A 72,089-nucleotide genomic window follows, 5' to 3' on the forward strand; every position below is an offset into this window, starting at 1 on the left:
AACAGATTTTGCTCAAACTTTCTAAATTAAAAATATATAGACCCATACTTTTACGCAGTGATCACACATGAAAATATCAGCTCTAAAGGTGAGTGTTCAGAACCACTTAAGCAACAAAAAAACAGGAGGTGAGAATGGAAACTGTCTTGCAGCTGTAACTATAATGAGCACAACCAGAGACCACTTTAATATACCATTACCAAAATCACTAGCCAACCAGGCGGCTAGGTTGCAATACTATCAGATCCATAAACCAAGCGAGATAGGATCTGGTCACCAATTTAGTGCATCATACTATAGTTGTTATTTTTTTTCATATGGAACTTAATTCTGTAGTTCTTACCATTTTAAAATGTCCTTTTTGGAGGCAAATATTTGTAAAAGTGATCAGTAGTCTTTACTTAAAACTAAAGATATACAAACAAGGTTATTATAATGTATCAAATCTGACAGCAATTACAAAATTTTGTATATTCTAAAAGACATTTTTAATTTGTTGAACCACTTCCTTTAACAGTGATTTTTTCCAGATTTTCTTTTTAGGGTTAGATATTTTCAGATTTGTGCAACAGCCAAAAAAGGGTTGGCATTTCACATGCTGTAAATCATGAAACAAAAGCAAAAGTCTTCTAGACCTTAGACAAAGTTTCCTTGCAAATTCTTGCAAAGTATAAAATGGAAAACAAACACCATGGCAAGGCTTTCATTATACTATAAGGTAGGGGGCAATTCTGAATCCCTGGAGCAACCAAAGCTCAAAAGTCAGTGGGAGTTTTGGCTGCACCCAGGGCACAGTATCACTTTCACTTTTCATATATTTCATTTACAATTATTTAGCTGTAGTTTAGACACAGGTCAGCTCCTCCTCTGGTGTGAATCGTTCCAGCAAAGACAGAGGAGTTATGCTGATTTACACCAGCTGAGGATCTGATCCAGAGGGCCCAATCACTATGGTCCTGAACTTTGTGCATTCATTTATACCAGTGCAAGGCATTACTGTTCTGACCTGCTAACGCTTACCAGCCACTTTGCACTGGTCCAAGTGAACATGCAGCACAGCTGTGAATTAGGCCAAGAAGACCTGATTTTCAAAGAGCTCCCAGCACAGCCTCCCTCTTTGTGCCCCAAAGTAACAGTGAGCATAATGAATCTGGCCTCTAAATGCCTGCCTTGTGGGTGCAGTCAGCGAGTTAGAAAGCTACACACTGCCAATGATTACACCCACAAATTGCATATGCATAAAGGAAGGCTGCATTTTAAATACTGTGTCCTAAGCAATCAGGCCCTGGTGCTTAAATACCACAGTGATGGGCATGATACAAAAACTACACGAAGTACATACAGCATTTGAAACTGTTTAAAAAACTGCTTATGGCACCGACTACACTGGAGCGCATAGGACATGCTAAAGTGAAACAGAGCAATAGTCCCTCACAGACAGCAGCTCGCAAAGGAACCAGAGTTAGTCAAGTCAGCTTTCATTGCCGGAGTTTATACTGAACCCGGCATGCTCCCATGGGCTGCTGTGTCCCCACTAAATGGAGAAGGCTCTGCAAAAAGATAGAAAAGCAGTAGAAAGACATGGTAAATATGCATCTGGGTTAGTTTAGTGAACGCAGCCCTTGTCTTGGTTTGCTTTGACATTATTGTTATAGGCATTGTTTCTTAGAGATTTGCTTTGCCTTGTTACACAGACTTGAGAACCAATATTAAGACCAACTCTTATTCCCACTGAAGCCAATCGGAGTTGTCATTGTCTTCAGCAGGACCAGATTTTGTCTCCCATGTTTCATTTTAGGTCAGTATTGGCTCTAATATAGTATGAAGCATGAACTCTAAGGGGACTCAATTTACTTTCAGTGGCATGATTGCCTGTGGTGGCAGACAGAAGGTGCAATTCACTCCAGTGGGAGTGCAGACACCAGTGCTGCCCCAGTCCTGAAGAGGGAGCTGCTGGCTGAGATATTGTGGCCATGCCCCTTTCCCTGGCTGCCCTACTCATTTTGAGGGCTGTGCTGACCAGCTCCGCTGCAATCCCCCATCCTAAATGGACTTTCCACCACTGGGGAGTAACAGCCCAGATTCTTCCACCAGAACCAAGGAGTGCCATTCCTCTGATATGCCAGCCTAATGGGCAACTCCTATAAATCCTGGGTCATTGCAAGCTTCCATCTCTTCTCCTGATGTTAGATACCTCACTTATGGCGGCTTAGATATAAAGGCAAGTGGCACATTTGGGTCCTAGCAGGCTTATGTGTTGTGTTATGCAGAGCACCATGTTTGCGAAGGGGAATGCTAGCCAGCAAGCCCAGTGGGGAGGAATGCAGACATGGATAAGGAGCTGCTGCAGTCAGTGCTGCTCTTAGCCAGTCACTCAGTAACAAGGGGTATTTCAGGCTTAATAATTAGTGCCATTGGATGCTCAAGGGGGCTGAGCACAGGGATGCACAGGCTGCTCCCAACGTGCTGCATTCTGGGCCCTGTTTGAGAGTGCAGAGACACAGGGCCTGTGTGGAGAGGGAGTAGCCTCTGGTGGAACCAGGACTCTGTGCATTGAGCTTCTTTCCCATTCTGCAGGGGAGGGCAATCCCTTCACCTCTTAATGGAATGAGAAGGAATGTGAATTCTTTGGTATTGATGTATCGACTTGCACCTGGTCCTTATCCCTCTGCCACATGAGTGCAAAGGCAATGGAGAAACAGGCCCTTGGAGTTTCCAGTCGCCTATCTGGGAATAACCTTTGAGCACGTAATGTGGCAAGGGTCCAGCCCATCAGACATGGATAAAATTATGTATGAGATGACAGACAGAAGTCATTTCTATATCCTCTACCTTGTGCTAAGTACCGGTAGAGAGGCAAACAGCACAAAGTCATTTAATAAGAAGCTAGGATGAGGTTTAGCTATCTATGGGCCAAAATGTGCTCTCAGCTGCACTGCTGTAAATCCAGAGGAGCTCCATTGGCTTCAATGGCTGGATTTACATAGCTAGAAGTGAGGGCAGCATTTGCCCCTTACATATTTTTATCAATATTTTCACTATTTCAATTGAGAGTAAAGAAACAGGGTTAAAAGATTTGGATTAAACATACAAATATTTTACCTCCTTTGGTACTGGGTCCAAAAGAATAAATTCATATTTGTAAAGGAACAAAACGACTAGCATGTGAACCTCCATTATAGCAAGCCACCTAAAAAAGGCAAAGGAGAAAACAGTCGTTTATCTGGCATGACCACCTCATATTAGCAGAAAAAACACACGATCCCTTTTGCACACTTTAGAGTCCATCGCCTGTCTCTGCACACAAGTTTACCTCCAGCAGTAAATGATGCCGAGGATCTTGCTCTGCTCCTTTAGCAGGTAAAGGGTATGGCTGTTGTAGCTTCCCCTCCTGTCTGTGAAACTCTAAAACTACTGCACTGTGGTCCTCAACTCCTCTGCTACAAGAGTTTGTTTTAAAATAGGGTCTGTATGCTCCTCTGTTGGGCCCTACCAAATTCACAGTCCATTTTGGTCAATTTCACGTCATAGGGTTTTTAAATGAGCATTTAATGTTTTCAGATGTTTACATCTAAAATTTCATGATGTTGTAACCGTGGGGGGTCCCGATCCAAAAGGGGATCATGGGGGTGGGGGAAATCACAAAGCTGTTGTAGTGGGGTTGTGGGATTGCCACTTTCACTTCTGCACTGCCTTCAGAGCTGGACACCCAGCCAGCAGCCGTGGAGCTTCCTACAGCCAAGGGAAGTACCCGGAGCGGGGTCTGATCCCTCCCTGAGAGCAGCCGGGCAGGAGAAGAGGAAGTTCCATCCCTCTACAGCTCAGCTGGGACTAGCAGCTGGAGCTCAGTGCAGTAGGAGCCCCCAGCCTGCCCCAGCCCCTCCCTCTCGCTTTCCCCTCCAATAGCTAGATTTCATGGGGGGAGGTCTGATTTCATGGTCCGTGATGCGTTTTTCATGGCTGTGAATTTGGTAGGGTCCTACTCATTTGGCAGCGTATGCCTTTATTCTCCTCACATTGTTGTGAGCCAGGAGGAACCTCACTGTAGCGTGAGGGGAATGAGACCTAGAAAAATACTACATGGGTACAACCTTCTATGTCACAGTACAATACAGCTGGGAGAGGGACAACAGAGTAACCATGAGATCGCAGCTTATTAGTTAGCATGTCAACATCAAAACCTGGTGAGAGGCCTGAACAGTTAGATCCTTTCCCATGTGCCCTAACAATTGCTGAGCTCTCCATTGTCAGTCTGTAGAGGACTTCAGACAGCCTCAGTCTTGGCTGTTGGGTTTTCCCCTCCATGGATCTGCACAAGAATTTTCTCTACCCACTCAGGCCCAGTTCACATTTAAGTCAAGTCAATGGGACAATTCACATGCTTTATGTTAGGCACGTGCATAAGTACCTTGCTGAATCAAGGTCTCAAGTAATAATACTTTACTCTTATAGCATGATTATCAGTAGATCTCAAAGCATTTTACAGAGGAGGTCAGTATCATTATCCCCATTTTACAGATGGGGAAACTGAGGCACAGAGCGGTGAAGTGACTTGCCTAACATCACCCAGCAGGCCAGTGTCAGAGACAGGAATAGTATCCAAATCTCTTGAGTCCCAGTCCAGTGCCTTCTCCAGTAAGTCACACTGCTGTGAAGAGAAACCAAAGTAGTTCTGTAACTGAGTGGGCCAAATCCTGCAAAGTGTTGTGCACCCCTTCAGCTCCCACTGACTTCTCCAAGATTGTGCTCAGCACCTCACAGGATAAGGCCCCAGAGTGATTTTCCTCTGAGAATTCTGCAGAGTTCACTCCTTCCTGTTTTTACATAGTGACAATATGTGCTTAGTAAAGACTATCAGATGTTCTGTGTTCTATGTGTTACCCTAGATTTAAGGGCTGCGTGTACCTCAGAATGTGATTAAGCCAACTGCAACCATATTATGTGCATTAAGCCACCATGAACTAATAAAATAGAACACGGCATAGTTAAGGGTTAATTTGAATAAAGTAGGGCTTCTGAAGGCAAGGTCAAAACTAGCTGCAAGCTTGCAGACTCTGCTAATCAAAATGGGAGGAGGGGAGAGACAGAATCAACAATTTGAGATTGACAGGGAATAAGTGGACAAGAACCTTAGAGTTTAGGTGCCTTTGACATAGAATCTTATTATGACTAGACTGTAAGGAATGTTTGTTGATAAGTAGTTTACTGATATTAGGAGAAGTGATGACTTAGCAGGGGTCACTACGATCTGTGTTTTGTAAAAGTTAGTTATAAAAAGGACTAGATAATAGAGTGTATTTTGGAGCAGTCCTCTGAAGCCATCCTGAGTGACATTCTTCCTGACACCTTACTCCCCAGTGGGGAAAATGATTGGCCATCGCAGAACTGCTGTAACTACTCAATACTGTCCCCTATTTTAGGTAAATTTTTGGGATGTTCTAAACCTATTGCTTGTGTCTGTGTGTGCTTAAATATAATAAACTGTAGTTTTAGATAAGAGCATGCTTACTTGTGTTAAATCTATCAGCTGGAGTGCTGTGTTCCCATTGATTTATTCCTGACACTTCCTGGAGTGAAACATGTTACCAATGCTGTGGGTTCTGAAAACCCTGGGTAACACTAGGGCTATTATTAACTATTTGTAACCTGGTAGTGCCTCAGAGCCCCAGTCATGGGCCAGGACCCCATTGTGCTAGGTGCTGTACAAACCCAGAACAAAACAGTGGTCCCTTCCCCAAAGAGCTTGCAATTTAAGTAGAAGACAAGACACAACAGATAGATATGGGGAGTATGAGGAAACAATGAGAAATGCTGACCAGTACTGGTAGGCAGCTGGTGTGCTGAGACACACCAACTCAGTTGTTGTGTTTCTTTTTACAGACAACACAGCAAAGGAGTCAGGAGAACAATGAGGTGGCTTTGTGGATGTTCTGAAGAGCTCCTCTCACACGTGAACAGCCTGGGAGAAAAAGCACAATGATGCTCATTTGATAGTTTAACAAGTGGTCTATTTTCATTTATGTTGATACTGGAATTTCATCTGAGGTTGCATTTTTATAATGTGGGAAGACAGAAAAATTATAACACATCATTAAACTATAAAATGCCAGTGTCAAATTAAATGAAGATTCACTTTAGCTTGAGTTATTTTCCTGCCTCTACCACCTACTGACTGTGACATGGGACAGCCTTTCAGGACCCTTTTGCTCACCTGCAAAATGGGGATAGTGTTACACACTTTGGAAAGTGCTTTCAGATATGTGGATAAAAATGATATGTAAATATTACCTGTTATATCACAGCAAGCACAGCCATTATTACATTGTGACCAAATGCACCCTGTATTCACACCCTACACACTATTGTAATAATCTTCGTACAAAATATGCCTTACCAGGTATCATTTGAAAACTAAAAACTCACTGGTCAATAATATCGTGGTGAAATGTATGTAAAGTAGTACCTCAGAGTTACAAACTGACCAGTCAACGACACACCTCATTTGGAACTGGAAGTATGCAATCAGGCAGCAGAAGACACACACACACACGTAAATACAATACAGTACTAAATGTAAATTACGAAAAAATAACAGGAAATCAGCATTTTTCTTCTGCATAGTAAAGCTTCAAAGCTATATTATGTCAATTTTCAGTTGTAAACTTTTGAAAGAACCATTTAATGTTTTGTTCAGAGTTGTGAACATTTCAGAGTTATGAACAACCTCCATTCCCGAGGTTCTACTGTAGTAACATTATATGTAAGGTTTCAGAGTAGCAGCCGTGTTAGTCTGTATCAGCAAAAAAAATGAGGAGTACTTGTGGCACCTTAGAGACTAACAAATATTTGGACATAAGCTTTTGTGGGCTAAAACCCACTTCATTGGATGCATGCAGTGGAAAATACAGTAGGAAGATATACACACACACAGAGAACATGAAAAAATGGGTGTCATCATGAATAGGCTGGAATATGAACAAGAGGCTGCTAGGCAGCTCTCCAAAACCACTTTCTACAGGCCATTACCCTCTGATCCCACTGAGGGTTACCAAAAGAAACTACACCATTTTCTCAAGAAACTCCCTGAAAAAGCACAGGAACAAATCTGCACAGACACACCCCTAGAACTCCAACCAGGGGTATTTTATCTGCTACCCAAGATCCATAAACCTGGAAACCCTAGACGCCCCATCATCTCAGGCATTGGCACCCTGACAGCAGGACTGTCTGGCTAGGTAGACTCTCTCCTCAGGCCCTATGCTACCAGCACTCCCAGCTATCTTCGAGACACCACTGACTTCCTGAGGAAACTACAATTCATCGGTGATCTTCCAGAAACCACCACTCTGGCCACTATGGATGTAGAAGCCCTCTACACCAACATTCCACACAAAGATGGACGACAAGCCGTCAGGAACAGTATCCCCGATAATGTCACGGCAAACCTGGTGGCTGAACTTTGTGACTTTGTCCTCACCCACAACTATTTCACATTTGGGGACAATGTATACCTTCAAGTCAGCAGCACTGCTATGGGTACCCACATGGCCCCACAGTATGCCAACATTTTTATGGTTGACTTAGAACAACGCTTCCTCAGCTCTTGTCCCCTAACACCCCTACTCTACTTGCGCTACATTGATGACATCTTCATCATCTGGACCAATGGAAAAGAAGCCCTTGAGGACTTCCACCATGATTTCAACAATTTCCATCCCACCATCAACCTCAGCCTGGAGCAGTCCACACGAGAGATCCACTTCCTGGACACTACAGTGCTAATAAGCGATGGCCACATAACCACCACCCTATACCGGAAAACTACTGACCGCTATACTTACCTACATGCCTCCAGCTTTCATCCAGACCACATCACATGATCCATTGTCTACAGCCAAGCTCTAAGATACAACCGCATTTGCTCCAATCCCTCAGACAGAGACAAACACCTACAAGATCTCTATCAAGCGTTCTTAAAACTACAATACCCACCTGCTGAAGTGAAGAAACAGATTGACAGAGCCAGAAGAATACCCAGAAGTCACCTACTCCAGGACAGGCCCAACAGAAAGCCACTAGCAGTCACCTTCAGCCCCCAATTTAAACCTCTCCAGCACATCAAGGATCTACAACCGATCCTGCAGGATGATCCCTCACTCACAGATCTTGGAAGACAGGCCAGTCCTCACTTACAGACAGCCCCCCAACCTGAAGCAAATACTCACCAGCAACCACACAACAAAAACACTAACCCAGGAACCTATCCTTGCAACAAAGCCTGTTGCCAACTGTGTCCACATATCTATTCAAGGGACACCATCATAGGACCTAATCACATAAGTCACACCATAAGAGGCTTATTCAACTGCACATCTACCAATGTGATACATGCCATCATGTGCCAACAATGCCCCTCTGCCATGTACATTGGCCAAACCGGACAATCTCTACACAAAAGAATAAGTGAACACAAATTAGACATCAAGAATTATAACATTCAAAAACCAGTTGGAGAACACTTCAACCTCCCTGATCACTCAATTTCAGACCTAAAAGTCACAATTCTCCAACAAACAAACTTTCAAAAACAGACTCCAACGAGAAACTGCAGAAATCGGAATTAATTTGCAAATGGGACACCATTAAATTAGGCTTGAATAAAGCCTGGGAGTGGATGGGTCATTACATAAAGTAAAAACTATTTCCCCATGCTAATTTTCCCCCACCCCTACTATTATTCACACCTTCTTGTCAACTGTTTGAAATGGGCCATCCTGATTATCACTACAAAAGGTTTTTTTTCCCTCCTGCTGATAATAGCCCACCTTAATTAATTGGTCTTGTTACAGTTGCTATGGCAACACCATTTTTTCATGTTCTTTCTGTATATATATCTTCCTACTGTATTTTCCACTGCATGCATCTGATGAAGTGGGTTTTAGCCCACGAAAGCTTATGCCCAAATATATTTGTTAGTCTCCAAGGTGCCACAAGTACTCCTAGTTTTTTTTTAAATTATATGTAAGGTTATGCATTCCCTGTATTTGAGGATGGTAGCATGTGTTCAAACCCACACAGCCCTGACTAGGCAGAAGTTGTTAAACAGATCCGTCCTAAACAAAGAAATGTTTGCTTAGCTCAATTTACATACAAGTAGTAAAAAAGGTCCTCAAGACTGCAAGGCAGATAAACTGGTTTTTCCAAAGATAAAGGACAAGCTGATGCCTCTGGCCAGATTAATTGGCAATCACCAGTCCATCGGCCTTTTTTTGACAGCAAAAGGGAGCAGGAACAGCTCAGTCTGCATTTTAGCAAGGAACAGCGTGGAACCTCTTTCACCACAAGACTCCATGTCTCCGTCCACACAGTGGGAAGGAACTTTATCTAATGGTAACCCAGAGGAAAATGCATTTCAAAGGGGCACTGGACTATAAAACTCAGGGGTAAAAACACCCCAGGATTTCTCTCTTTTTCATTCACCTAAGACAACAAAGAAACCAGCCCTTTGACTTTGGGGTGGACCTGATCTGAGAATTTGGTCAGCCATGTTGCTGGGCATCTGTGGTAAGGATTTTTAAAAAACTAGATTTGGTTCAAGGTAAGATTAGCTACTAGAAAGAGTCTTATCTTTATTTCTCTTCTAACCATTTCTGGCTTTAATGCTGGATATTGTACTCACTTAAAATCTCTTTGTAGTTAAACTTGTTTTATTTTTTAATCAAAAAACTAATCCAGCATTGAGTTTAAACTGAGCTGTTTGAGTAACTCCAGGTGAAGTAGGAAACTGTTGCATATTGACCCTTTAGAGGGGCAACGGACCTCTAATATCTGAACTGCCCAGGAGAAGGCTGGACAATGCAGAACACATTTTGGGGAAAATTCAGGATTGGGAGTGTGTTGGGGTCACCCTTCAAGTTGTAACCGAGGCTGGTGGAAGCCAGGGTGTGGTTGGAGTGTTGCTGAACGGCTGCTGGAGTTAGAGATGTTGGACTCGGGCTGCAGCTATACACAGCCATTCAGGGTGTGACACACATATTCACCTTTGCCCTGCATTAGCTCATCTTCTTTCTCCATCTCCTCCCTTTTCCTTAAAGATCTATGTCACTGCATTGCAAAAGAGAACATTAGACAGGGGGTAGACCCTGGGTTCCCCTCTTTCCTCTTGGTTCCAGCCCAGCAACACTGTAGCAAGCAGGCAAGTTCTGCTCCCTTGGACTCTACTGCCTTCCTGGGCTTCTTCCTATCTCAGCCTGCCTATAGGCCTTCTCCATAGCCCTCTTCTGGGCCCACTGTGTTTCTGTAATCTTCCCAGGTTCCATGACCTCTAAATACTCACTCTTCTTAGAGGTCGGGGGCTTGCATGGCTCCCCCATGCAGTTCCCCAGTAAGTCTCAAATAAAAATATAAACTTAAACCACTTCTTCCCTCTTCAGGCTTCAATTTTCAGCTCCCTCCCGCTATGCTATGCTCTCTTCCTCAGTCGAATCCTTTCCAGGGGCTCTCTGACTGAAAGTCTAGATCCTGCCCTTCTATCAAGACTAATCACCAGAGTTTGCTGTACCCCAGGAACTTCTCTGTGTCTCTCCCAGCCTTTTGCCACAGCTCTCTACTCAAGAGAGGGTGCCAAGAGTAGCTCTGCCCCTGAGCTTCTGCTTTCTTCTCCCCCTCTTGCCATGAAGTCCTTCACTGGCCTAGCAGGAGTCTTCCTACAGACCTCTCTATTGCCCAGGGAGGGAATTCAGAATTATCTCCTTTCCACTGCCCACTCATCTGGCTTCTTCCCTTTATAGTAAACCCCAGATGGGATTAATCAGTAATTGGGCCTAGCCCATCCTCCAGGTGGACTGATTGTGCTCTGGCTCCAATTAACCTTTTCTATACCAGTATGGGGTACATATCCCAGCATACTAACCTAAATCGCCCTTCTTGCAGTTTAAGCCGATCACTTCTTGACCTACCCTGGGTGGCCGTGAAGAACAATTGATCACCATCCTCTTTATAACAACCTTTTACATATTTGAAGATCATCAGATGTGGGCAGCTGGCTCTCTGGGATGGGGAGGTTGTTCCATGAATGGGTGGGGGGCAGCATGGAACAAAGAAGTGGGCATGAAGGAGGCATCAAGGCTTGCTGAAGGAGTGAAAGGGGATGTGATGGAGATGACATCTGTGCCATGGGACAAGGCATAGTTTTAAAGGACCTGGAAGGCAAGTACAAGACATTTAAACTTAGGGGAGCCAGTCAAGATATTCAAAGAGGGGTGTGATATGATTGGACTGATGGGCAAGGAGCCTAGTTTATCATGAGGAATGAGAGAAGAGGTTTAGACTGGAGAAACATTCCTTAGATCAGTGACAGAATTTATGACCACCACAATCCCACGTACGTAGACTAGCATGCCCTGTAATTGAAATAACCTTCCATTGATGAAAAGATGCTGGGAGAGCAGCAGAACTGGGCTGACTTCTGTCTCCCAAGATGCACAACCCTGAAAATGTTGGTCTCAGACTCTACTTTTATCTCACAGCTAACTCTACCTTTCCTCTGTGTGCAACTTCTTATCAGACCAACTCGGGCAAGGCCCAAAGATTATTGAACTACTGATCGCTGACCAATGTCAATACATCTGAGGACAAAAAAAAAAAAAAAAAAAAGAAAAGAAAAGAGGAGCCCCACAGTGAGGAAGCTGTTCTCTGCAGGGTTTAGGAATAAATAAACCCCAGCTGTTTCACTGACCTTCCTGGACACTGATGCTTCCCTCCTCCAAATGCCACAAAGCCGTCCAAGAAAGCATTCTTCTCTAAATTTGCCTCTTTCCAACGATCCTGTGGGAAGAAAACATTTTTTTTCCAAATCAGCCTTGTATAAATAAGCTTAACATTTTTCCAGGCTAAAAATGACCGGGACAGCTAATCCTGGCATATAAAGCTCCCTTCAACCTGTTAAGATTACTTGACCACTGTGTTGCTAGCATATGGATTTGTAAACAAGGTAATTTAGTCAAGCCCATTTAAGACAGGAATTTAGGGCCAGATTGACAAAGACATTTAGGCCCCTAAAGGAGCAGGAAGGTGCCAAGTAGGATTTAGGCACTTAGGTGCTTTTGACAATCCAACTAGGCACCTTACCTGCATGTTTAGGCACCTAAGTGCCTTTAAATCTAGCCCTTACCTCACTGAAGCAAGCTGATTCAGAGTGAAGGCTCACACTTTGTCCTTAGTTCTCCCTGAATTTCAAGATAATACCAGGCAATGCAAATTTAATTATGCATAGGATCTTTCATACAAGCATCTTTCATACATGCATCTGACGAAGTGGGTATTCACCCACGAAAGCTTATGCTCCAATACATCTGTTAGTCTATAAGGTGTGTGGCAAGATGGCTGATGTTCATATGGTGGGTCCTGTGCTTTTCTTGGGGAGGGGCTAAGATGCCACCCTTTGCCCCTGCTCTTGGGTGCTGAGGACCCCGCTACTAGCCCAGGAAGGTGGTAGAGAAGGGAAGCAGGGGAGGGGTCTGGGTTTGCTCCTTTCTCTGAGTCCCAGCCCCTCTCAACCCCTGCGGGTTTCTTACCCTTGTCCCCCTTAGGTGGGGTTACCCTCGGTCCTTAGATGCTGGGGGGAAGGGAATCTCCCTCTCCTGCTGTGGCAGGGTCTCCTTTACTTCAGTTCTCAGGTCTTCCAAATCTCTCAACACACCTCCAAGCTCCAGTCCTCTCTCCTTCCTCTACCCTTGACTGCCTGAAGCAGGGGTTTTTTCCTTCGGTTCCTGACAAGTGCTCCAATTAACCTGTAGCAACCCTCCCTAGTCTACAGGGAACCACGCCTTAATTAGCTTAGGGCTTATATATTTCCCCTTGACCATTCTACCACTGCTCCCTGGCCCCCCTGTATCACAGGTGCCACAGGACTCTTTGCCACTTTTACAGATCCAGACTAACATGGCTACCCCTCTGATACTTTCATCCTGTCTTCTAAGAGTCATGGACCAGAGCTCTCTGTAAGTTCAAAAGCTTGTCTCTCTCACAGACAGAAGCTGGTCCAATGAAAGATGCTACCTCACCCACCTTGTCTCTCTCATATTGGTGATAGGCAGTGGTCACAGCACACCAGCAGCCTAATTGATGCAAGTTCTTTGTAGGTACCATGGCAAAGGAGAGTTTTGAGGAGGGACTTGAAGACAATGCAGATGGGTAAAATACACAGAGATGCGGTATAAAACAGATGTCCAGTGGAGGAATCACTGGGCTCCAGACCAGGCTCAGTGCAAGTCAATGGGGGTCTTTTAATTGACTGACTTCAATGGGCTTTGGATCAAGTCCTATATGTATTTGCAATTTACCAGCAAGATACAATTTGCTACTTCAGAGTGGCGGTGATTACACAAAAATATTTTAAACATAAATATGTTCTTGAACTGGAGGATCTTGCTCATTCCAGCAGGTCCCTCTTCTTTGTGCATGCTTTCTTCCCCTATAAATACTAGGGCATTAATCCATATAGTGAGTATTCTAGGGATAGGATTAATATCTTCCTGAAAGCAACCTTAAAGGAAGATGCACTCAACAATATGTTTTGGATCTAATTACATGCAAAAAGGAGAAGAGAGAGCAAAATAAATACATCAAAAGAGGCAACTTACAGGTTTGAATGTTTCAGGGTCTGGAAAGTATTTTGGATTCCTGTGCACCCAATATGGAGACAACATCAGCATGTCACCTGCAGGGATGGTGAAAGTCTAAAAGCAAGAGAAACAATTCTGAAGTAAAGAAATAGATAATTGCAAGTTCAGTCTGCTCTCAAAACATATTATGAATGCTGCTGGTTCACCAAAAACAGAATGAAAGGCCTTGCTAGAGAGGAAGTGCAGCTGGTAAAGCACTATTGGGTGTATTAAGGATGTGATGCAAGGGGAAAATGGGTTTGCACCTTTTGTTGTTGTTGCTGCTTCTTTATTACATATAAGAAAGGCCTGAAGTGGTTTTTTAACATTAGATGTAACAGGAATGTTAAATCTGGTCTTCCCTGGTTCTTGCTGAAGGACTGTATTCAGAAGTGGATTGTAAACCTAGGTAGTCCTCTCATTAAGAGCTTGATCTGAAACCTAGTGAGATCCACAGAAACACTCCTGTTGAAGTCAAATGACCTTTGGATTATGTCCTGAATGGGTGGTAATGCCACTTCTTTACCCAAGATAGCTTTTCTCCCAAATGTTTGTTTAGGAGATTCCTGAGTATCCTGATTTAAATAAGGACTGGGGTTCCCTATGCCTAATTTATTATGTCCAGATACATTTGGGATGGTGACTTCTAGAAGGATTACAGTGTACTATGACAGCCTCATAAAAACAAACCTACCTGAATTTTTATTGGAGTCACCACTTTCTTAGTGATTGCACCTGGAGACCTTAGCCGTATGGCTTCCAAAGTGCACCATTTAATTAAGATAAGCTTCTTAAGGTCATCTTCAGATATTTCAATATTCTCTTTACCTGTTGCATTATAAGAAATAATAATGTATGAATAAGACAGTAAGAAGTACAAGATTTCACATGGGTTATGAGATTTCATCATGCACTGAAACATTTTGCTAGAGGACTTCTGGTAGAGTGCCTCTAGAATGTCTAGAATGCATTCCTCAAACAGTTTTATACTCTGGCTGGCTAAGCCACTTTGGTATTGTTTTAGCATGTAAGGGTTTCAAATATATCTGGTCAACAAGTTTCAGACTTGTGATAGCTCAACAAAAACTTGACAAAATGTTGATGAAAAATGGTAATTTTTGAGGTGTATGTAAAATTTTGACCAGTTCTAGTTTTAAACCATGTTAAACGACGTATGTAGATGGATACTGAGACCTAGTGAATGAAACACTGAACTGGGCTTCAGCAGACCTTGGTTCTATTCTTAGCTCTGCAATGGGCCTGCTGGGTGACATTCGGCAAGTCACTTCACCACTCCGTGCCTCAGTTTCCCTATCTGCAAAATAGGGAGAATGATACTGACCTCCTTTGTAAAGCGCTTTGAGATCTGCTGATAAAAAGTGTTACAGAAGCTATTATTGCTGTGCAGAATCTCACTGAACCTATTTTTAAAACCCATTTAAATTCGCAGAACCTTAAATATGTTACATTCCTTACTGTCTAATCACATGACCCTGTTATCTGTGTGTTTCTGCTCCCCTACTCTTTCATTGTATCTGTGTTATGACCCTGACTTGCATTGTGTCACACTGAACTTAAATGGCATGCTCTTTGGGGCAGCAGCTTTGACTTGTTCTGTGGGGCATCCAAGCACAATTTTGGGCACTAAAAATAGTATTAATAATTAAGCACCTCAGTGCCCACCCTATTCTTTATTTTATTTCCTTAGGTTTGTTATATGTTCATAGAGTCCATTGTAAGACAATAACTTGGGTAAATTATTGGATCTTACTTTTACATACTGTGTTAGGCTCACTAACTCTCAAGACAGTTTTAAAAATGGAAGCAGTTTATAAGGTGCCTATTGAAGGCAATGAAGCACGCTGCAGGAATGACAACGTGAGATGATAAAACATGGAAAAAGGAAAGGCAGCCAGACCAAATGCACAGCAAGGCAACATCACAGAAATACTCTGTGGCCCAATGGCACACAATAACCTTCAGGAAAACCAGCCATACACAAAGGTTCCCATTGGGCACACACACAAAATAGGAAGAGAGACTTTGGCAAATGCTAAATAAATCAAACATGATGGGGGCATAAATAGTTCACAGTAAACAGACCAAAACAAGTAGGACTTGCAGCATGCCCTGGTCGCAGCCAACAATGAAGACAGGTAGACCTCCAATACAAGGGAGTTCCACAAGTAAATTTCCTTGACTAAGAAAATCCTGCTTTCCAGTTCTGAGTGAGTCAATGGAAGCAAGATCAGAGCAGTCTCAGCCCAAATACAACAGGGACACAAGGAATTTGCCTTCAGGAATGAGCACAGCCATTACAGGCAGATCTGTCCACCCTTCCATGGACTTGAGGAGAATGAGTGAGTAATGCTTCCTAAAAGACATGATTGTATATTAAACATGGGGCTTCGAGCCAGGATGTCCTGAATTCTCTCCGCTTCTCTGGCACTGGCCTTAGTAATGCTTCAAACATTATTTCCAGAAGTAACTCCACCGAAGTCAATGGAGTATAACCGTTTGAAACAGCTTTCAAGTCAGAATCAAGCCTTGTTCCTTTGACAAGAAAGCCCTTAGAAGATATGAGAGATTTCACCCAAATGCTAGGGCTGAGCCTGAAGAGCCAAATCCTTAGATCCTTGCTGAGTTCTTACTCAATTTTTATTTATTTCTTGCATTGACATCAACAGGTAGGTTTGCTTGAGTAAGGATGAGCAAATCCTGAGTAAAGATCTCAGGGTTTGGCCAGTTATTATTTGTATTGCAGTTATGCCTAGTAACCCCAATGCCTGGCCCTGTACAAATTCAGAACAGATTGTTATTTTTTAAATGTATAGTCTAGAATTCGACAGTCACTTATTTCTGGTTTATTACCTGCTTTGCCGAAAACAGAAACGAGGTCCTCCATGATGTTCTTGTAAATAGAAGGGTGGGATAGTATAAATGCCAGAGTCCAAAATGCCACCTAAAGAAAGAGACTGAAAGAAGTTACCTCAGAATTATAGAGCTGTATTGTAAAAGCGTCAGGTCAGAAGCACAGGCTAGAGACACACCTGTCTGGGGTGATCTAGGTATACTTAGGGGGATGGGACTCAACCTCTCGAGGTCTCGTCCAGCCCTACGCCTATGATTCTAAGTCACAAAGCTCAAGTCCAGATCCAAACCACCCTAATTTTTAAGGGGTATTTGGAGTGGGCCCCTCCCTCACGGAAAGCAGATGAGGATGACACTGTAGAACAATGTGACTTCTATTGATTCACAATGGACATGGAGAGTATGTGAAGGAGTTTCAAAAACTGCTAAGTGGTCTGAGAGATTGCCAGAGGCCCTGGGATAATGAACCTGAGTCTCATCCCACTTACACCTTTGTCAGTCGGAAGTGGCTACTAAAGTCAGTGGAAAGCCAGTGCAAGAGAGTCAGGTGATTAGCGAGAATATAATGTTGAAATGCATTTGCAAACCAATGAACTGCAATTCAAGTTTTAAATGCAGGGAAGGGCAAAACACAGGCGCACGTGTCTCCTGTTGAAAAGCTTTACTTGTACAAAATGAATGTTTGTGCACAATTACCCAATTCCTTTTGTGGGTGTGTGATGACATGGGGTCACAGCGGTGTACCCCCTTTCAGTTAGGAGTGGCACCATACTTCCCTTCACCCAGCTTATAAACAAGCCCACACAAATCTTTTTATCAAAGAGCACACCCTTTTCAAGGGTCGCACTTACTATTAACAAGAGCCATCAGCCTACGTAGGCGCTCACTCAGGCTATGTCTGCACTACCACTGATGTTGGTATGACTTACGTCACTCAGGGGTGGGAATAAGCCACCCCTCTGAGTGATGTAAGTTACTCCGACCTAAGCGACAGTGTGGACAGCGCTATATCAGCAGGAGAGCTTCTCCTGCTGACGTAGCTATTGCCGCTCATTGGGGATGGATTAATTAAGCCAATGGGAGAGCTCTCTCCCAACAGCTTAACGCAGCTACACTAGGGAGCTTACAGAGGTGCAGCTGCATCGGTGTAGATGCTCCACTGTAAGCTCTCTAGTCTAGCCAGAGCCACAAATACACCTGGGGACAGTCATCATTGCAGGCCTAGTCCAACTAGTGATCTCTGTTTCCTTCCTTCATGAGAGACTTCTTTCCTGCATCTGTAGCCAGCCTGTTTGTGGAACCCTTCCCAGTTCCTTCTCTAGGGGTAAGTCTACACTACAAAATTAAGTCGACCTAAGTTATGTCAACGTACACCCACCGCAGTAATTAACCCTTTTGCATATCCACACTGTGCTATTTGGGTTAGCGGTGTGCATCCTCCCCACGAGCGATTGCACCGATTTAACTGTCAGTGTGGGGCATTGTGGGTTGGCTTCTGAAAGGCAGCAACAGTTGATGTAAGTGTCTACGCTGACACTGTGTTGACCTAGCTATATTGACCTACGCACTACGCCTCTCGAGGAAGTGGAGTTAAGTCGATATAGTGGGCGAGTTACATCGGTGGATGCTGCATTGTAGTGCAGATGCTTACAGAGTTAGGTCAACATTAAATGCTTTATGTCAATCTAACACTGTAGAGTAGACTAGGCCTAGATTATTCCTTTTCAGTCTTTCCCTAAGCTCTTCTCCTTGGAGTGTGGCTGCATTAATTTAGCCTCTCACTCTCTCCCCTTAAACGGCTCTCTTCTCTGGAGTTGGGTCATGTTAATCAAATTGTCTTGTACACAGCTCTCTTCCCTGCAGCTGAGTTGTGGGATAGTCTATTGTAAGGCCTTTGTCAGCTGCTCCCTCAGCTGCCCCCTTCTCCTTAATTAGCCTTCAGGGCACTCAGCTGGACAGTGTTTCTCTGCCGATATCCCTGGTGTTTGCCCTGGAGGGAATAGGCAGTATATATGCTAGTGCCCCTCTCCCAGCTCATTCCCCGTTGGTTGGATGAGAGAGGAATCTTGGCTCACCCTCTCTGCAAAACTCCTGGCCCAGGGTCCTTAAATGTACAGTGATAGAATTTGCTTCCAAGCACGAATCGTTCCTAGGAGCTGTTGTATTAATTTAGATAGAATATATTGGCCAAAGGTGTAAACATAACCCAGTCATTGTACAACATTAAACAGTGCTAAATAAGGTCCGGGGTTTGGTATATAGAGACCTCAGCCTGCTTAACACCAGGACAAACATGCCATTAAAAAAATTAATGTTTTATTAGAGATACGGAGAAGAAGCAAAAACAGTTCAAGCACTTGAAATGTAAAATATACTGTAAGACTCATTTTAACAACATTTCTCATTCCCTTTAGCTGGAGAGAGTTTTAGGAGGAAAAGCCCCCTTTTTGACAGTCTCTTAGATGGTAGGTTTCAGAATAGCAGCCGTGTTAGTCTGTATTCGCAAAAAGAAAAGGAGTACTTGTGGCACCTTAGACACTAACCAATTTATTTGAGCATAAGCTAATAATAATAATAAGGTAATAATTGTCCTTTTGAGTAAAAGCAAAGTAGTTAATTGGGATGGGCTGGAGCTGCTGTTGAGTTTGATCCTGCTTCATCTCAGCTGGTGTTTAGGATTCAGGTGGAGCTGGTAAGGCTGGCAATGTCATCTGGATCCATCTCGCTGGCCTGGTCTGGTCAGGACACCTCTCAAGATCACGAAGGCCTGGGGTCCCAGGAAACAGTGAGGGTGGCAGCCATGATGGTGAAGCTCACTCCAACAGTCTGCATCTGTTCTTACATCTTTCTCCCCCCAAAGCCTTTCTTTAAGGACCAAAAGGCAGTGATGGCTGAAATAGCCCATCCCCTCATTATTTTGTCCACCAGTTAGGCCCAATATCCAACACAGAAATTTTGGTTCATTAATTTCCAGTTCCACACCTTCTGTTTTCACCAAGGTGGACTTCAGCATAATCCTTGAATCATATCAGGGTGGCCTTTTTTCATCTGGACTAATTTAGTCTGGTTCTTTTGCACCTGCTTATAACATTCATTATTGAAAGCAATTTGACCTACTTTCCACCAACATTTTTTTAGGTTATTGTAACAGCTTATGAACTTTCATACACATTTACAATTGAGCCTATACTTATGGTATAGCACTTAGAGGAGAGGAAAGTGATAAGGAACAGTCAGCAAGTCATGCCTGACTAATGTAATTGCCTTCTATGACGAGATAACTGGTTCTGTGGATGAAGGGAAAGCAGTGGACGTGTTGTTCCTTACCTTTAGCAAAGCTTTTGACACTGTCTCCCACAGTATTCTTGCCAGCAAGTTAAAGAAGTATGGGCCGGATGAATGGACTATAAGGTGGATAGAAAGCTGGCTAGATTGTCGGGCTCAAAGGGTAGTGATCAATGGCTCCATGTCTAGTTGGCAGCCAGTATCAAGTGGAGTGCCCCAAGGGTTGGTCCTGGGGCCGGTTTTGTTCAATATCTTCATAAATGATCTGGAGGATGGTGTGGATTGCACCCTCAGCAAGCTTGCAGATGACACTAAACTGGGAGGAGAGGTAGATACCCTGGAGGGTAGGGATAGGATACAGAGGGACCTAGACAAATTGGAGGATTGGGCCAAAAGAAATCTGATGAGGTTCAACAAGGACAAGTGCAGAGTCCTGCACCTAGGAAGGAAGAATCCAATGCACTGCTACAGACTAGGGACCGAATGGCTCGGCAGCAGTTCTGCAGAAAAGGACCTAGGGGTTACAGTGGAGGAGAAGCTGGATATGAGTCAGTGTGCCCTTGTTGCCAAGAAGGCCAATGGCATTTTGGGATGTATAAGTAGGGGCATTGCCAGCAGATCGAGGGACGTGATCATTCCCCTGTATTTGACACTGGTGAGGCCTCATCTGGAGTACTGTGTCCAGTTTTGGGCCCCACACCACAAGAAGGATGTGGATAAATTGGAGAGAGTCCAGCGAAGGGCAACAAAAATGATTAGGGGACTGGAACACATGACTTATGAGGAGTGGCTGAGGGAACTGGGGATGTTTAGTCTACGGAAGAGAAGAATGAGGGGGGATTTGATAGCTGCTTTCAACTACCTGAAAGGGGGTTCCAAAGAGGATGGCTCTAGACTGTTCTCAGTGGTAGCAGATGACAGAACAAGGAGTAACGGTTTCAAGTTGCAGTGAGGGAGGTGTAGGTTGGATATTAGGAAAAACTTTTTCACTAGGAGGGTGCTGAAACACTGGAATGCGTTGCCTAGGGAGGTGGTGGAATCTCCTTCCTTAGAAGTTTTTAAGGTCAGGCTTGACAAAGCCCTGGCTGGGATGATTTAATTGGGGATCGGTCCTGCTTTGAGCAGGGGGTTGGACTCGATGACCTCCTGAGGTCCCTTCCAACCCTGATATTCTATGATTCTATGGTAAATTTGTAGGTCCAATTATCACAACAGACTGCTTTCTCTCCATGTCCCCCTTAGGTCCATATTTTATATATATTAGTTGCAGCATTTCCAAGGAACTGCTTCAATACAGACTGGAATGGAGGAGGATGCAAAGAGCCGACCCCATAGAGATGGGACCAAAGGTAGAAGAAGATAGAGAGGTAGACCCTTTCAAACCCTTAAAAGGCAATGCTACCTGTGCCTTTAAGTGGCAGACTACCCCATCACTGGGTGTAAATGCATTTTGTGGGAACAATGTTGTACCCAGCTGCGAAAATCTGCCCCGTATGTCTAATAAAAGGTCAGATAAGAAGCTGACAAAAGATTAAGGGCTGGATTGTGAACTCTTGTTGCCATTGTTGACGAGTTACTAACCTGAGTAATCCCAATGATTTCCATGGGTCTACTTGGTTGGGTGAGTAACCCCAACAGTGGGAGTAAGAGAGCTCACAGTCTGGGTAAAATTCAGTCTCCTCCTCTGCTGAATACTTGCACGTTCCTCTTAAATGAGCCTTTTCCTGTTTCTACTTTAAACTATAAAAAGGAGTGTGAAATATACAGTGCCTACATTCACTCTAATTGCAGATACCCAGGCATTAAAATGAATTAGTATGCCATATGCTTTGCATGCAATTAGGTTTCAGCCACATAAATGGAAAAATGAGGTACCAAATTCCCACTAATGCTTATAAGATAGATAAGCCTAATAACTTAATAAGTAAGACCCCTGTATAGCACAAAAGCTTGCCTTTCTCACCAACAGAAGTTGCTCCCATAAAAGATACTACTTTACCCACCTTGTCTCTCTAATACAGGAGCAGGGCCGTGGCTCGTTGGGGGAGGGAGGAGATGGACACGGATGGGGTAAGGAGCCATAGCTGGGCGTGGGTCTGGGGCCAGGAACGGAGCCACAGTCAGCAGCCAAGGCTGGGGGCTGGTGCAGGGCTGGGAGTGGAGCTACACTGAGGCTGGGGCCGGGGCCAGGTGCAGAGCTGGCAGCTGGGGACGCGACTGGGGCGGGACCAGAGCAGAGCTGGAGGCGGAGAGGGGCTAGGTGGCACTCCCTGTCCGTGCCCTGTGGGGACAGGCCCGGGCCCCATCGTGCCCCACTGGACATTCTTCCACGCCCCCCTGGGGGGAGCGTCCCATACTTTGGGGACCTCTGCTCTAATATCCTAGGACTGACATCTCTAAAATAATACTGCATATAATAATCTGCAGAGCATTACTCTAGTAAGTCATATCAGTATGGCAGTGTCATCAAAGAAACGTTTTAATTACCTGCAAAACAAAGTGAATTTGTGGACATGAAGTTTTAACTGATTATGCATGAAGTAGTTTATACTTTATGAGAAGGTGAAAATTCCCTGAAGTAATATGAAATCAAAAGCAGAGCTACTTCAAAACTAGAAGTATCTCTTCCCTTGCTGATTAAGCAGAAAGTCTGGTCTATATACAGATTTTGTACAGGTATCTATCTCAGTTGGAGGTGAGATTTATTTAAACCAGAATAGCCCTGAGGATGGAGGCAGTTATACTAGTAAAAAAAAGTGCCTTATAATAGTATGGCTTATTCCTCTTCCTTTATAGGAGGAGGAATGTCCGTATAAAGCACTTTTATACAGATATAACTGCATCTATGGCAGGGTGGAGTGTACCAGTATAACTATACCAGTCTAGTTAAAGTGGTACAACTCTAGTGTGGACAAGGCCTAAAAATCCCATCTGAAGAGCTTACTCACAATAAGGCAGTTTTTAATAAGTCTATAGGATGTTGGTCCCAGGATACTAGAGAGGCAAGGTGGGTGAGGTAATATTTTTTATTGGACCAACTTCTGTTGGTGGAAGATACAAACTTTCAAGCTACACAGAGCTCTTCTTCAGGTATGGGGGAAGGAAATCACAGTATCTGAGCTAAATATAAGGTGGGACAGATTGTTAAGCATAAGGGGTAGTGCATGTTGGAGGTGGTCCCTTGAAATGAAGTGCGAAATTGAGGGCTAGATGTTATGCATAAGGGGTTTGAATTGGGCAATTAAGGGTAGCGGGCGGTGTGGTGTGTTACAAAATTGTTTTAATGAGCCATAAAAGCAGCATCCCCGTTGAGTCCATAGTTTTTGGTGTCTTGCAGAGTTATGAATTTAAGTTCCTAGGCTCACATTTTGAAGGTGTGTGGTGGGGTGTACAACCCCCACACTGGTGAGAAAATAGTTAAGGAGCAGCTCTGGGCCCAGAAAGCGTCACAATGAAGGCTGAGCTCAAAAGGGAGCAGCTTAGCTCAGTCAGGGTGGATGGAGCAGGGGAGCAGTTGTGTGTTTCAGGCTCCTACTGAGAACCCGCCAAGGCCCCATGCAGCGGGACCCAGGCCTCATCACCAGACCATCTGAGGCCTTTCAATTGAAGAGGTTGATGATGAAGAGATGCAATTGCAAGAGCAAGACCGATTGAACCACGGACAGAGAGGGCTCTAGGGAGGACTCAGCAGCTCCCAGTGATGCCAACAGAGAAACAGAAGCCAGGGTAGGAAGTGGCCCAAGGAGCACCCTAACCCCTAGGCCAAACATTTTGAATTATTGTTTCACTGGGCCCTGGATTGGAACCTGGTGGAGCAGGGGTGGCCTGGGTTCCCCTACCCCTGGCTATTGATGCTCGCCACTGGGCAGCATAACCCAGAGTACTGCCACCAGGCAGTGCTGCCAGGACTGGTACTGAACTACCCCCTACCCCACAACAAAGTGTTGTGCAGGTTTCCTTTGAGGACGAGTATTGGAAAAAAAAAAATCAGATATGGAGTTATCTGGTCCAATCAAAGAGGAAAGAAAGTGTTCCTGCAGCCATCATACTTACAGGCATAGCATTTGCTTGCGAGGCCCAGAGCAATAAGAGAGCATAATTGGGAGCTAAATGTTTTCCATGCAAGTTATCCAGGAGATGCTGCAGCAGTGTCTGTTATAAGTAAAAGCATAAATATACACACACACATTAGTGTCTTAGGGTACGATTTTCTAAAAATTGGGTACATGCTTCCACCTCTGCAGAGCCACACTTGGCAGAAGGGGGCACTACAGGGCAGGTATTCTCTTTGCCATAAGGCCTAGAGTAAGGTTGCTAGATCCTCTGAAGCCTGGCTTCCCCACATGGATAATCCTACTTCCTAAAGTTTGAGATTTTTTTCAGGGCAATTCCTCTGTGTGTCCCCCAAACCGCTCTGAGGCCCACTTTTGCTTCATCCAAAGTGGATTCCCACACTCCTTTGTCTCAATCCCCTAGTAGTCAGGGCTCATCCCTCCATAACACAGTATCTTTAAGAGTCTGGGCTTTCCCCAGTTTCCAAGGGGTCCTGTGCAGTGTAGCAGACCTAACACTCATGACAAGCATGGAATAGTCATCTTATGTCTCCCTGTTTCCCACAATCCAGGCATACAGTTGGGCAGACTCCATACCACTTTCCCTTTCTGTCTCTGGGGTGGATGAAGGAAAAGCAAGGCTTCTGAGGTAGTAAGTTGTAGTAAGGTGTGGGGAAATGGAACACACAGATTTACCTTGGAATTGCTCTCTGATGGATTGGCTCTCTCAGCGTCTGCTACCACTTTTTCTAACACTTTTAGAAGCCATTTTTTGGATTTAGACCACTTTCTGTGAAGAAAAAAAAATAGGAATGATTTGAAATGCATTTGGGGAAACAATTCAGGCAGCACAGCGCAACATCACTTTCACGGAAGAGGACTCCTCGCTTTCTCTCCAAGGCTTCTCCGAGCACCTCGGCACTCTTCCTTTGAGGGACAGACGTACCAAGCTGATTTTTCAGTACTGTTGAGTCAACATCAGCAGCGGCTGCTCAGCAACTCTGAAACCCACAATAGCTAAACACATGATCTGATGGCTAGAAGAGAGACCTGACACTCAGCACTCTTAGATTTTCCTGCCAGCTCTGCTACTGGTTTCCTGTGTGACCTTGGACAGGTTACTTAGGCCAAATTTTTCCAAAAGTAACCATTAACTTTGGGTGTCTCAGTCATTAGGTGTCCAATCTGAGAAAACAAGGTCTGATTTTTCAGAGCTACTGAGCACTCACAGCTCTCATCTGAAGGCAATGAGGTCTGTGGGTGCTTACAACTAAAAATAAGGCCCAAGATGCCTCAGGTTGGGCACAAAATACTGAAGTGCTGGCCCAAGAGAATAAAATGACAGGATGGGACATCTTTTACAAAACCAGCACATAGGACCTGATTCTCCTCATGCAGTGGTGTAATTCCATTGACTTTAGTGGAGTTATCCAAGTTTTACACCAATATACGTTAGAGGAGAATCAGGAGCCTAATTTTTAATGGACAAAATTTAAAGCCCAACTAACACTGCATTTGACCAAGATGGAGTCAAAGGCAGAACATTGGTTTCTGAGGAAATGCTGCTAGGGTTACCAGGATAAGACACTTCTAATAGGTTTGCAAGACTTGCCCCATTCCCCCACCCACTCCGTTACCTCATAAAATACTCAGGCATCTGGGACCCATATTCAAAATCCTCATCATACTTCTGAAAATGCTCTTCAAACTCCTTGATGTCACTCTTGTTTGTTGGACAGACGTCTTTTCCAAATAAGATATTTACGGTTGCTGGATACATGACAGATCTGTAACAGAAGCACTGCAGCATTAGGCCAATGGGAAGCTGTTCTAGCATCTTGCCAGGCCTGTTTGATTACCAACAGAAAAATAACTCTTTGGGCCTAACAGTCGAGCCTTAACTCATGCTGGGATGAAATTCTCCCCTGTGTAGAGGGGCCATCAGGACTTAAGCCCTCAACACAGAGTTTAAGTGGGACCTATGTGATGAATAGCCCTTGCACAAGCCCTCAGCTTGTGGTCAAATTTTACCAGTTAGTGAGCACTTACTCTACCAAGTAGCTGCAGGATGGCCCTGTCCATTGGAATAACCTCTCCCCACCCCCATTATACATCAGTCTGATTCCAAATGAGCTTCCATGCTAGGACTTCCCCAGTCGGTGGCTGCACCAGAATCCCTTCTCCTGGGTGATACCCACAGCAGGGGCTTAGAAATGTAGCCCCATCCTGAGTCCTGCTGGGCTAGGGGATGCTTCACTCCCCCTCTCTGCCTCCCTCCCAGCCTGCTCATTTGTCTCCTTCCCCCTGCACACATCCCCAGCAGATTTCATTGGGGGTCATTAGATCTATGAATTCCTAACATCTTCTCCTGAGCTCCAGCTACTGTTTAATGACTATTAGAGACAGGGATGGTTTCATTTAGTTTGCCTTTCTAAGTATCATAAGCTACATTTCTCCTGCTGTCTCTCTAGAGCCATCTGCTGGCTCAATGCATTTCAGCTCCAGGTCAGCTATATAAACATTTTTCAACCAGTGTGTATTTCAGTTTTTTCAGCCCCCATTTTATAACCAACCAATACCAAACAAAAGGCACATAATAAAAGTGTACAACACAAGATTTATTAGATTCCCCTTTCTGTAGTTGATTATCTTAGTTATGACGTGTCAAGGTTCCTTCCCCACTCTAAGGTACAGATGTGGGGACCTGCATGCAAGACCCCCCAAGCTTATTCTTACCAGCTTAGGTTAAAACTTTCCCAAGGTACAAACTTTGCCTTGTCCTTGAACTGTATGCTGCCACCACCAAGCGTTTTAAACAAAGAACAGGGAAAGAGCCCACTTGAAGACATCTTCCCCCAAAATATCCCCCCAAGCCCTACACCCCCTTTTCTGAGGAACGCTTGATAATAATCCTCATCAATTTGTACAGGTGAACCACAGACCCAAACCCTTGGATCTTAAGAACAATGAAAAATCAATCAGGTTCTTAAAAGAAGAATTTTAATTAAAGAAAAGGTAAAAGAATCACCTCTGTAAAATCAGGATGGTAAATACCTTACAGGGTAATCAGATTCAAAACATAGAGAATCCCTCTAGGCAAAACCTTAAGTTACAAAAGACACAAAAACAGGAATATACATTCCATCCAGCACAGCTTATTTTACCAGCCATTAAACAAAAGAAAATCTAATGCATTTTCTAGCTAGGTTTCAGAGTAGCAGCTGTGTTAGTCTGTATTCGCAAAAAGAAAAGGAGTACTTGTGGCACCTTAGAGACTAACAAATTTATTTGAGCATAAGCTTTCGTGAGCTACAGCTCCTCAAATAAATTTGTTAGTCTTTAAGGTGCCACAAATACTCCTTTTCTATTTTCTAGCTAGATTACTTATAGATTACTTACTAACTTAACAGGAGTTGTAAGGCTTCATTCCTGATCTGTTCCCAGCAAAAACATCACACAGATAGACCAAACCCTTTCTTCCCCACCCCTCCTCCAGATTTGAAAGAATCTTGTCCCCCCATTGGCCATTTTGGGTCAGGTGCCTGCAGGGTTACCTTAGCTTCTTAATCCTTTACAGGTGAAAGGGTTTTGCCTCTCGCCAGGAGGGATTTTATAGCACTGTATACAGAAAAGTGGTTACCCTTCCCTTTATATTTATGACATGACCTAATTGGCTTGTTAAGTTTTATGATAGGTCTGCACTGCACACCACTGGCAGGGGTGGGTATGTGTAGTTATAAGCCTGAGTGAAAAACAAGCCATTGCCACACTGCAGTGAGTAGCTACACATACCAGTGAAAGGCTCTGGAAGAGGGGAGGCAGTGGGGAAATGCCTTTCCACACAGCTTCCTCTCTGCCAGAGTCTTTCCCTGCTGGCAGAATCTTTCCCTGAAACGGGGAAAGGCCCTGGCAGCTGCCTGTGGTGGGGAAAAGGAGGCAAAGGTGGGCAGATCCCAGAGCTTTCCCCCCACTGCCAGAGTCTTTCCCTGCTGCCTCCCCCATGCCAGAGCCTTTCCCCACTGCTGGAGCCTTTCCCTGGTGCTAAAAATAGGATACATAGCCACAGGGCTCAGGCATGTCTTTACTCATCTAAGCAGTGCTTCACCATCCATACAGCTATTTATACCCATGCTGGGGTGGAGGGAAGGAGAGCTGTACTCTACATGCCTCTCTAAGATTTGTGCAGAGCAGATGTACCTTGTGATAAATGGCATTGGATCTACAACAACTGAATGCCTCACCTTAAAAATATGGTTCAGCTTCATTTCCACATAATCACAGGCCTACCAAAGTGTATATGAGCCGCACAACTGGGAAAAAGCGCTATGTTATCAACAGGTGAGAAGTGTACAGGTCTGCCCAGGCAAATATGGAATGAACTTCCCCAAGAATTGAGGTTCATCATAAACCTCATCACTTTCCACTCTGAGTGCAAGGTGCATTTCTTTTACCTTGCCTTCTCTAGTATAGCAACAGGTATATTTATATGAAAAAAAATAAAACCTCCCTCCCTACCAAAAAGACATTCCACTGCACACGCTTCTCCCTTGGGGAGAGGATGAGAGAACAAACACACATGACACATGTTAGTCATGTTGCTTAATGCACTATAAGAAGGTGCTTAGATACTGTGGTCATGAGTGTGGCATAAAAGTCTGTACAGAATATTAGATTGTCAGCCAGGTACTTCTTGCACACCTGGCATGAAATCCTGGCTCCACTGAAATCAATGGCAGAACTCTCATTGACCTCACTGGGGACAGGGTTTCACCCCGGATTTTTATGGGAATTGTTTAGTTCTGCCAAGGGGTGCATGAGCCAGTGCTTGCCAATATAACTTGAGAAACTTCCTAGACATGTGAATCCTTGACCTGGGGTCCCCTTGGCAAATACCTTGGTAAGTAGAGGAGGCTGTGCTTACCTTTTTTCAAAACTTGTAACAGACTTTTCTCCATGGCAGCCAGTCCCAGCCTCCACCCTCTCCAGACGCAAGGACTTTATGAGCTGCACCAGCCAGCTCTAAGTCACTGGGCACAGCGAGGCAATGAACGGCTTGCTCTGCATTCCTGGAGGAGTTTTTTTCTGGGATCCCACAGCCTGATCTCCACCTGCAGACTTTATAATACTGTCACTGCTGCAGCTACTATTTATTTAGCAAAGAACATGGACATCTGTTCGATAGAGCATGATTATAAAAGTCACATACCTTATTAGATCACTGAGATTCTCCGTTCCTGCTGTGCCCAAGTAGTCCATGTGCTCATGTAATTCTTGACACAGAGTCCGAGCAAAAAGGTACAGGCGAGAGGTACCCATTTTTCCTTTCATCATGCTATAGAGTCTGCTATGGTTCAGATAAAAGATTTCTGCAGGAACTGAAGCTTTAAATACAAAAATGAGAGAAGGCGTAAATGTTTTGGAAACTAGCCAAGGTAAATTTTAAATGTAAAAAGTGTCTATTTTGTATATTACTTGTGACACTAGTTTCAGTTTACCGTAATCTTTCTCTCCATGAGTGAAATTCATACCCGTGAAGATTTTATTCCCACAGCCTGCATTTCTGACCTTGTAAAGGGATCAGCAGTGGTTAACACCCAGACCCCACTAAGTTTTATTTCTTTTGCTCAGTAGGGAACTTCCTCCTTCTGCCCTATAAAGCTTCAGTCTCTTGGAAATAAATATGCCAAACACTTCCCCTGATTTATGTGCCGAGCAATTCCAAAGGCACGTTTTGGAGCTTCATGTTGAGAGCATACAGAATCGCTGCTCCATCACCTGCACTGAGCACCTGCTAGGCTTGCGGGGGAAGGGGGGCTGTGAGGGGGGAGTTCAAGGAGTTACTGTTAATCTATAAAGCTGTAAGTGGTCTGGGATCTAAGTGTTTATTGTTCAACAGTCCCCCTCACTCTCTCCTCCGCAGCAGGTGCCGCTGTGCACTCTGGGAAGCCATTCCCCTTGGTCTCAGCCCATGGGGACAGCAGCGCATTGAGATGAAGCCTGGTGGAGGTACAGGCGTGACACCACCATCACCGGGGCCCAGCTGAGAACAGGCCTGTAGGCATGAGCTCTAGCCAGCAGCCTCACTAAGGTGAGAGTAGTGGCTGAGTGCAGAGAACAGACTCCTGACTGGGTGTGGAGTGACAGGCGTCATTTCTTCATTTTGATAATCTGGTCACTTTATTCAAGCCTCGTGTTAAATAGCAGGTGTCATCACAGCAGGTCCCAGGACCCTACATGGAGCACCGTTTCTGTGGTGTGTGTGTGTGAAGGGGGGAGGGGGTGTTAAGCAATGTACGTGCTTTTAAATACTGAGTGGCCCAAAAGGCAGCAAAAAACCCCCCAAACCCTGAAATGTATTATTTGGAAAAGAATCTCATGATTTTGAGGGGCCTGACTCATGATTTTGAAAGCTTGAGGTTGGGAATACTGGGATAGGTGATTAAACACCTGCGCAGGGAAAACTTTGGGAGGACTGTCACTTTGTCCAGTGGCACATTTTTGTTTTATGGCTAGCAAAGGCAGATTGCACAATAAGTATGTGGAGGTGGAAAATGCAGCCTGCAATAGACAGCTGCTGGCTGTACCATCTAAGCCTGGGGATTAGAGCTGCCCTATTTTGGTTCTCATCACTTGCAAACATGCAAAACATCTCACCTTCTACCAACTCATTTCTCTCTCAACAATGAGAGAACTTACTCCTGTAGTCCACTTTCCATTTACTTAAAGGATGTGTGAATGGGATTTAATGTTGGCATAGCACACCAGCAAAGTGTGTCCTGCATTCTTCTCCACTGTCTGTTCTTCTAAAGAAGAACAGCTTACTATAGCTACCAGCTAACAGTTTCTCCTTTTGCTCAATTGGTAGAAGTCTGTCCTGTGGCTCTGATGCTCTTACAAGCTCCTACCACAAAAAAGCCCTGATACCTGGTTGGGGCTGTTAAGTTTTACTGCCACACAAACAACAATATGGGTTGTTGGTTCAAAAAAAAATCTACTGATGACATGTTCTGGGGTCATTATACATGTTCAGGGCCTTGGACAACAAATAGTTACATCTGTGTGTGACAGTTTGGGGAATATGTTGGTGTCAATTTATAAATTTCATTTAGTTTTGCGGGGACCATTTATGATTGTAACCTGCATTGTGGATTAGAATCCCCATTTTGTATATGACCCATTTTTGTGCCCTGGCATGGAGCATCATTTTGAACTGGCATATGTGTAGCTTGCTCCAGATATATAACAAAGCCAGAGAGGATGGGGTTGGGTAGTGACAGGACGGGTAGTGACATTTCTCAACCTCGGGAGACCTAACACAAGAAGTGTCATCCAGCCAGCTCCAAAGGAATATGGACTTGTTAGTGACTCTACTGTACACCCCTGTGAAAAAATGTGTTGTGAATGTGAATTCAGCATGACTGGGGTATGAGCTTTCACACTAGAGGCTCATGACCAAGGCTGTTTGTAAGCAAGAAGGGTGCTGTGTGCATGGGGCTGGCCATGGCCAGCACCAAGAGGGAATGGCTGCCAGGGAGACAAGTGAGTCTCCACCTAGCCTGAACACAGATAGACCCTTGGACACCCTCGGACATAAATGGAGGGGTGAGACCAGCCCAAGGGACAGTTATGTTCAGGTGTTTGTTATTTTGCCTAGATCTGTAACTCTTCTGGGCTGTCCATGAGACAGGTGTGTGTGTGTTGTGTTGTCCATGAGTCAGGTGCATGTGAGAATGAGAGAGAGTGAAAGAGAGATTCCTTGCTTTCATGGTTACATGATTCCTGAAGGGTGCAACTGGAGAAACCAGAACTCATCCAGACTGGTGGACTCTGGAGGGAACAGATCAAAGCTGCTGGGGTGCTCAGGAGGAATGGGGCACAGGTTCCAGTGTCAAGGTGGTTGGAGTGCAGGATCCCACTGCCATGAGGCATGTCAGACGTGGGGTCTACACCTCAGGAGTGCCTCTGAGTGTCCCAGAACCAGGAACAGTGATCTATCACTAGCCAGATCCAGGAATTTAGTGGCCCATGCAGGTGGATCTCCTCATGATAGACTGGTGTCTATCCAGAGAGCAGGACTGGCCCAGGCTATGACATTGTGTATTGCATTTGCCCCTTAACTTTATGCTTTAATTGTGGATTAAGATATGCATTTGAGACCTGATCCAAAGACCCATGGGCTATGGATCACATCTTTAACCTTGATGGGTTAGCTTTCCTTTGAAATTGAGATATCCCTTACTTGTGCGCTGGACCGTTTGCTGCACCGCCTGCTCAAAATCTATGTCCTTAGATGTCAAAAATGCTTCAATCCCCTCTTCCTCGGTCACAAAGGTGAATCGGTTTCCCAGGGCAAACACTGTGAATATTGGCCCATACTGCAAAAACAAGGAGGGAGTTAAAAAAATTAATGACTTTATTGCTAAGACATTTTATGGGAGACCATGGCTCTGATCCTGCAACAGGAATTGCACCAATACAACAGAAATGTTGAGAAGGTAGGGGGGAAAGAAAATAAAACCAAAGCGGGAGGTAGAGGGATGCAGCTTCACTATCTAAAATCCTTGTTCAGGAGCAAACAGACATGTAAATAAATTAGACTTGAATTCATAGATTTTAAGGTGAGAAGGGACCCTTGTGATCATCTCCTCTGACCAGCTGCATGGCACAAGCCACAGAATTTCACACACTGATTCCTGAACAGACACAAGTGTGGTTCAGCTAGCACATAGCTTCTAGAAAGATACCCAGTCTTGATTTAAAGACTCCAAATGCCAGGAAAACGACTGCATCCTTTGGTAATCTGATCCAATAGTTATTACCCTCACTGTTAAAGAGTTCCACCTTATTTCCAATCTGAATTTTTATAACAAACTTCCAGACATTGGATCTTGTTATGCGTTTGTGCTAGATTAAAGAGCCGCCTAATATCAAATATGTTCTTCTTGTGTAGGTATTTAAAGACTACCTCTTATCAAAGACAAGGTTAAGTTAAATAGATTGAGGTCATTAAGCCTTTCATTGTTAAGATGTGTTTTCCATCCCACAAATCATTGTTGTAGCTTTTCTCTGAACTTAGCTTCTCTAACATCTCATATCTATTCAACTCAGAACTCATTACTGGAATCCAAACTCTCCCAACTGTTTGGAAGCTAGAGCATTATTTTTCACCAGTTTTTGGTCTTTGAACTTGATTTAGGCTGTAATTATTGTGTGGTCTGTTCTGCAGAGCGATTTTTGGGAGCATAAGTTTATGTTAGGGAGACAGGTAAAATGTTTTAACCAACACACTGACTTCTAGAGAGAAAGGATTGCCCAGTGGTTAGGGCCCTAGTCTAGTACCTGGGAGGACAGAGTTCAATTCCTCATTGTGTCACAGATATCCCGTGTGACCCTGGACAAAACAGTCTCTGTGCCTCAGTTTCCCATCTGTAAAATGGGGATAATAGTTCAACTCTGCTGGGATGTTGTGAAGATAAATACATTAAAGGATGTGTGGTGACCAGATTACTACGGTAATGGGGACTATAGAAGCACATAAAATAGATTTTGCAAGAGAGCAGTAGCCACATGAATTCAGTGCTTGTGAGATACCAGACAGAGATCAAAGAAGCCCTCACTATCCATTGGAGTTGGTCATAACATTTTTTTTGACAAAGAGTGGGTGGAAAGTGTAGGGAAGAGACCTCAATATTGATGCAAAATGATATTAGTAAAATTATTATAACTTATTTTTATAACGTTAAGTCATTACAAACATGTCTGTGCCTTTACTGAGTCTTAGGAGATACATGTCCTTACTTCATAGGGTGCTTGGAGAAAAGTACCTCACCTGCATATATTTTTGTTTGTTTAATTATATGAAACATCCAAGCTAAGAAAATTCTTAGGAATTTTGTTGTCTGTCAATTTGACAAACTCTACAAGAGTCAAGGAAGATAACACTATATTTATACAAACCCTAAACTGCAGCTGTTGTAATTTCCATTTTACTTTAACACTCTATTCTTTGCTTTGATGCTCTGTTGTACAATGTTATAACCAACGTTTACTGCAATTTGTGTTTTGTGTAAAATATTGAATTGCAAATTGTGAACGCTCTAAGAAGTGCTGGGTCAAAAGACGAAGGGGTCCACTCACAGCAAGTGCACTTCCTTGGGGGTGGGGCTTTTTGTCCCACCTGGCACCCCTTTCTGTCAGTTGCTCATGCTGTAGCCTCCCCCCTCCCCACCCAGTGACTCGAAGTCCTCTCTCTCTTTGTGACTTGGCCCTCTGGTGACTATATAAGCCCCCCCTTCCAGGGTAACAAAGTCCCACTGGAACGCCGGGAGGAACGGCAGCAGCTGTGGGCTCCTTTACACACACACACACACACACACACACACACACGCACACGTCACTCTGCTGGTGACGGAGGGTGGAGGCGGAGCCTAGAGGAGTGTGGGGGAAGGTCCAGAGAGGAGAGGAGCCAGCGCTAGTGAAGTGGAGCACCGAGCTGGGCCGGCGGGGACCCTGCTAAGCGTGGGCCTGCCACCATTATAAACCCAGCGCTGTGCGCCGCAGCAGATCCGGGGTCGGGGGTGAGGCATCTCTCCCTGCCGCAGCCCCGACCACCTGCGCGGTGCTTCATAGGCTGCTGCGCGGCCACACAGCTTGGAGGGAACTTAGATCTACACCGCAAATCAAACACCCGCGGCTGGCCTGTGTCAGCGGACTCAGGGTCGTGGGTCTCAGGCTGCGGGGCTGTAAAATTGCCATGTAGATGTTCAGCCTCAGGCTGGGGCACGAGCTCTCGGCCCTGTCTGGGGGTGGGTCTCAGAGCCCAGTCTCCAGCCCGAACCCAAATGTCTACACGGCAATAAAACAGCCCTGCAAACCCGAGCGAGCTGACATGGGCCAGCATATCGTACAAGTTGTTTCTGAGGCAGAACCAAAAGCTTGGCATCCGTAGTTTAAAACTGGTCTTATCAATGTTCTAAACATCCTCCTCCTCATCATCAATACCTTCTTATCTGCATGCCATTTGTAGGGTTGCCAACTTACTAATTGCACAAAACTGAAAACCCTATCCCTGCCCCTTCCCCAATGCCCTGCCTCCGCTCACTACAGTCCCCCTCCCTTGGTGGCTCGCTCTCCCCCACCCTCACTCACTTTCACGGGGCTGGGGCAGAGGGTTGGGGTGTTGGAGGGCTCTCACTGGGGGTGCAAAAAGGAGTCATACATAAGGATGTGTTAATAGAACCATAAAACTAGGCAGTAAAGTAGATTCTTTTGTAATCACTGTAAAATCTTCCTCCTGGATGCCTTAAGAAAAACATTTATAGTTAAGAAATATTTTATAGAAAACCTTGGTTTATTTCGTAAGTGTAGAGATGGCATGACCTCGTAAAACGCTTACTGAATGGAAATCTTCTAATGTAATTTCCTAATATAATTGCTACCATTGTAAATGGTAAAATGCTTGATGGACCACCATGGAATCTAATGTTCTTGATAACCTAATTACTAATATAAGAGGCCATTTAAATAGAGTGTACTTATATTATTGGGGAATTAATTATTTAGCTATTTGGTAAACTTATGGAACCAGTCACCCAACTCAGGAAGACAAGAATAATCTCTACAAAAATTGTTATGAAGAATGAAACAATTCTTTAAATAGCTGTTTAAGCAAAAAACTCTCTTTAAAAATTATTGCCTTCGAAAAAGATTGCTTTGAGAATTAAAGCATTTACGTAAAGAGTAGGGGTGTTTGGACTTTTTGAAAACAGAATTTCATTTCCTGTTTAACTCTAATAAAACTGAAAAAATATCTCAGAAAATAGACTGAATAAAAAGAATTAAAACTTTAAAAGTTTTCTGATACTTTCCTGCCACAGAAGAACAAAAACATTTAGAAGTGTGTTGCACATTCATTAATCAGACTGCAATTTGAGGAGCTGAAGATACCACCAAAAAAACATGGAGTCAAGGAAAGGATAACAGCAGCCAAATTTGAATCTAAACAAGTCTGAAAGAGGTGTTTTCCTATAATTTCATGAAAATAGGAAGGGGAAGAGTATAAATTCTGAAGTGAGTACTGTTCACTCACTCTCTGCTACTATGCTGAAGCATTCCTCAACTCATCTTGTCCCTTCACAAGCAAGAGGCCACAGAGAACTAAGAAAAAGCAGAAAACCAGGATGGATAAAAATCAATGATTTAAAATAAATAAATAAATAACTTTTAAAAAAATCGTGTTTTTTATTTAAATCAGATTTTTTAGATTTTTTTCCTCAAAAAAAATTATCTAAAGATAGATACATTATAGTTCAAAGATATCTCATCATGGAATGGGGATTATAAAGTCTAATTCTATAGTATGAGATAATATATTTATGTGATGTTTAAGAAAAGTTTTGTAAATGAGTTCAAATAGTTCATGGATTAGGGATCCAATAGTATGGGGTCCAGGGGCTTCTGTATAGATTGTTTAGGTCAATCTTTCTATCTACCCAATGGGACTCAGTGCTCAGTTTAGAAGATATCATCAGAGATGTTTAGTTTTGCAGTTCTCAAATTGTGGATTTGTGTCTCCAGAGGTAACATGCTTGTTAACAGCAAAATTGATTTTAAATAAATAAATAGATTTGAGATCTACCATACCATTCTCTCACTATAAGGGAAAGCCTATAATGGCAGCTGGGCCGTAAAAGAGACCCAGTTTGGGAATGAGAACCATTCAAGAAATATATGTTTGCTGTTGATGTTTTCAAGAAAGTCACATCAGTGAACTGGTAGAAGTCACTTAAGCAGTTCGATTCGGAGATTGTTGAAGTGATAATCTCACTTTTAATAGCAGTAGCTTCTTCTGCTGGTACAGAAAAAATATTTTCTTCTTTTGGACTAATTCATTCCAAATTGAGAAATTGTTTGGGACCTGAAAAAGCAGGAAAGTTTATTTTTCTTTTCCAGATTATGAACAAACAGGAAAATGAAGGTGAAGACGATTGAGTTAGCAGCTAATATTTTAATATTAGAAGCCAATATTTTAAGTTTCTCATGTTGACCTGGCTGACATAGTAGATTTTACATTGTTATTGTTTTTTTAAATGTTTCATTTAACTATTTTAGTTAAAAACAATTTTAACAAAAACAAACCTGATTTTAAAAAACTTGAATGTTTAACTAAATTCAAAAATTCATATGCTTGTTTTGTTAAAATATTATGTTTGCTGTTGAAGAAAAAAATCCAGAATACATAACATTGTTGTTTTAGTTAAATAAAACAATTTCAGTGTCTGTCTGGTCATGTTCTCCTTCTAATACAGCATGGAAAGAAAATCCTCCAAATATTAATGATTAACCTGTTGAACTGGAGATAGTTCACCTCCCAATGACTTCAAAAATATCCACTTCAATTTCCTTTAGTAAATTAAATAACCAAACAATTATTCATTTTCTGATATAGCTGTAAAACTAATCTGAAAAGTTTTCAAAATAAATCACTTTAAAAATGTATAGTGTGTACCTTCTAAAAATGAAACCTATGTCTATCTCTGAGTTGTGAAGAATATGTATTAAGGTTATAACAACCAATAAGAATGCACTTTTATGTAGAAATCCATGATTAAATCGAGTCTTCCTGACTAGTGATTTAAATCAATCCACCCTGCAGAAAACTATATCACACAGCAGTAGCAAAGAAAGGCTATCTTCCAACTGAAAGACAATCATCACAGATGAGGTGGAAGCAGTCAAAAAACACTGCCAAGGGATTAGATTAGGAAACTCTTGTAATGATTTTATTGGGATATTCAAATGATACTGTAATCTAAAATATTGACAGCTTCTCCTGTTAATCACCAAATGGTTAGACCATATATTTCTGGAGAGGAGACAGAGGCTAAACACTTGTAAACAGAGAAATAGTGGGTTTAATTGGATTTAAGATATTTGCTAAGTGGCCTGTTTTAAGAGAACTCCTTAAATGGCTTCTTCTAAGCAACTGATTTAAACAACTTTGATAGGAGTTAGTTAAGAGTGCTTACTCTGCCTTTTTATAAACTGGTTTAGGTTATCAATGACAACGTGACAGGATCCATTGGCCCTTAAAATTTTGTCCATCCATAAACAGCTTTTAGTTTCCTATGAGATACTAAGACTGGACTCACAATAATTTTGGGAGAGAAGACCTGGGCCTCAATTTACCAAGAGCAAAATGCCCATCAAAGGTGGGCTCACCCTCAAAAGTGTAATCTCCGTTAAAAACTCTCCACAGAGGCATAAAAACGAGATTGCAATGGAAGTAGCCAATTTATAATTAGTGTTCTGTCATTTGTGTTTTGTTTAATGTTTTCTTTTCCTTTCTTTATTAATAAAATCATCACAGTTATGAATGATGGCTATTTTGCTTGGTCTTTATTGTCACCTAAAGTATGTAAAAGAACCCCTGTAACTCAGGGTATGTCTTCATACTACCAGCGAGGATCGATTTATGCCGTATAGTCTAGACTTGATAAATCGATCCCCGAGCGCTCTGCCATCGACTCCCGTACTCCAGCGCCAGCGGAGTGACGGGGGAGCGGCAGCAGTCGACTCACTGCGGTGGAGACACCACGGTAAGTCGATCTAAGTATGTCGACTTCAACTACGTTATTCACGTAGCTGAAGTTGCTTAACTTAGATTGATCCAAGCGCCCCGCCGCCCCAGTGTAGACCAGGGCTAAGAGTAGAGTCACATCCCTGAATTGTCAGTGAGAGAGAGAGGGAATTCGTAAGAGTTGGCCAACCATTTCTTGTTTCTCTAGACTAAATATTTTTGGTAATTTGGGAGAAAAAATTACTTGGTGCCCACCACAATTAAAAATGATCACTTTTCTCCCACAAAAGGGAGAAAGAGCAAAAGTTACTCCCCATTTTCTGGCTAGCTCCAATATCTACAAGAAATTAGCAGCAGGACAAGCTTCCTCCAGGCCACCCTGTGGATGAGAAGATAGTTCAGTCTTCAGGCTTAGTCAGCCCTTTTTTCTCTTGAGAGAATTCAGCTAAAGCTGATGTCTAGCTAGCCACGAAAACCTGGATGGGGCCACCAGCTCACTTCAGATAAGCAACCAAACAGCCATCTACTGGCACGGCCGGATTTACACCTTACGCACCCCTAGGCACAGCATCTTCAGTGCCCCCCCCCCCCCGTGGCCCTGCCTCAAGCCCAAGCCCCCCCCCCCACGTCCCCGTGTGGCCCTGTGACCTCAGCAGCCCTGTGTGGCCAACTTTACCTCCAAGACGGTTGCTGTGACTTTTCACTTGAGGATAAAACGCACCAGCCACCCGCCTACTAGCTGTTTGCGGCCGCCCACCTGACCAGTCAGCCTCAGCCAGCTCAGGCTGTTCTGGTGCCACCGCGTTCTCTGGGAGGCAAAAGGCAGAACTGCAGCAGATTTTCTGCAGGGGAAAAAAAGTCTGCCTCCCTCGGACAAGAATTCTGTGCATGCTGCAAACGTCACCTAAGGGGAGGGAGGGCAGCATGTCCAGGTTTAACGTTTCAGGGTTATTGTATGAAAGGGTTTGGCAGATGTACAGTCTGTAACCATGTAACTAGATTTTACAGAATTTTCTATGTCAGAATACCTCGCTGATTAGGGTGGGGGAAAGATCATTTTTATGATTAAAATGATGGTGTTGTCCTTGATACTTGAATTAGTTGGACTATATAGGTAGCGTACTGCCAAACAAACTTTGTTTCATCAAATACCATACTGGTGCTTTTACCCTTTACCCCATGCTGCTTATCTAATCTAAGGGTGACATCCTGGTCACTGAGGTCAATGGTAAAATTCCTGCCTCTGGGTCTGCCAGCCTGGGTTTTCTCATTTGTATTTGCATTTTTGGGTCTTGATCCATCCATTAGCATCAATGGGAGACACTCCTGTTGATTTCCATGGCCCATTGACTTCCATGGGCTCTGGATCAGGCCCTTAGATTGTAAATTATTAAAGAGAGGGGCAGTGTTTAATCTGCATGCCTTTTATGGCATCCAGAGCATGTTGCTGACACTTGTAATAATCTGTGACTTGCCAAGATTGCAATTTTATGTATTACAATTGCAACATGCGCTGGGCATTAGCAGGAATAGTTACACTGGATAGCCCTCCTTGCTGATCATAATACCTCTGCTCTAGACCTTTCGGTGAATGTGAGCCACGGGGGAGGGAGGTTGAGGTAGCCTCTCGTTCTTTTAAAATTTCAGAAAAGGTACAAAGGCTGACATCCTCTGGTCCCATTTAGGTCAATGGTAAAACTCCCATTCACTTCAGTGGAACCAGGTGTTCACCCAGAATCCCTCTGTGATAGGGTGCAGGGGCCCTAGTGGCCACGGGGTTAACTTTGGCTCCGTTGCCCTTCCTCTGACACCAATTTCCATGGGTAAGGTTGTAAGAGAAGTTTTCTGTGAGAGAATGCTGTTGGGCTGTATATCAAGAGGTCAGAGGTCATGGCTGAACCCCCAGCTTGGGAATTTTCTCTTTAATTTCTTATGAACACTATCCCCCGAGGGAAAACAATCTCACTGACTAAACCAGGGGTGTTTTCTGCTGAGTCGTTCCACCATTTTCCATCTCTCCTTTTATGTCCTTCTCAGGGGGAATGACCAATGAATAAGAAACCATCACATAAAAGCTTTGATTTGCTCTCCCATTTCCCATAGCTATGTCCTTTACAAATGAGATCCATCACCACCAGACGTGGCTAGGGACAATCCTAAACAAACTGGAGCTCTGGAGGTACCCGCGTCTGAGCTGCCAGAAGAACGCGTGTGCTATGCAAGGATGTTTGGCTGACTCAGCTGGGTAACGAACAGACAGATCACCTGAGCTGCCTGGAATGAGACAGGGCCTCTGTGAGCTTAAGTGCAATTATGAGCTCTCTAGGCCTTGCACTGGTCTGGGTGATGCACCATGAATGAGGGTGAGTATTCCAGTGCAGTCCAGCCAAACCATTTTGCATATGTAATTTCTTTTCTCTTTAAAAACTGCAAAATTCCCTTTAACTGCCTTTCCCCACCATGTTTAGAAGATGTTAAGTTTCTATGGTTAAGCACTTGAGTCATGAAGCGCTAAAGTTAAGACTGCATGTGCAACCATAGCTGTGTTATCCTGGATATCTGCACTGCAATTAGAACTAGTAAAAAAAAATTCCATCAACGACTTTTTTTCCCATGGAAAACTAGATGTTGACGAAACAAAGATTTTCACAGAAGCGCACGTTTTCCTATTTTAAAAAAACCAAAGACCACCACCAACAACAACTCCAGAAACCTGGAAGCCAATAATTTTCAGCTGAAACATTTTCAATTTTTAGTTGAAAATGTTTTGGTTTGGGGTGAAAATTGTCAGTTGTTGGTAGCTGACAACAGAACAGTTTTCAGTGTGGTGTTTCTTACTGTTTGATAAACTGTCAAAATTTCATGCAGGAAAAAAAAAAATTCCAACCAGTTCTAACTGCAACACAGTCTTTAAATACCTAATCACATGCTACCCCTCATAATAATGTACCACTTTTCTATGAACTGATAATATGTGTCTTATTGTTTCGTGACTGAGTCGGAGCTCTGCAAGGGCTCGTGTCATTCACTGAAGATATTGTATTTAAATACTTGTTAATAAAAGCATTGAGATGTGGCAGCTTATTTCAACAACTCCCTTAAACATCCTCAAAGGTGTGACCTTCCTTCACTATATTAGAAAGGCTTAATTACAGAGCTTACTCAGACACTTTGAAGATAGGAAGTGCGTATTAATTTGACCTGTTGTGCCACAGATCAATGCAAAAAGATTAGCATTTAGACAACATTAAGGTTGTAAGATCAAGCACACAAAAGTTAACACCATGATTGCTAGGATGAGCCTAAGTAGAACATATGCAGCTTACTCTCCAGCCACTGGTTTCACCTGGTTTCAGAGTAACAGCCGTGTTAGTCTGTATTCGCAAAAAGAAAAGGAGTACTTGTGGCACCTTAGAGACTAACCAATTTATTTCAGCATAAGCTTTCGTGAGCTACAGCTCACTTCATCGGATGCATACTGTGGAAAGTGTAGAAGATCTTTTTATATACACACAAAGCATGAAAAAATACCTCCTCCCACCCCACTCTCCTGCTGGTAATAGCTTATCTAAAGTGATCACTCTCCTTACAATGTGTATGATAATCACAGTTTGGGGGGGGGGGGGTCAGAAAACCTGGATTTGTGCTGGAAATGGCCCAACTTGATTATCATACACATTGTAAGGAGAGTGATCACTTTAGATAAGCTATTACCGGCAGGAGAGTGGGGTGGGAGGAGGTATTTTTTCATGCTTTGTGTGTATATAAAAAGATCTTCTACACTTCCCACAGTATGCATCCAATGAAGTGAGCTGTAGCTCACGAAAGCTTATGCTTAAATAAATTGGTTAGTCTCTAACGTGCCACAAGTACTCTTTTGGTTTCACCTGGCACAGGATTCAAACTCTCCTGGCTTACCTGCAGAACATGTATGCACTGTTGTTGTAGCCATGTTGGTCCCATGATATTAGCAAGACAAGGCTTGTGTGAGGTAATATCTTTTATTGATGTGATGGGGTGTCCACCCCACACAAGGTCTGAAATTAAGGTGGCTGGGTAGGCCAATTAATTGCTCAGGCTGCACCTGGAAGAGAAGCCAGGGAGCAGGGATTAATCGTGTGACTCAGCTGGACAGGAACAGAGAGGGCCTGTATAAAGCACAGGAGCTGAGAGCAGAAAGAGACTATAGGCAGGGCCAGCTCCAGGCTTTTGGGCAGCAGCTCTGCTGAGGTCTTCGTGCCGCGGCAGCTTTTGGGCGGCAGCTCCGCCGCTCTTCCGGGCATGGCGGCAATTCAGTGGCGACTGTTTGGGGCAGCAAAATTTGTAGAGCCGCCCCTGACTATAGGAAGTAGTCTGTAGTCATTCCTGGTAATAAGGAGGTCTGTTTGGGATTATAGTGGTAGGTAGTCTATAGTTTACTCCCTGGGAGGCAGGAGTTGTGCAACTGGCAAACCCAGAGAAGGGAGGTGAGCCAGAAGGTACTAAACACTTTCAAAAGATGAGCCTGGTGCTTAAATTCATAACTTTGTGAGACACTAAGAGCTTGTCTACACTGGCACTTTACAGCACTGCAACTTTCTCATTCAGGGATGTTAAAAAACAGCAAGTTTCAGCACTACAAAGCGCCAGTGTGAACAGTGCCCCAGCGCTGGGAGCTATTCCCCTTGTGGAGGTGGGCTACGCCCCTCATGGAGCTGCGCCATGACCACACAAGCCACGTTAAAGCACTGCCATGGCAGTGCTTTAGTGTTGCCAGAGTAGACAAACCCTAAAAATCATGGTCTTCATAAAGGCACCTGATTTATGGCTTATTACAACAATCAGTAGCCCATCGACCTTCATAGAATATCAGGGTTGGAAGGGACCTCAGGAGGTCATCTAGTCCAACCCCTGCTCAAAGCAGGACCAATCCCCAACTAACTCATCCCAGCCAAGGCTTTCTCAAGCCTGACCTTAAAAACTTCTAAGGAAGGAGATTCCACCACCTCCCTAGGTAACCCATTCCAGTGCTTCACCACCCTCCTAGTGAAAAAGTTTTTCCAAATATCCAACCTAAACCTCCCCCAGTGCAACTTGAGACCATTACTCCTTGTTCTGTCATCTGCTACCACTGAGAACAGTCTAGATCCATCCTCTTTGGAACCCCCTTTCAGGTAATTGAAAGCAGCTATCAAATCCCCCCTCATTCTTCTCTTCCGCAGACTAAACAATCCCAGTTCCCTCAGCCTCTTCTCATAAGTCATGTGCTCCTGTCCCCTAATCATTTTTGCTATCCTCCATTGGACGTTTTCCAATTTTTCCACATCCTTCTTGTGGGATGTGGGGCCCAAAACTGAACACGGTACTCCAGATGAGGCCTCACCAATGTCGAATACAGGGGAATGATCACGTCCCTCAATCTGCTGGCAATTCCCCTACTTATACATCCCAAAATGCCATTGGACTTCTTGGCAACAAGGGCACACTGTTGACTCATATCCAGCTTCTTCTCCACTGTAACCCCTCGGTCCTTTTCTGCAGAACTGCTGCCGAGCCATTCAGTCCCTAGTCTGTAGCGGTGCATGGGATTCTTCCGTCCTAAGTGCTCTGCACTTGTCCTTGTTGAACCTCATCAGATTTCTTTTGGTCCAATCCTCTAATTTGTCTAGGTCCCTCTGTATCCTATCCCTACCCTCCAGCGTATCTACCTCTCTTCCCAGTTTAGTGTCATCTGCAAACTTGCTGAGGGTGCAATCCACCCCATCCTCCAGATCATTAATGAAGATATTGAACAAAACTGGCCCAAGGACCGACCCTTGGGGCACTCCACTTGATACCGGCTGCCAACTAGACATGAAGCCATTGATCACTACCTGTTGAGCCCGACAATCTAGCCAGCTTTCTATCCACCTTATCATCCATTCATCCAGCCCATACTTCTTTAACTTACTGGCAAGAATACTGTGGGAGACCATGTCAAAAGCTTTGCTAAAGTCAAGGAACAACACGTCCACTGCTTTCCCCTCATCCACAGAGCCAGTTATCTCGTCATAGAAGGCAATCAGATTAGTCAGGCATGACTTGCCCTTGGTGAATCCATGCTGACTGTTCCTGATCACTTTCCTCTCCTCTAAGTGCTTCGGAATTGATTCCTTGAGGACCTGCTCCATGATTTTTCCAGGGACTGAGATGAGGCTGACTGGCCTGTAGTTCCCAGGATCCTCCTTCTTCCCTTTTTTAAAGATGGGCACTACATTAGCCTTTTTCCAGTCGTCCGGGACCTCACCCGATCGCCATGAGTTTTCAAAGATAATGGCCAATGGCTCTGCAATCACATCTGCCAACTCCTTTAGCACTCTCGGATGCAGCATATCCGGCTCCATGGACTTGTGCTCATCCAGCTTTTCTAAATAGTCCCGAACCACTTCTTTCTTCACAGAGGGCTGGTCACCTCCTCCCCATGCTGTGCTGCCCAGTGCAGCAGTCTGGGAGCTGACCTTGTTCGTGAAGACAGAGGCAAAAAAAGCATTGAGTACATTAGCTTTTTCCACATCCTCTGTCACTAGGTTGCCTCCCTCATTCAGTAAGGGGCCCACACTTTCCTTGACTTTCTTCTTGTTGCTAACATACCCGAAGAAACCCTTCTTGTTACTCTTAACATCTCTTCCTAGCTGCAACTCCAAGTGTGATTTGGCCTTCCTGATTTCACTCCTGCATGCCTGAGCAATATTTTTATACTCTTCCCTGGTCATTTTTCCAATCTTCCACTTCTTGTAAGCTTCTTTTTTGTGTTTAAGATCAGCAAGGATTTCACTGTTAAGTCAAGCTGGTCACCTGCCATATTTACTATTCTTTCTACATATCAGGATGGTTTGTCCCTGTAACCTCAATAAGGATTCTTTAAAATACAGCCAGCTCTCCTGGACTCCTTTCCCCCTCATGTTATTCTCCCAGGGGATCGTGCCCATCAGTTCCCTGAGGTTGTCAAAATCTTCCTTTTTGTCCTATGACTACACGGTATTAATTGGCTGCTTCACCCTTGAATGGTCTCTTAGATTAGACCATGTGCTAACTACTTGTGCTAAACTATCTGTTTGATCTTGTATTTAGCTGTGATGCTCTTAGTACCTTCCCCTGGCAGGGAGAGGATGTTGGCCGAGGGGGTTCTCTGCGACTGTGGGGCCTATTTCTGTTCCTCTCTCTGCTCAGGTATCCGGGCAGAATTCCTCTGGACCACGTCCGCTGTCTCCCTTGACAGCTTCGAGGAGCGGTGGGTGCTGTCTGGGGTTCTCTGCATGGTGTCTCTTTCAGATTCCCTATTTTTAACTCTTTGATCCTCACACTTGTCCTTGTTTTTTCTTCTGTTGTCCCCTGTATCTATTTGAGTCCCAGACTAAGTGGCACCTCTCCTGAGGCTGGGGGAGGGGTCTTTAGCCATGGGGGGGCTTGTACCCACCCAGATCCCGGAACCCAACAGGCCCGGAAGAATAACTTTGTGTAGTTTGGAAGCTTATGTCTCTCACCAACAGAAGTTGGTCCAATAGAAGATATTACCTCACGCACCTTGCTTACAGACAGCCCCCAATCTGAAGCAAATACTCACCAGCAACTACACACCACACAACAAAAACACTAACCCAGGAACCAAACCCTGCTACAAAACCCGGTGCCAACTCTATCCACATATCTATTCAAGGGATTCCATCATAGGATCTAACCACATCAGCCACACCATCAAGGACTTGTTCACCTGCATATCTACCAATGTGCTATATGCCATGTGCCAGCAATGCCCCTCTGCCATGTACATTGGCCAAACCGGACAGTCTCTACACAAAAGAATAAATGGACACAAATCTGACATCAGGAATCATAACATTAAAAAACCAGTAGGAGAACACTTCAATCTCTCTGGTCACTCAATAACAGACCTAAAAGTGGCAATTCTTCAACAAAAAAACTTCAAAAACAGACTCCAGCGTGAAGCTGCAGAACTGGAATTAATTTGCAAACTGGATACCATCACATTAGGCCTGAATAGAGACTGGGAGTAGTTGGGTCATTACAAAATCTAAACGTAATTTCCCCCTACTGTTACTCACACCTTCTTGTCAACTGTCTGTAATGGACCACTCTCATTACCACTTCAAAAGTTATTTTTCCTCCCTTGGTATCCTGCTGTTAATTGATTTATCTCATTAGACTGACCTTACAGGTGGTAAAGCAACCCCCATCCTTTCATGTATTTATACGTGCTCCTGTATTTTCACTCCATGCATCTGATGAAATGGGTTCTAGCCCACGAAAGCTTATGCCCAAATAAATTTGTTAGTCTCTAAGGTGCCACAAGGACTCCTTGTTATTTTTTATAGAAACTGTACAGTCTTTAAACCAGTGTGCACCTAATAATGCATCTAAAGGTTCTGACCTAGGCCGCTCTAAATGGCCTGGAACCTGCCTACCGGCGACTGTATGTCTCCCCATGCCATACTGCCACAGCTATGATTGGCAGATACACTTGCTATCATTATAAAAGAGTCAGGGGTAGTGGCAGGGGCACTTCCTGTGAGGGCTCCAGGACTCTGGAATTTACTCTCTCTCTCCCTTGATTTGAAATAGCCTGGTTAAGCTGGTGATCTTCCAGGCATGCTGCAATAGACATCTGTTTGATAGGGTTTTTGGAGAGGGCTGAGGGATGCTTCCCAGAATGATGAAGACATAGGCGCCCACTTCCTCTCCATGTGGGCGGTGGGGGGGGGGGGCGCTTGACACCCCTGCTCCGCCCCAGGCCTGCCCCAACTCCACGCCTTCCTCCAAGCCCCAACCCTGCCCAGCCTCTTCCTGCCCCCTCACGGAGCCCACTCCTCCCCCTCCCTCCCAGCGCTTCCTGCACACCACAGAACAGCTGTTCAGCGGTGTGCAGGAAGTACTGGGAGGGAGGGTGAGGAGTTGAGCGGTGAGGCTGCTGGCAGGCAGGAAACACGGGGGCCGGGGGGGCGGGGGGAAGCTTAGCTGCCTGTGGTTGCTAAGCACCCACTAATTTTTTTTCCATAGGTACTCCAGCCCTGGAGCATCCATGCAGTCAGCGCCTATGGATGAAGGGATCAAAACAAGTCTCTAAGTGTCTAACTGGCAGAATACTTGTTTGAATGCTGCTGGGGTTATGCGATACTATTTCGAAGGCAGTTTGAGCTATGTGTAGGCATCTTCTTCATTTTTTAAATCTAAATAAAGTTTGCATCATAGCTTTGAATTTCAATAAAAGGGAAAAACTTGAACTAAATTTTCATGACTTTTATTCCAGAATTTTTTTTTACCAGTATCCCTTTAGCTAGCTGGGCAGGAATGCACAATGAATTGTGTCTATGGCCCTGATCCTCCAAAGCCTTATGCATGTGCTTAACTTTAATGTAGTCCCAATGAGCCTGATTCTCCTTTACCTGAAGGATGCTTTATCCCATGCTGACAGTGTAAAGGAGCCTTAAAACAAGTATAAATGTAATTTATTCCCATGTTAATTTATTCCCTTTTACAATGCCATGGTGGTGTAAAATGGCCTTGGTGTAAATAAGTATCAAGCCCGTGAGTCTAATAGGACAACTCCTGCTCAATGTTAAAGACGTTTTCTAATGCAACTTCTTGGTCTGAATTGCCTTTGTTCATTTCAAACAACTTGTTTTTCAACCAAAATCACTAATCCTCAATGAGATCTAATCCACGCCCAGTCTCTAGCTTCAACCTTAAGTATCTAAACGGATATTGCTCCAACTTCCTGCAAAACAAATCACATGCAGCAAGAAATAAACTGTGGGAAAATTTCAGTCCTCAAAGTGAATGTTTTGGAAATAACTCTTTTGCAAAATGAATCATTCTGGATGGCAGCAGGCATCTGCTCTAATATTGCCCTTTGATTTACATTAGATGTAATAATAAGAGATCTGAGGGAGAGATTTACAATTATGTAACACTAAGGTCGATATATTATGCACTCAAAAGCCAGGGAATTTTTCTGCACTCAGCTAGGTTGTATGAACTTGTTGTGTGATTCATCCTGAACTAACACTGTTGCCAGTTTTATTTTATTGCAAGTCTTGCGATATTTGGTGTCTTTCTTAAAGCTCCAGCTACAGGAGTCATGAGATTATATTTTAATCTCAGGTTTCATGGGCTGGGCTGGGGAGGGGGAACATAAACCCCACCAAGTTTCTAGAACTTGTTGCAGAGAACAGCTTGACAACATGAACCCTGAAGACTCAAAAAGGAGGCAAATAAAAAATCTCCCCCCCTTTTTTTTTAAATTTCATGATCGGGGGGGCAGCCCATCGTTTGTGAACACATGCAGCTGGCATTACTGATTGTGTATTAGGTCATACCTCATACAATCAGCTCGCACAAACTTTTACAGTCCCAATGCACTTTGCAATGTGTTTCCCTTCATGTGGAACCCAGGTCAGTACCCAGCTGAGAAAGAAAAGCTGCATGCATTGTGTGTCCCGATCAGGTGCTCAGGTACTATTGTGCGAAAACAGTGATTGCAATATCAAGTCCAAGGTATCTAGGGTAACCTGCCAATCAGTTGACACACATATCACCTATTTCAGCCGGAGGCTTCTGTGTTACAATAAAAATGATAGAAATCTTCTTAATGTTGTAAGGGATTCCTTTAATGCAGAAAGGTTCCTCATCTGTCTCCCTATACTGCCCCAGGCACCCCCTCCCCCAACACACAGATGCATGCACCCTATTATAATTCTTACCTTGACTCTGGCTTGTTCTATAAACTCCAGGGGAGCTTTCCCAAACTGAAATGCAGCTCCCAACCAAGGGATCCAGCCACTAATGCAAGGTGGGGAATTTGGGTTTCTTGGCTGAAACAAAGCAAACTTGACCATAAGAAGTCCCAGAACCAATACCAACAGAACAGCCATCGTTATGTCCATTTTCCTGCACACTGACTGGGGAGCTGCTCCTCCCGCTGCTTTGAACTGGCTGCTGCCGTTCCCAGCTTGAAAGATTGCCCAGGCTCAGTCCAGGACAGATGATAAGGCCTATTTTTCCTGTCAATGCCACTGGCTGATCACTGCCATGGAGACAAGATTCCAAGGCAAGAAACACAGCCGGGTTGTTCTGCCCACTCTGGAAAGGAGGGGAGGGAGGGTTGCTTTCTAATCAGGGGTCAGAGGAGATTCACAACAGTTTAAATCGGCTCAGGCTGCAAATGTTTGTTATCTGTCTTCAAAGCAGAGGGTTAGAAACTTATTTCAACAGCTGTGAGCTACTCAGTCACAAACATATATATATATAACAAACTGGGTATGTGTATAACAAGTGACTGAGGGACTACATTTCCCAGAAGCCTCATCAGCAGTACTTCAGTGATGCTACTGCATAGAGTTAGCCTTGAGAGCAGCTTTCAGTAAGATTTGTAGTTGCTGTTGCAGCTATTGGAGCTTTAGGAAAATAACCTCAGGGAACCAGACCCTGAGACCACGAACGCCCATGAACTAGTGGCACAGAGGTTGAGAGGGAGTTGTTGGTTTATTATTTTTCTATTTAAACTAAATGATGTTAAAAGAATGTTAAGACTGACTGCAAAGCAAAGTGCTCAGAAGTGAGGTTAAGGCAGCCTGTTCAGCTTTATCTCTGCTGCTCCATTGGGCAAAGGCATGCCAAGACCATTTTTAGTTACACAATCACAGATTTTTTTTACAGGAATAAAAGTTCCGATTAGTTCTGCAGCATTCCTGCCTCATTCAGTGTGTAAGTTGGATCTTGTGCCGTGAATGGGATACCTGGAGCTCTAGCATTTAAGCTGTCTGTACAGCTGGGTGAAATTTTTCAACTAAACCTTTTTACACTGAAAAATGCAGATTTGGTGACACTGAAATGATTTGCAAATTCATGTCAAAGTTGATTGAAATGTTTTAAGTGGGGGAAAAAAAACCTAAAAAAAAACTCTGAAAAAATGTAAATATTTTGCTGCACAGGCAACCTTAATTCCAGCATTTCCTATATTACAAGTGCTTGACTTTGCAACCTAATAATGTTCCTTTAACATATAGTTTAATTATATTAAACTTGCGCCATAGCTAAGGTTGCAATAGAATTACTGTTTGAAGCCCAATTTTCATTTATTTTGATTGTTTTTGATGAATGAGTTGGACCCCTGCCTCATTCACTGCACCTGCTGCCCACTAAGCAGACCCTTGATGTACAAATGGTCACTGGAGTCAATGGATACTGCACCTGCCAAGTGACAGTGGTATTGTACTTTATTTCCTGATTCCTGTCACCTGACCTGTGTCAGGGTTACATCCCTATGACACTCTGTATCTCGGGGGAACACTCTGCACCCCCATGTTCATCCTTATAGTATGATTGTGTGGTATCCAATGCAAAGTTTGTCATGTCAGGTGTCTTCGGAAGGCTCATGATTCACTGAGCATTGTTGTTATAGTAATGTTATAGGTTGTAATTTCATGTATAGAGTTATGAGGCTGAAAACGTGTCCTCATGGCTTAATTCAAGCTCAGGCAAAAACTTTCCAGGAACAGAGGGGCAGTTCACACCTCATCAGGGCATGTATGGGACAAACCCAGCCCAGCCTCACAAGAACAAATGACACTGGCCTAGACAGCAACAAAGGATCTGTTGGACTCTCGAGTGAGTCACTCCCCTTCCCTTGGTCAGTCAGGGACTATGATGAGGTAAAGCCAAGGGGGAAGAAAGAACATGATAAAAAGGAGTGACATTTGCCATGCTCTTCCTCTCTCTCTTCCACCTCCATCTACAGACATCATCACCAAGCGACTGAAGCGCTGATCAAAGGGGAGAGCCTGGCTGAAGGGCAACCAGCCAGCCTGTGGGGAGAAGCATCTAGGTTTGTAAAGGCACTGAAAGTGTTAGGATCAGCTTAGAATGCGTTTTGCTTTTATTTCATTTGACCAAATCCAACTTGTTGTGCTTTGACTTATAATCACTTAAAATCTATCTTTTGTAGTTAATAAATGTGTTTGTTTATTTTACCTGAAGCAGTGCGTTTGGTTTGAAGCTTGTCAACTCCCCTTGGGATAACAAGCATATCAATTTCTTTGTTAAATTGACAAACTCATATAACCTTGCAGCATCCAGCAGGCATAACTGGACACCAAAAGACGGAGGTTCCTAGGTTTGTGTCTGGGACCTGAGATATTGGCTAGTGTCATTCAGTTGCACGATCCAAGCATCTTGCATGACAGAGGCTGTGTGTGAACAGCCCAGGAGTCAGAGTTCTCACAGCAGAGAAAGGTAAGGCTGGCTCCCAGAGTCAAGGATTGGAGTGACCTAGCAGATCACCAGTGCAGATAACACCAGGGGAACGTCGCAATTCCTTCCCCAGGGGAAGGTGTCACAGTATACAATGGTTACTATTTGACCTACCTCATTCACTGCCGAATCCAAAATTGTAGAGAGAGCTCTCAACTACGCTAAGACAACATAAATTTAGAATAAGTCCAATGGCTTCAGGGAATTTACTCCATATTTGTAACCTGATAATAGCCTCGCACTCATAAGTTACAACATGTATTTTGTCATGCTGTGCTTAGGAATAGTGAAGCTGTGTCTCTCAGGGCTTGTCTACACTTACTAGGGCATCATCGAGCGGCGACAGATGCATTGGTGGTAGAAGACCCGCTAAACTGGCCACAGATCACTCTCCCGTAGACTCCTGTACTCCACCGGATCGAGAAGAGTAGGGAGAGTTGACAGGAGACTATCTCCCATCGAGATTGTGTAGTGTGGACCCCATGTTAAGTAGATCTAAGCTAAGTTGATTTCATGTAACTCAAATTCTGTAGCTTAGATAAAATTTCCCCTGTAGTGTAGACAAGGCCTCAGTATTACCCTTTCTAAATATTTTACTGAATTCTGCTTGATGAAATGATAGTAAAGACATGGGGGCTGTGGTGTTCTCACGGGCTATTTTTTCTGCTTATGCTTCCTCCTCTCCCCAAACACTCAAAAGTTAGGAAGTGCCAGAACTAAAGTTTTCTGTGCAAGCTTATTTCAGCCCCCTTGTGCATATGCATAATTATACAACCTTTAATTCCATGTTCACATACATTTTTTTCCATTGGACCCCTGCCTCATTCAGTGCACAGGATGGATGGTACTCACTTAAGGATGGTTTCATGGAAAGGTATTTGAACCTGCTGTGAACATTTAACCCACACATCTCCCGGGTGTGGTGCTCGGTCCCCTCTAGTGGCACCGAGACCACTTAGAGATTAATGAGTCTGCTACAGCATTAGCTAAGGGCCACGTGGCTTTTAGCTCATGCAGTAGAGGCTCATGCATTTAGCTCCAGATGTCCTAGGTTCAACCCTGCCCACCAACGACGGGGGTCTGTCGGTGTTACAAACACCAAATTATTAATTTCCTGAGGGGCTTTTCTATTGCACTTATCATGATCCTATCAGGTTAATAAGTATCTGTGATGCAGTGTCCACCCCACACAGGACTGGAAGGGGTTAAGATGGCCAGATAGGCCTATTAACTTTACAGGCTGCAGCTGGAAGGAGAGTCAGAGAGCAGGGTATTGATTGCAAGCAGGTTCAGCTGTGCAGGAACAGATGGGGCCTATCAAGACAGGAAGCTGCCACAGATGGGCTGCTGCTGGGAAAGGGCAGTCACTCCCTGCCCTGAGAAGAGGGAGGGATTCTGGGTGGCTGCTGAGATATGTAGGCTGCAGGCTGTCCCTGGGAGAAGGGTTTGGAGTTGGTATGCCCAGAGCCAGGCATGGTAGGAAGCAGTCCAGGGAAGTAGTGAGGGCTGGGCAAGAAAGCCTAGAACTACTGGGTTGAGGGTCCCTGGACTGGAACCTGGAGTAGAGAGTGGGCCTGGGTTCCCCTACCTGTCACTGGGGAAATGGCACTAGTGGGGCAGTGAATAGGTCACAGTGGGAGAGACAGAGAATCTGAAGGACTGTACCTTGGAAGGGGGGAAACATGCTGAGTGACCTAGCCAGAGAGCTAAATCATTTAGAGGATCCTGCAGTTCCTGGGATGAGAGAGGAGCTGCAGACCTGAGAGAGAAGGTCTGACGGCATGTGACCATGGGAAGCGGTGTCAGCCTCAAGAGCTAATCCCCAGAGTGACCAGGAGGAGGTACCAGACAAGCGGTGAGTACTGTGCCCCATGACTGTGTCACAAACCATTTTTGCACTATTCTCTGCTGCATACAGTCTCTATCTATAAAAAGAAAAGGAGTACTTGTGGCACCTTAGAGACTAACCAATTTATTTGAGCTTAAGCTCATGAAAGCTTATGCTCAGATAAATTGGTTAGTCTCTAAGGTGCCATAAGTACTCCTTTTCTTTTCACAAATACAGACTAACACGGCTGTTACTCTGAAACCAGTCTCTATCTATGTGCATTACAGAGACAGGATCTGTACATTCCCAAAGGGACCTAGCATTAGAGGCAGGATTGTGATATGGTTCCTGTTGGTAGAAGCCAGGGAGTCACAATACTCTGCTCTCTGAGCCATCCTCGCCCACTCTCCTTTGTCTACCAGTTACACACAGGGCCCTGCTGGATGTGCCCTGATTGTCTTAACACAGACATCAGACACCCATAAGAACATAAGAATGGCCATACTGGGTCAGACCAAAGGTCCATCCAGCCCAGTATCCTGTCTACCGACAGTGGCCAATGCCGGGTGCCCCAGAGGGAGTGAACCTAACAGGTAATGATCAAGTGATCTCTCTCCTGCCATCCATCTCCACCCTCTGACAAACAGAGGCTAGGGACACCATTCCTTACCCATTCTGGCTAATAGCCATTAATGGACTTAACTTCCATGAATTTATCCAGTTCTCTTTTAAACCCTGTTATAGTCCTAGCCTTCACAACCTCCTCAGGCAAGGAGTTTCACGGGTGGACTGTGCGCTGAGTGAAGAAGAACTTCCTTTTATTTGTTTTAAACCCGCTTCCCATTAATTTCATTTGGTGGCCCCTAGTTCTTATATTATGGGAACAAGTAAATAACTTTTCCTTATTCACTTTCTCCACACCACTCCTGATTTTATAGACCTCTATCATATCTCCCCTTAGTCTCCTCTTTTCCAAGCTGAAAAGTCCTAGCATCTTTAATTTCTTCTCATATGGGACCCATTCCAAACCCCTAATCATTTTAGTTGCCCTTTTCTGAACCTTTTCTAATGCTGGTATATCTTTTTTTGAGATGAGGGGACCACATTGGTACGCAGTATTCAATGGATTTATATAAGGGCAATAAGATATTCTCCGTCTTATTCTCTATCCTTTTTTTAATGATTCCTAACGTCCCGTTTGTTTTTTGACTGCTGCTGCACACTGTGTGGATGTCTTCAGAGAGCTATCCACGATGACTCCAAGATCTTTCTCCTGATTAGTTGTAGCTAAATTAGCCCCAATCATATTGTATGCATAGTTGGGGTTATTTTTTCCAATGTGCATTACTTTACATTTATCCACATTAAATTTCATTTGCCATTTTGTTGCCCAATCACTTAGTTTTGCGAGATCTTTTTGAAGTTCTTCACAGTCTGCTTTCGTCTTAACTATCTTGAGCAGTTTAGTATCATCTACAAACTTTGCCACCTCACTGTTTACCCCTTTCTCCAGATCATTTATGAACAGGTTGAATAGGACTGGTTCTAGGACTGACCCTTCGGGAACACCACTAGTTACCCCTCTCCATTCTGAAAATTTACCATTTATTCCTACCCTTTATTCCCTGTCTTTTAACCAGTTCTCAATGCATGAAAGCATCTTCCCTCTTATCCCATGACAACTTAATTTACATAAGAACCTTTGGTGAGGGACCTTGTCAAAGGCTTTCTGGAAATCTAAGTACACTATATCCACTAGATCCCCCTTGTCCACATGTTTGTTGACCCCCCTCAAAGAACTCTAACAGATTAGTAAGACATGATCTCCCTTTACAGAAACCATGTTGACTTTTGCGCAACAATTTATGTTCTTCTATGTGTCTGACAATTTTATTCTTTACTATTGTTTTAACTAATTTGCCTGGTACTGACGTTAGACTTACCGGTCTGTAATTGCGAGAATCACCTCTAGAGCCCTTTTTAAATATTGGCGTTACATTAGCTATCTCCCAGTCATTGGGTACAGTAGCTGATTTAAAGGACAGGTTACAAATCATAGTTAATAGGTCTGCAATTTCACATTTGAGTTCTTTCAGAACTCTTGGGTGAATGCCATCTGGTCCTGGTGACTTGTTACTGTTAAGTTACAAGAACACCCCTTGTGTTCGTTCTCTGGACACAGCCATGCCATGTTCACAAGTTTAGCTGCCTCTGCAGCAAGGTGTTAATCTTCTGTCATCGGGATTTCGTCACCTCTGTAGGATCTTCCATTCAATGTTTTGATTTCAGTGCAGAAGTCCTAGTAGCTATATGTCTCAAATATCTAGCCGATCTCCTATGTCACAGGAGAAAACCAGTTTCTTCCCTGCAATGAGAAGCAAGACCAAAGTGATAGAGTCCTAAAGATTGTTCATAGATGCATATGTGTTGAAAGTGGGAATTTTCTGTAATATTTTTATGAACTAAGAGTGTAGGTCATGCTTACAGGATGGGGGCCTCTATTCCGGGGAGCAGTCATTCTGAAAAAGATTTGGGGGTCATGGTGGATGATCACCTGAACATGAGCTCCCAGTGTGACACTGTGGTCAAAAGGGCTAATGTGATCCTGGGTTAGATAAACAGGGGAATCTTGAATAGTAGAGAGGTTATTTTACACCTGTGTCGGGTACTGGTGTGACCACTGCTGGGCTACTGTGTTCATTTCTGGTGTCCATAACTCAACAAGAATGTTGATAAAATGGAGAGGGTTCAAAGAAAGAGAAGGTTAAAGGGTGATTTGATCAGTCTATAAGTACCTACATGGGGAACAGACATTTGACAATGGGCTCTTTGACCTAGCAGACAAAGGTAAAACAAGATCTAATGGTTGGAAGTTGAAGTTAGGCAAATTTAGACTGGAAATAAGGAATACATCTTTAACAATGAGGGTAATGAATCACTAGAACAATTTACCAAGGGTCATGGTGGAATCTTTATCATTGACAACTTTTAAATCAAGATGGAATCTTTTTCTAAAAGTGATGCTGTAGTTCAAACAGGAAGTATTTCTGGGAAATTCTGTGGCCTGTGTTTAGACAGGAAGTCAGACTAGATGAGCAGAGTAGTTCCTTCTGACCTTGGAATCTATTAATATGCTCACAAAAACATTGCATTCACAATAATTTGTTTCTTAGGTTAGATACTAATGTCCAGGTCCTCAGCTGGTGTAAACTGACATAGCTTTCACTGAAGGCAACTGAAATCAATGGAGATACGTAGATTTACACCATCTGAAGATATGACTGAGCATTCTCAGCATACGAACCTTTTCCTATTTAAAAATGTTAAAACTGTGAATTCATTAAGGAACAGAGGAAATGCCAAATCAGAAAAGTCAAATGGTCCATTACTCTGGAGGTGGCTGGTACAGGAAACCAAGTTAATAAAATAAACTTTCATTCTCTGAGTTTATACTGCACCCTGCATGGTCCATCGGGCTGACACACCCTTGATAATTGGAGAAGACTCTGTAGAAAATCACAAACAATAGAAACCTGTAAATATACATACAGATTAAGTTTACACAAATTAAGGTCAGAGCAGTGTAAAAGGCCCATAAAGTGGGAATAAATTACATTTGACAGTACTTCATGGAGTGGTGTAAAGGTGCCTTAGTGTAATTAATAATAATACTTAGCTCTTACATAGCACTTTTCATCAGCAATTTACAAAGGAGGTCTATATCATTATCCCCATTTGGCTGATAGGGAAACAAGCACAGAAAGGGAAGTTACTTGCCCAGGGTTACCCAGGAGCAAACTAGGAATAGAACCAAGGTCAGCAGAGTGCTGGTCCATGCACTATCTACTCTCTTACACTGTAAGAATCTGTGCCCTTGGGATGGATTTTGCTCTGTTATATTGTCAAGCATAACTTCACTGAGAACATGTAAAACCAGCATGAGATCAGGCCCTTTACTAGTCAATCACAATTTGAAGATACAATACATTTACATTCTGTTTTGTTTGGCAAGTTATTTATGTTCATGAGCCTTTACTGAGCTTAATTTTGAGGGTTGGTGTCTGTTCTCTGATACCTTTGAAGCATAAGACTAACACTTTAGGCCAAAATTTTCAAACCTGGGTGTCTTAGAATTGGATACTGAAATCCCTATTTAGGATGACCAATAAAAAAGCCTGGTTTTCAGGGGTGCCAAACACCCACCATTTTCACTGGAGTCAGTGTGAAATGGTGGGTGCCCAACACCTCTGAAGATCTAGCCATTCGTGTCTGGTTTCTATAACCACAGTCTGACAGTGCAGCATTTTGAGGAACTTGTTAACAGTTCCCCATGACAAGGTTTGACACTGATTTTTAAATCCAAATCCATCTTTGGCCTACACAAGTTTGTTTCCTTATTGTAAATAGTCAGCTGAACATTTTCCTTCTAAAGTCCTCATTAAAGACTTGTGTGATGAATTCCCATCAACCCCCTCCCTGCTGACTTTCCAGCCTGGACACAGGCACATCCTCCTCCCCTGGCCAACAGAGGAGAAACTCTTTGAAAGACCCTGCCCCAGGAAATCTCCTTGCTCTTGGGCAGGACAGCAGTTGCAGGGTGACTAGGCAGCAGAGGAGGGAGAGGACACCCCAGATAATAGGCCTAACCCTGGACTGGATACCCCCAGGGGCCAGACTAGGAATGTTTTACCTTGAAATGTAACTCTTTAAGCCACTGCACACCTAGAGTATTTGCAACCCTTCCCTTTTCTGACAGCCCAGATAAATGTCCCTTCACTTAGATGTGTGTCTGAGTGCTTATTAGGTAGGAGGCAGTGTGGCCTAGTGGATAGTGCAATGGACTGGCATTCAGGAGATCTGGGTCCCAGTCCCAGATCTCCCACTGGTGTCCTTGGACAAGTTGTTTCACCTCTGTGCCTTAGCTTCCTCATCTGTTAAATGGGGATAGTGATACTGACATGCTTTGCAAAGTGCATTGAGTTCTACTCATGAAAAGTGCTAGATAAGGGCTAGGTGGTGATGTTCCTGGGACACAACAGGGCTAGCACCTCTTGAGGCCTAGCCACTGAAGTGACTTCTATACTTGCCCCCAGATTGTGGTACATGTGCTGCACTACTGAGAACCTTAAGAGGTTTGGTGTGGGACAGCACTGAGCAGTCAGCAATTACACTTGAATGCCACATTGCTTCCAAGCGTCCACCTGTACTAGCTGGCTAGATCCCTTGCTATTGGACAAAGCCTGTGCAGTCCGGGTACCCATGCACCAAAAAGGCCACAGTGGTGTTGCCACTGAGTGGAAAGGTGGGGCTGTGGAGAAGTTGCACACTGTGAAGGAGAATGTGGGTGGGTCAGGAAGGTGGCTGGTTGGTCCAGACCCAACTAGATTGTCTGCATAAAGGACTGTGGGAATGGGCCAGCCTGTCCTGCTGACTCCCCCTCAGGGGGGACTCTGGCTGCAGGATTTGGCCTTATGTGTTTTGTTTATCATTCATTTTTTAACAAAATGATAAACATTCCAACTGAGGCCTGGTCTACACATTGTGTAGTAATATCACTATTTTTGGTAAGGATGTGATTTTTTTTAATTATATAGTTATACCAGTACGACCTGCAGTATGGATACAGTTATACAAGCATAAAAGTGCTCTATACCAGTATAATTTATTCCCCTCCCTCTATGGAATAAGCTATATTGATATAACTGCATCTATGCTGGGGGGGCTGCACTGCTTTCACTATGCTGGTATAGCAGTGCAACTTTTGCATGTAGATAAGCTTTGAGGGTAAAAGATTTAAGCGTTTAAAGAAAATAGATGCAGATACTGACAGATGTTACCTGCTTTGGCATTGGGTCCAAAAGAGTAAACTGATATTTATAAAGGAGTATAATAATTAACATGTGAGTCTCCATTAGAACAAACCACCTGAAAGAAAAAGAAAGACAAAGCTTATCCATCATGATCCTAGCACTGTTTCTGTATAATTATCATATTCTATTGTATGTTTTTTTTCCTGGTATCTTTTACCCATTTAAATCCTACTTCCGTTTCCGCACAAAGGGCAGAAGGGATAAGAAAGTTAAAGATCTAAACAGAGGAGTTTTTTCAGTGTTACCTTAGGTGTTAATTTCAAATGACATGTAGTAGAGGGCTGGTTTTGGTTTAGTTTGTTGCTTGGGGAGGGGTTTAAACTAAACTGGAAAAAGCCACCCCTAAGACCAGTATAACCTCCCCTGTGGACACTCAATCTGGTAAACCATAACTGTAAAACTTTCCCATGAAGAAAAGCCCTTAGATTAGTGCATTATTCCTTACTCCAAGGGCAGAGAATGTTTTATAGCCACTCCAATGCCATGAGCTCAAACTGGCACATCCTGTATTTGAAATAACCTTCCACTGATGAAAAGACACTGGGCTGAGCTGAGAAAAGAGCTGAGCTGACTTCTGACTCCTCTTCTGACTTCTCCTCCTCTATCTCGTGATCTTCTACGCTGCTTTTCCATACATCAAAAGACTAATCTCTCTTCCTTTGTGTGCAGTCTTTTAATAGACTGACCTTGGACAGACCCCCAGAAATGACACGCTACTGATCACTGGTGCAAAAAGAAATTGTTTTGGAGATAAAAGAGGAGTCTCCTCCAGTGGAGCTATTTTCCACAGAATTAGGAATAAAAAAACCCCAGTTGTTTCACTGACCTTCCTGGACACTGGTGCTTTCCTCCTCCAAATACCAAATAGCCGTCCAAGAAAGCATTCTTCTTTAATGTTGCTTCTTCCCAACGACTCTGTGGGAAGAAAACCATTTTTTTTCCAAATAAGCCTTGTATAAATAGTCTTAACTTTATTTCTCCAGGCTAAAAATGACTTTACACAGCTAATCCTTGCATATGAAGCTGTATTGTTGCTGGGGTTTATTTGCAATCTGTTATGAATTCCAGTTCCCTCTCACAAGAGGAGAGGGATGGGTGGTAGCAAGGTCTGACCAATGAATTATTGGGGTATTGCAGTATTTTTCTTCATGAACAGGCAATATATATTCAGTTTTATACTGAGACTCTAAGTTCTTCTAGGGAGTTTGCACACTTTACCACTGTTTGCTGACCTTTCAGCCTTCACATGGCTCCATTTTTCCAGCCCAGGGCAAAACACAGCAAAATACATGTCCCAAAAGAAACAACTTACAGGCTTAAATGTTTCAGGCTCAGGGAAATATTTTGTATTCCTGTGCAACCAGTAAGGCGATGCCATCAGCAAGTCACCAGGTGGAATGACAAAATTCTAAATGAGAAACACAAATCATCAGCAAAGGAATACATAACTGCAAGCCCAATTGGCTACCAGAATGTCTTGTCGAATAAAAATTGTGCGAGGGAGGGAAATCCTGGCATGATGTGCAGAATATTTCATCTTACTCCCACTGAAGCCAATGGCAAAATTCTCATTGACTTTAGTTGCAGTGGGATTAACCATACATGTTCTTGTTAGTGTTACTATAGTGAAGTGTGGACTAAAGACTACCTGTAAACAGGGCTCAAGTCCTGCTGGAAGGCTCCCGAATGCCATTCTGGCACTTTTTTGCAGGGGCTGTAACAGTATTGCAGTACTATCACTTACTGAAAATATCAGAAGTGTGTTCTGGCACTTCTTCTTTCAGGACTGAAGCGTTGCTGACAGGAGACATCCCTGTCTTAAGTGACTAATTAAAAGTCAAACAAAACAGTAGTAGAAAACAAGGGGATTTTTTTAAAGACCTCCTTGACTTAAGGAAAAGTGGACAAATAATTCATGCATCCTCCTGTGTCTTTTGAAATGTGTCCAGTATTTTCATCAAGAACCAGCAATGTGTGTTCACTGTTTTATACCCTTTTACGAGTAGACTGTAAACTCTTCCAGGCACTTTGCACACTTTTGAGGACTTCAATAGCTCAGACATAGGTGAGAGGTTTATCGCAGGAGTGGGTGGGTGAGATTCTGTGGCCTGCGTTGTGCAGGAGGTCAGACTAGGTGATCATAATGGTCCCTTCTGACATTAATATCTATGAATCTACTTTACCACTGTACAGAATCTCAGGCCCCTGGCATGCTATACAGATAATACCATAACATACTCTCCTTTTGTGTGGCTGAGTCACCTTAACAATGAAGCTGATGCTGGTTAGGAGGTATGGAGTAGGTCTGAGGATATAATGAATACAAAAAATATAGAATGTGTGCATCTCGGGGCCATCTTGTTTGTACTTGTCAAGTAACAGCACTTCACACAATGGGATCCTTGATTGGCATTCCTACACGCTACCGTAATTAGAGTTGAGTGAATAAGGGTTTTTTCCATTTGCTGGCAATTCCAAAAATAATTTGGGGGAGAACTTTTTGAAAAACTAGGAAACAACAGGGCAGATGAAATTCAATGCTGATAAATGCAAAGTAATGTACATTGGAAAACATAATCCCAATTATACATACAAAATGATGGGGTCTAACTAAACTGCTAACACTCAAGAAAGAGATTTAGGGGTCATTGTGGATACTTCTCTGAAAACATCCACTCCATGTGCAGCAGCAGTCAAAAAAGTGAACAGAATGTTAGAAACTATCCCTTTCCTAATGGTTCCTATTTTATTATCTATCATAATGCCACTATCTAAAGCCACGGTAGGCCCACATTTTGAATACTGCCCGCAGTTCTAGTTGCCCCATCTCAAAAAAGATATATTAGAATTGGAAAAAGGTACAGAGAAGGGCAACAAAAATGATTATGGGTATGCAACAGTTTCCATAGGAGGAGAGATTAAGAAGACTGGGACTGGTCAGTTTAGAAAATGGACAACTAAGGGGGGATATGATAGGGCTCTAAAATCATGAATGGTGTAGAGAAAGTGAATAAGGAAGTGTTATCTACCCCTTCACATAACACAAGAACAAGGGTCACCCAACAAAATTAATAGGCAGAAGGTTTAAAACAAAAGGAAGAACTTCACCACACAATGTACAGTCAACCTATAGTTGCCAGGGGATGTTGTGAAGGTCAAAGGTGTAACTGGACTCAAAAAAGAATTAGATAAGTCAGGGAGGATAGGTTCATCAACTACTATTAGCCAAGATGGTCAGGGATGCAACCCCATACTCTTGGTGTCCCTAAGCGTCTGACTTCCAGATTCTGGGATTGGATGACAGGCAAGGGATCACTCAATAATTGCCTCATTCTGTTAATTCTCTCTGAAGCATCGGGCACTGGACACTGTCGAAAGGCAGGATACTGGGCCATTGGTCTGACCTAGTATGGCTGTTCTTACATTCAGCAGATTGAAAAGTTTGAAAAAAAATTGGAGTCAGGTCAAAACAAATTCAAATTTTTGGCTTGTTTCACCATGACCCATTTTTGTCAGATTTTTTTTTTAAACTACAGCAGTGTTCTAAATAATGGGCTTGACAATCTGAATGAACTGGTGACATCTATTTCCAGAAGATTTACTCAAATAAATTGGTTAGTCTAAGGTGCCACAAGTACTCCTTTTCTTTTTAAGAAAATACAAAGTCCATTTAAAATAATACAACACCTGAACTTTTAGTGGCTTCATTGCTTTCCTTATGATTGAACCGGGGGCCACTAGCCGTAAGGCTTCCAAAATACACAGCTTAATTGATGGAAGTTTCTTAAGGTCGTCTTCAAAGACTTCAATCCTAGCTTCACCTGCTGAAACAAGGTGGCATGACACAGATAGACAGTAGTACATCAGCCCCCTTTCAATTTAGAAAATTACAAATCAGAATGGGAGTGATTTGAACCCACTTTGTACTCATGGGTGGGGAGAAGGGATATTTCACCTTGGTGCTGAGATCACTTTGCATTGGGGTACCTTGCCCAAACCAGAAATAATGACCCACTGCGGCTATCCCATTCCCTTGTTCGAGTTTAGTACCGCAAGGGTCCTATTAACTTCAGTAAGGCTGAAGCTCACAGAAATCCCTGAAAGTCCATGGAAAAGTCATGGAACAGCACACATGAAAGAAATGTCATTTAGTTGAAGATATTACACAAATATAAAGGCCAAATCATTAGAGGCTAAATCCAGAAATATTTACCCTGATGTTACTCAGGCCCAGATCCTGAGAAGTATTTAGGTGTCTCATTCCCATTGAAATCAAGGAAAGTAAGGCACCTAAAGACTTTTCAGGATCTGGGCCTCAAGACCTTATTCAGGCAAACTCCCAAAAAAGCCAGTGGCCAAACACGCATGGACTTCAGTGGGATCAGGCTGAGTAACAACAGAGCAAAAACTGAGTGAGGGTTTTGGTCGTATGTTAACTGTGGTTTTACTTTCTGTTCTGTACCACTGCAGTCACTTATTTCTGGTTTATTACCTGCTTTGCCATAAACAGAAACTATGTCCTCCATGATGTTCTTGTAAACAGAAGGGTTGGATAGTATAAATGCCAGGGTCCAAAAGGCACCCTAAAGAGAAACAAAAATTACCTCCGCGATATTAAATCCTGGTAAATTAAAACTAGGTCACTATAATGGATCAGAGCCTGCTTACCTTACTCACATGAGTAATCCCCATCTAGTTAACCAGGCAAGTGAGTAAGGTGGGCAGAGTTGGTAATGCAATTAAATATAACGTTATTGAAAACGTTTTAAAAGAAAACACTGTAAGTTACGGACCTGGTTTTCAGAGGAGTTGAGAACCCACAGCCCCTTTTACCTTCCCCTGGATTAGTGAGAGGCCAGCAACTGTGAAAATCAGGCATTCAATGTCTACAAATGAGCAAAAGAAGAGGAATTGGCAGCTAGAACGGTGTTTTCACAACAAAGCACCACGTCACTTATCTGGATTCATAAGGTTGAGATGATAAACTATTGCAGAGAACCAGAGCCTGGTTTCAGATGAACCTGGGGTGGGGCGGGGGCGGTTTATGGAGTATTTCACAGTTTTTTATGGTTTCAGTGTGATATGAGCTGAAATGCAGCAGTTTGCTCTGAGCTTTGTGGGCTGCACAAATGCAGAACTCAAAACAGAACTCAAGTGATGCAAAAGCACAGGAAACAAAATCAAACAGAGGGGCCAGATTCTCCGATTTGCTAAAACTATTTGGGGATGCTCCTCTGACAGGGTTAGCAAGGTTTATGGCTGCTTTACATTACTGGAATGGTGTAAAGCAGCCAGAGAGCTCTGGTGAATCTGTCCCACAATGTTCCCTTGTAACAGCGTGGCTTGGTCCTTTGAGACCTAGAAGCCTGGGGCCAGCCAAGCCTGACTACTGAAGAGGCATATTTGCCAGACATCAGGTGATTCCCCTATAAGAGCACCAGGAGCTACAGTGAGTGAGAGAGGCTGCTGCAGGAAAGTCCAAGAATGGAAATTGAGGCTGGGAACTGGAAAGCAACCTCTGTCCATGAGCAGGTGCTCAGGCGGCAGCTGACCCTGTTACAGCCTTGTAAAATGAAACTGCCAAGTTCTTGCACAGATCTGTGGATAGCAAAACTAGGTCCCATTCCTGCTCCCATTTAAATCAATAGCTTTACTGTCACCAGCTTCAACAGGAGCAGTTCATAGGTCCTGAATCCAATTAGGAAAGGCACCTACTCCAACACATCTATTTCAAATGAGAAGATTGCTTGTACCTTCCAAAACTACTGATGGACGTGAACCAAACAGCCCCAAACAAAATCCCAATTCAAGTATGAATTTTCTATATGGCTCCAGTCTTTAAGGGGTTTAACCAAAACTGAGAATCCAACCACCATTGAAGGTTAAGCTATTAGAAATATATATCTAATTGTAAGCAGTCAGGATGAGCTCCACCCTGACATCTGGTGGTGAGGTGTGGCAAGTTGTGGAAAAGAACTTCAAGGGCTGATCTCATTTGCATAGGCACACCCACCCCATCTAGAATGAGGCCATAGCTGCCCAAATGGTCACTTTGGCTGCTGTGAGATCCCCAGTGTCTCTGTTATTGGGGCAGGAAGAATAAATTGTTATTACCCTGATTATGGGAATTAAGGAGAGTGGAACTGTACTTGGCCTTTTGTATGATGGAGGGACTCACCATCAACTAAGTAGCACTCGCTAGGCAAGGGACATGGGTTCCAAAACTGTGTGAATTGAGAGAGGTTTAAGACAGGTATTAGTACCTGGTGGTGGGGGCCCCCTTTGTGAAGGCCTGAAACACCAATTACATCTCTATTTCTGTCCCCTATGGAATGTCAGAGCTAATTTTGGGTCTATTAAGAGTCTTGTTACAGGTACTGTGCTGAGTTCACTTTGGCCTTATGGAACACCAGCACTCAAGGCTCCCACTACTATGAGCTGAAATCACCAAGCACTGTGTCAAGTAGCAGGGAGCTGGAAGATCTAGAGTGCAGTGGTGCTGTTTGTGGATAGGCTGGCAGAGTGTTCATGAGATAGTGAGCTGTGCAGAGTGGAGCTGTTTGTGAGATAGCGGAGCCCTGTGGGGCAGTCAGCTTTAGGTCATGTAAGGTGGCCCTTACCTCTTTCCCCCCCTCCCCAGGCATATTTTTACCCAGACTGGGGAGTAACACTCTGCTGATGAACTTTTGAACTCTGGGGCTGGACTTTTTGGACTTCGGCTGATTTTTGGATTGCTAGACTCAAGAGACATTTGGGTTGTGGGACTCAAGAACCTGAGGGAAAGGATGTGGCCCAATTTGCTGGGGTGGGTCTTTGCTCATGGTTTGGTTAATGAACACTACTTGTGGTGGTTTCCCAATTTAATGCGGATATCATTTACCTCATGTTATTAAAGATTCTCTGCTACACCGAGACTCTGTGCTTGCGAGAGGGGAACTATTGCCTCTTTGAGGCGCCCAGGGGGTGTGTAAGATTTTCTCTGGTCACTGGGTGGGGGGTCGAGCCAGTTTTGCATTTGCTTTGATGAGAGGGAACCCCTGTGTACTGAACCCGGCCCTTGCTGCTATCAACTTGGCCTGGCAGAAGGGTTACATAATTAAAGACCCAATTACAGCCCAGCTCAGAGATGGATTCCCCTTGAATTATCTATTTAATTCCTGAGGGTGTGTACACCTAGCAACCAGATAAGAATAGTTTCAATATCTACATAAACAGACACTGATACCAAAAAGGAGAGAATAAGCAGCAATCCTTCCCAACAGGTGCTTAACTATCTACATTCTCTAATCTCCAAGAGACACGGGATGGAAATGTTATGAGCTGGATGAAATCTTATTAGGGGTTGAATTAAAACCTCATTGAGATTGATGGATGGAATGTATCCTTCAATTAACATAAGTACAAGGCTAAATTAATCATATGCCCCCATGTAAAACAAAAGGATTATATGATGCTGCCCAGAAGTTTTGGATGGTGTGGGGGGTGGGCTTTGGGCTGAATTTTGTTTTGGGTAAGGGCATGCATGCGATGCAGTGTGCCTGAAGAAATCCAAGCAGAAGTCTGTAAGCATGGCATGGCCCTGGAAGAAGCTAGAGAGAGAGCTTTTTGGGTCTGGTGTTGGCTAAAAAGACCTGAGTTTCAAGAAGGAGAACCTTGTACATTCCTTCAGATAAACAAGATTGTATCCAAGAAAATACCAGACTCCATCAATTTTTACTCCCAGCTGGAACATCCCCCGGGGCCCGGAACTTTGACTAGTCATTTGGGTCAAAAAGGGGTAACAGAAAAATAGTGGCTGCTTTCAGTGAGGCTTTCACAACACCGACCAATGTGTCGTGCGAGAGCCTGAGCATACACCGAAACATCTTCCATGTGCTGCCACTACTAAGCCCAGTGAGCAGGCCACGTTGTACATTCTTTTTATACCAGCCATTCTGATGGCAGGCAGCATGTTGTTCTGCTGTGTGAGGCACTCTGCATAAGATGCAGAACGAGATTTTCAAGTTCGTGATCTATGGTGCCACCTCTGATGTGGTGGAAAAATTGTGAGATGCCAGCAGCATCCTCCCTTCCTTGGTGTCAGCACTAACAATGCATTATGCAGTGCTCTTCAGCTATGGGTGGTGGGTATCATAGGCTGAGGGAGGCTGTGCCTCCCCAAACAGCCTGGAGTGGCTCTGCCCACACTCCACCCCTAGGCCCCTTCCTGCAGTTCCTTCCTGGTTCCTGCTCTTCCACACCCCAGACTGACTAGGGCTGGGGCGGCTGGCGTGCCGCCGGCATTTGGGGTAAGTGGGGTTGTTGCTGCGCTGCCTGCCCGGTACTCCGGGGCTGGGGTTGGGGGCCTGTCTGGAGCTCCAGGGCTGGGGGCAGCCTGGGGCAGGGGGTGCGCTGGGCTCCTGCAGGAGAGATGGGGCAGAAGAGGATGGCAAGGGTTGGGGCCGTGGGCAGAAGGGGAGGCGCCAGAGGCTAGCCTCCCACAACAGTCAGTTCACTGGCCGCCAATCTCTTCAGAAGTGTTAGCACCATCAAAAGGTAGGGGGAAAAGTGCCAAGAACACTGGCCTGTCTCTTAGCAATAGTAAAGAGTCAAGTCTTGCCTTCACAGCACACAGATTTTCTGTTGCAGCTGTGTCTGGTTGGGGACCAGGGACCGCCTGGGAGATTTCCCTGTTGCCTGTGAGCTAGTTAGACGCTGCTCTACCAGGGGCAGTTGGAGAAGTGCTGAGTGTTTCCTGTGCACAAGTTGCCTGGCAACCTTTACTTCTTTGTGCCTGTTACTGGCTGTTGAATGTGGAAGGTGCCACGAAGAAAATAATTTAGGGAAAAAATTTTCCTTTTCCTTATCAATACTGAATTTGAATTCCTTTGTATCAGTTGCTGATGCCTGGTCTACACTCAAAAATTAGGTCAGCATAACTACGTCACTCATGGGTGTGAAAAATCCACAACCCTGAGCAGTGTAGTTAAGCCGACCTAAGTCCCCATGCAGACAGCACTAGGTTGACAGAAGAATTCTTCCATTGACCGAGCTACCGCCTCTCGGGGAAGTTTATTACCTGCGCTGACAGGAGAATCCCTCCCATCAGGGTAGGTAGTGTCTACACTGAAATACTACGCAGTGCTGCTGTAGCATTTTTCGTGTAGACAAGCCCTCAATCCCTCTGTTGGGTGAACATATTACAAGCTTTTCACTCCTTAATAAATCTTCCAGATATTGACCGTTATTTTTTCCTGTCTTTTCCCAACAAATTGGAGATGCGAGAAAGCATTTCTCAGATAGTGTACTTACCAACATAGCATTAACTTGGGAAGCCCAGAACAAGAGCAGCAAATAACCGGAAGCTTCATTTCCATGCAAATTGTCCAGGAGATGCTGTATTAGTGTCTCTCATAAACAAGAGAATGAATATGTATGTTAAAGGTTGTCTAAAAGAATAGTTTGCTAACATACTCTGCCTACAGGATGATCACATTCATTTATTGAAGAAAAAAGTCCTATTACTTAACAGTCCCGGGTCTGAGGCTAGAACCCTTTTCCCCCTCCCTCCTGTTCGGCTTGAGTTTTGTTAACATTCCAAAGGGTGGTATTTATTAAATTGGAGAGACCACTCACTCCAGGGGATATCCTGCACAATTCTCCTTCCCTTTCATGAGTACAGGAATAATAATCAAATCATACAGAATTCCAACCAAAGCAACAAAACTTGGTAGGTGGAATTATGGTCAAGCAACATTAAATTCATGTAATTGAAGCTGGTCAGAGCTGACTTTTCTCCTATAGAGGTAGCAGAGAATTCTATCCTTTTAAGTTTTCAGATCCTTCAGTCTTACAAAAGTGTCAGCTTGAGCACCCTAAAATGGAGGCACCCAAAATCACTAGTCATTTTTAAAAATCTTGGCCCATGTCCATAACTTAGACTCTATACCAATGGTAACCTGGCAGTTTATAAAAAAAAAATCTTTTGGTAGGTTTACCTTAGAGCCACTTTCTGAAGATTTGTCTTTCTTTATATCTGTTGCAATCCTTTCAAATACATTAAGTAACCAAGTTTTGGATTTACCCCAGTTCCTGTCAGAGGATGAGATAAATGGAAATGGATTTTAAATGCACCTTAAGGAACAATTTATGAAGCATAAAACTCACCTTAAAAAAAATTCAGGTATCTGGGACCCAACTTCCAATCCTTCATCAAAATTCTGAAAATGCCTTTCAAACTCCCCAGTTGTTGGACAGAAGTTTTTCCCAAACAGGGTTTTCATTACTGCTGGACACATGATATGCCTGTGAAAACAGAAGGTTAAAAGTAATTCATTCAAGCATTTTTTAAGGCAAGAATGTAATCTTTTTGATTAGCAGTATAAGAATATTTAAGAGTGACTCTGGTGAGAAAAGTGACTATGTAAAATGGAACCTTCTCACTCGGCAGATCTGATGCTTGACAATAATAGAATCGGATCTGCTGACTTGAAATACATTAACAACTTTTCACTTCTATAAGCCCTGCAGAACCAACACTGCCATGGGAAAGTAAGCTAGATTCCATTCTGGTTCACAAATCAGTCAGGGTGAAATTGGCTCCAGAGGGTCAGCACAGAGGGCCTTGCATCACATCAGTCCCCATTAAGCCCCAAAAATCAGTCTTATGTGGGACTTCGGTGAGACACAGAATTTTGTGCTGACCCTCAACACAGATGAATTTCACCCATAATAAATAAATATTTACGTGTTTAATAAACATACTGGATATCTGTGCATTAGAGCTGGATTGTAAATCTACGAACCTTACTAGGTCATTGAGATCCTCAGTTCCTTCTTTGCCCAAATGCTCCACGTGCTCATGGAATTCTTTACACAGAGTCTCAGAGAACTGATGCAGGTTAGAGGAACTCAGTTGTTGTATCATCAATTTGAAGAACATGCTTCGGTTCTGATGAAAGCTTTCTTTGGAGATTGAAACTTAAATAGAAAATAAACAGCATGTTTTGGAAGCCAGCAAGTTAATTCCCCATCCACCCACCAAAGCAGATGGTGAGGGAAAATGTAAGGAACTCAGCTATTATAGACCAGTCAGCCTAACTTTGATATCTGGAAAGATACTAGAACAAATTATTAAACAATCAATTTGTAAGCACCTAGAAGGCAGGGTGAATAAGTAACAGTCAACATGAATTATCAAGAACAAATCAGGCCAGATCAACCTAATTTCTTTCTTTCACAGGTTTACTGGCCTCTTGGATGGGGGGAAGCTGATGTGATATATCTTGATGTTAGTAAGGCTTTTGACACAGTCTCACATAATATTCTCATAAGAAAACAAGGGAAATGTGGTCTAAAGGAAATTGCTGTGAGGTGGGTGCACAACTGGCTGAAAAATCATACTCTTAGAGTAATTATCAATGATTTACTGTCAAACTGGGAGGATGTATCTAGTGGGATTCCACAGGGGTTTGTCCTGTCTGCCACTAGTCAATATTTTCATGAATGACTTAGATAATGGAACAGAAAGTATGCTTATAAAATTTGTGGATGACACGAAACTGGGAAGGGCTGCAAGCACTTTGGAGGACAGCATTAGAATTCAAAATGACCTTGACAAATTGGAGAATAGCTCTGAAATGAGCAAGATGAAATTCAATAAAGACAAGTGCACAGTACTTCATTGAGAAAGGAAAACTCAAATGCACAAATATAAAATGAGGAATAACTGGCTGGGTGGTAATACTACAGAAAAGGATCTGGGGGTTATAGTGGATTACCAACTAAATATGAGCCAACAATATGATGCAGTTGCAAAAAAAGCTAATATCATTCTGTAGTGTATTAACAGGAGAGTCCTATGTAAGGCACAGGAGGTAATTGTCCTGCTCTACTAAGCTCTGGTGAGGCCTTAGCTGGAGTATTGTGTCCAGTTTTGGGCGCCACACTTTAAGAAAAATATGGACAAATTAGAGTCTAGAAACCCTGACTTACAAGGAAAGGTTAAAAAAAACCTGAGCATGTTCCGTCCTGAGAAAACATGACTGGGGGCTAGGGGGCCTGATAAGTCTTCAAATATGTTAACGGCTGTTATAAAGAGGATGGTGATCAATTGTTCTCCATGTCCACTGAAGATAGGACAAGAAGTAACAGGCTTAATCTGCAGCAAGGGAAATTTAGGTTAGATATTAGGGAAATCTTTTTATCTATAAGATTAATAAAGTACTGGGATAGTTTGCCAAGAGAGATTGTGGAGTCCCCATCATTGAAGGTTTTTAAGAACAGGTTAGACAAACACCTGTCGATGGCATAGGTATATTTGGTCCTGCCTCAGCATGGGAGGATGGACTAAATGACCTTTTGAGGTTCCCTACATTTCTAGGATTCTATAACGAGTGCTCAAAAGGTTAAATCCACTCCATGTAGAGGACTAGAACAAAGCTCATTGGCAAACTGTGTCCTCTGTTTTTCAACATCTAACATTACATCTACACTGCAATAAAAGACCCAAGGCATGGTTGCAGCTGGCTACAGGTCAGCAGACTTGGGCTTGCAAGGCTATAAAACATCAACATCTAAAAATGCTTCAGAGTCTGGGAGCCCAAATGTCTACACTACAGTTTTATAACCCTGTCAGCAGACCTGGGCTTTGAGACTCAGTGCTGCAAGTTTTTTATC

General features: G+C 43.6%; 2 protein-coding genes across 2 annotated transcripts in view; both read right to left on the reverse strand.

Annotated features, from left to right (window-relative positions):
- Positions 1-1,478: 1,478 nt before the first annotated feature.
- Positions 1,479-49,369, reverse strand: LOC144261949 (24-hydroxycholesterol 7-alpha-hydroxylase-like). Its single transcript, XM_077811522.1, has 12 exons — positions 49,187-49,369; positions 32,112-32,247; positions 29,079-29,253; positions 25,510-25,659; positions 24,569-24,662; positions 23,874-23,972; positions 16,536-16,626; positions 14,359-14,492; positions 13,644-13,739; positions 11,738-11,826; positions 3,103-3,190; positions 1,479-1,550 (listed from the first exon to the last, which is right to left on the reverse strand). Exons 1-12 carry the CDS (start codon positions 49,367-49,369, stop codon positions 1,479-1,481), a joined length of 1,407 nt encoding a protein of 468 aa, XP_077667648.1.
- Positions 49,370-56,996: 7,627 nt separating this feature from the next.
- The window catches only part of LOC144261950 (24-hydroxycholesterol 7-alpha-hydroxylase-like), a 19,428-nt gene continuing 4,335 nt past the window's right edge, over positions 56,997-72,089 (reverse strand). The window contains exons 3-12 of the mRNA XM_077811523.1: positions 70,217-70,391; positions 69,579-69,716; positions 69,410-69,503; positions 68,724-68,819; positions 63,925-64,015; positions 63,120-63,253; positions 60,745-60,840; positions 60,259-60,347; positions 59,400-59,487; positions 56,997-57,068 (exon numbers count right to left, since the gene is read on the reverse strand). Coding sequence (XP_077667649.1) covers positions 56,997-57,068; positions 59,400-59,487; positions 60,259-60,347; positions 60,745-60,840; positions 63,120-63,253; positions 63,925-64,015; positions 68,724-68,819; positions 69,410-69,503; positions 69,579-69,716; positions 70,217-70,391 — 1,073 coding nt within the window. The remainder of the gene's footprint in view (positions 57,069-59,399; positions 59,488-60,258; positions 60,348-60,744; positions 60,841-63,119; positions 63,254-63,924; positions 64,016-68,723; positions 68,820-69,409; positions 69,504-69,578; positions 69,717-70,216; positions 70,392-72,089) is intronic.

This window comes from Eretmochelys imbricata, chromosome 3 (assembly GCF_965152235.1).
Source record: "Eretmochelys imbricata isolate rEreImb1 chromosome 3, rEreImb1.hap1, whole genome shotgun sequence".
Classification (NCBI taxonomy): domain Eukaryota; kingdom Metazoa; phylum Chordata; order Testudines; family Cheloniidae; genus Eretmochelys; species Eretmochelys imbricata.

Bases quoted from the DNA above. Each gene is read 5' to 3' on its own strand.
- LOC144261949 (XM_077811522.1), bottom strand. From the start codon at position 49,369: ATGGACATAACGATGGCTGTTCTGTTGGTATTGGTTCTGGGACTTCTT. The intron at 24,663-25,509 runs GTAACGGAGTGG...TTTTCTTCACAG, and splicing joins ATGCCTGAGTATTTTATGAG to AAAGTGGTCTAAATCCAAAA. The intron at 16,627-23,873 runs GTAAGTATGATG...CTCTTTCTTTAG, and splicing joins CGCAAGCAAATGCTATGCCT to GTGGCATTTTGGACTCTGGC.